Source organism: Malus sylvestris, chromosome 16, assembly GCF_916048215.2.
Source record: "Malus sylvestris chromosome 16, drMalSylv7.2, whole genome shotgun sequence".
NCBI classification, from domain to species: domain Eukaryota; kingdom Viridiplantae; phylum Streptophyta; class Magnoliopsida; order Rosales; family Rosaceae; genus Malus; species Malus sylvestris.
Window position 1 is genome coordinate 19,846,192 of NC_062275.1, and position 72,089 is coordinate 19,918,280.

General features: G+C 38.9%; 3 protein-coding genes and 1 long non-coding RNA gene across 5 annotated transcripts; 3 read left to right on the forward strand and 1 right to left on the reverse strand.

Moving 5' to 3' along the window:
• Positions 1-12,341: 12,341 nt before the first annotated feature.
• On the reverse strand, positions 12,342-13,223 carry LOC126606478 (uncharacterized). Its single transcript, XR_007617217.1, has 2 exons — positions 12,842-13,223; positions 12,342-12,747 (listed from the first exon to the last, which is right to left on the reverse strand). It is a non-coding gene; the product is annotated as an uncharacterized LOC126606478 (long non-coding RNA).
• Positions 13,224-16,010: 2,787 nt separating this feature from the next.
• LOC126606648 (uncharacterized) lies at positions 16,011-19,520 on the forward strand. Of its 2 annotated transcripts, none has more exons than XM_050274029.1 (2): positions 16,011-16,528; positions 17,073-19,520. In XM_050274029.1, exon 2 carries the CDS (start codon positions 17,084-17,086, stop codon positions 19,460-19,462), a length of 2,379 nt encoding a protein of 792 aa, XP_050129986.1. In that variant the 5' UTR covers positions 16,011-16,528; positions 17,073-17,083; the 3' UTR covers positions 19,463-19,520. The 2 variants fall into 2 exon arrangements, with proteins under 2 accessions (XP_050129986.1, XP_050129987.1); XM_050274030.1 differs by having other exon boundaries at positions 16,011-18,973; positions 19,153-19,250.
• Positions 19,521-20,198: 678 nt separating this feature from the next.
• LOC126608508 (uncharacterized) lies at positions 20,199-23,667 on the forward strand. The gene is made up of 4 exons (XM_050276448.1): positions 20,199-20,378; positions 20,466-20,582; positions 21,742-21,773; positions 21,874-23,667. Exons 1-4 carry the CDS (start codon positions 20,227-20,229, stop codon positions 22,002-22,004), a joined length of 432 nt encoding a protein of 143 aa, XP_050132405.1. The 5' UTR covers positions 20,199-20,226; the 3' UTR covers positions 22,005-23,667.
• A 2,994-nt stretch (positions 23,668-26,661) lies between these two features.
• Positions 26,662-33,000, forward strand: LOC126608530 (1-aminocyclopropane-1-carboxylate oxidase homolog 1-like). Its single transcript, XM_050276470.1, has 3 exons — positions 26,662-27,251; positions 31,842-32,163; positions 32,581-33,000. The coding sequence occupies exons 1-3, from the start codon at positions 26,731-26,733 to the stop codon at positions 32,836-32,838; spliced, it is 1,101 nt and encodes a 366-aa protein (XP_050132427.1). The 5' UTR covers positions 26,662-26,730; the 3' UTR covers positions 32,839-33,000.
• Positions 33,001-72,089: the final 39,089 nt, after the last annotated feature.

The following is a 72,089-nucleotide window of genomic DNA, read 5'->3' on the forward strand; positions in this document are numbered from 1 at the left end:
TGGAAAAAAGTTAATGAAGCATCATAATGTGTTTTGGACATCATGTGCAGCACATTGTATTGATCTCATATTCGAGGCAATGGGGAAGAGAGAGAATGTTGCTACTGTCATAAAAAGAGCTAAAACGATCACAATTTATATTTACAATCACGGTAGGTTGTTGGCAAAGATGTGTGAATTTTGCAAAGGAGAAATTATTCGTACAACTACCACTCGATTCACCACCAAGTATATTGCATTAGACAGCCTTGTAGACATCGAAATTTCGGTGAAATAAATGTTGATCAACAATTAAAATTTCAACGTTCACATGTCACATAAATTTTACACATAGCAGGTGACTCAACGAAAAATCGAGAATCATCAGAAAGGTCATCAAACATGACACGTGTCAACACTTGGCATAAATGATTTATTTCATTTGATTATTTAAATCCAAAAATCAAGTTTTGGAATTCTAAATAGGAAGGCAAGGCATTCATTTTAAGGGATCAATTAATAACCAATTCACATTACACCAAAACCCTGAAGCTTTGAAACTCTAAAGCTTTGAAACTCTAAAGCTCCCAAGCAAATCCCGAAGAATCAAGAAAGCTCTCTTCGTTCTTCGTCAAATCCTCCTTCAGGACCAAGCCCCGACAACCCTTGAAGAACTTCCACCAATTCAAGATCAAGCCCCGACGGCCCTTGAAGAAAGTGTTCATCGTTCATCATTCGTACATCCTAAGATCAAGCCCCAACGACCCTTTAGATCAACAACATCAGATCAACAACATCAACAAATCCACACATCAACTGTTCATCAAGATCAAGCCCCAAAGGCCCTTAAAGATCCGTTCATCAACAGCTCTTCAAGATCAAGCCCAAAAGCCTTGAAGATCTGTTCATCCATCAACCTTCAAGATCAAGCCCAAAGACCCTTGAAGAAACTTCCCTCAACCTTTAAGATTAAGCCTCAACGGCCCTTGAAGATTAAGCCTCACATACCTCTTTATTCTACTCAAAGCCCTACTCGAAGAAGATTGATGCCCTGAAGATGCCAAGGGGTTATCAACCACTAAAGTTCATGCAATTTGATAGCAAAGGAAACCCAAAACAACACGTTGCACATTTCATCGAAACTTGTAACAACGCGGGGATGGAAGGAGAATACCTCGCCAAGTAGTTTGTACAGTCACTGAAAGGAAATGCCTTTGAATGGTACACGGACCTAGAGCCTGAGTCCATCAACAGCTGGGAGTAATTGGAAAGGTAATTCCTCAACCGCTTCTATAGCATCCGTCGCACTATGAGCATGCTAGAGCTGACGAGCACGAAGCAATGGAGGGATGAGCCAGTCGTGTACTACATCAACTGATGGTGCAATCTAAGCCTCGACTGCAATGACAGGCTCTCAAAGATCTCTTCAATCGAGATGTGTGTCCAAGGCATTCAATGGGGGTTACACTATATCCTTCAAGGCATCAAACCATGGACCTTTGGAGAGTTAGCCACCCGTGCCCACGACATGGAGCTAAGTATTGCCCATCACGGGAAGAAAGAGCCGATCACCGACTTCAAGAAGGATAAGGTGTTCTCCCCAAATGTAGACAAGATTGGGAATAAACCCCCCAAGAAAGCATTTATCGTCAGCACTGCGCCCGTCAAGACCGCCTCCGCGCCCATCAAAATCTCCTCCAAAGCCAAAGTAAAGGAGCCAAAGAAAGGTCAGCCTCATCGCACCCAAGACAGGTATAAAAGCACCTTGAGGGAATTGGAGCAGAAGGTGTACCTTTTTCCTGACTCAGACGTGGATGCAATGTTAGACGACTTGCTAGAAAAAAAGGTAATTGAGCTACCCGAATGCAAGCGGCCTGAAGAAATGAATCGCATAAACGATCCTAAATACTGCAAGTACCATCGAATCGTGACCCATCCTGTGGGTAAGTGCTTCATCCTCAAAGAGCTCATCATGAAGCTAGCACAACAAGGGTGAATCGAGCTCGACCTCGAAGACACGGCCGCAACACATACTACTACAATTGCATTTGGATTTTTCGATCCCGCGCCTCTCCAAGCAACACCTGACCATTCCTATCAATGCTCAAGTTGTACGATACCTTCTGTGCAACCATCGCCGGGGGCAAACGAACAAGATGCACATGCCGATGATGAAGAATCAACGTTAAAGTTGTCAATCACAGAAACAAGCTTCGACAAATCCTCATTGAGCAACGTAAGGTCCTCCAATGGGCACTTAGAAATCTTCTTCTCTATATGGCTCTTGATATCCATTGCCGCACCAAGACTGATGCGATGGATGACTTGCTCAGTACCGCTAAGTTCGGCCCTCTCAAAGAGATCTCAGAGTTAGCTGGCAAAGGTGTTGGACGCATGATGGGTTCTTGCATACGTTCACCTACACATGGCAAACTCGGGAAGTTCGACGGATTTGGAACAAGCTCTGCACCAGGCGGATCCCTAATCTCCTTGTCTGTAGGTAGGTCGCCTGCAAATAGCATCTCCGTATAGGAATAAACATCTGCAGTTGCCAAATCAGAAGGACAAGAAGGCCCAACCTAAAGAAGACAAAGAAAGATGTTAGAAATAAAAGCCAAAATGATGAAAGCAGAAGAAATCACGAGAGAAAATGAAGTACATACATGTCTCTCAAATGGTGCACGGTCATCGAATTGAAGAGGTCTAAACACTTCTTTCTTCTTATGAAGAAAATTGACATCGATGTCAACCTGAGCATCCTCAAGTGGTTGCTTGTTTGAAACTTGTTGATGCTGCCGCAAAATAAATCCATCTTCGTGCGAGTCAACTTCATCTCCTGCCTCTTCAGAAGCATCCGGATGTCGAGGAGACAAGCATGGGCATTGAGGAGCTAAAGCTACAAGTCTATCTTGTAAGGGAGCCGCACTTGCGCAATCAAGATGCACCAGTCGCATAGGAATCACAAGATAACCCTCTTTCGACATATCATCGCTTGAGTGAGAAGAATTTGTGGTACCACTTGCCAACCCAAGTTCTTGTAATGTGTCTTTGACCACTAACGTGCGTAAACACAGGTCACTAGATTACTCTTGAACTCATCATTGGCTGGCAGCGTGATAACAGCATTTGTGAATGAACGGGTACAAGACTCCCAATGCATGTACACGGCTTACAGGGATGCCGATTGGTTCTTTTCCTTCAGCTTGCTTGGCACATTTTAGACAAAACCGAATTGCCTGCTAAAACGGTGGGGACTATATGGATGAACAATGCATCGGTCTTCTTGCCATAAAAAAGCAAACCCCGAGCGAAGACTTATAAGATAAGACAAGTCTGAGAAGCGGAGATGCGAATTGTCCACGATGCCTCACCACACCGAGCCAACTCTCGCTAAAGGGTCCATCCTTAAATCTTCACAACTTTTAAATAGCGCTCGCGAGTTATCTTTTGCGGGAAGAGCAGGCGCCTTAGGACCAGTCAGTGGCTCGTAAAGCTTTAACGTCGTTCCTCTATCTTGCGAATCACCTGCCTTTGCAAGAATGGTGAGGGTGCTGCTCTTAAAGCACTTAAAAAATACCATGACCTCGAAAAGAAAAATAAATAAATAAATCAGCAGCAGCACGGGCAAAGATGGCAGCCACAAGACAGTCCTTCCAAGCGGTGGCAAGAGGCACATCAACGTCACCACCGAGGAAAGTTATGATCAAAAGGCATTACACAACATAAACTCACTGCAGTCTCTTGCACAGCTCCACACAGCATTGCACCATCGAGGGAAAAAGACTGTGAACAAAAGGCATTACACAACGAAGTCCTTCTACAGTCTCTTGCATAGCACCACGCGGCAGTGCACCACCGAGGGAAAGCTGTGATAAAAAGGCACTACGCAGTGAAACCCCATTGCAATCTTTTACACAACACCATGCGATAAATGACGCACTGCAACAAACCCCAAGCAGCAAGAATGCAACGGCTATGCGATAGTTGTGCAGTGATGGTGCAATCCTCCAGCACTACAAAAAAAAATCAATCAGAAAGGTACGCATATTATATATAAATAGACATTATATATATATATATATATATGAACATGATAATGGTGTCGTGCACCTTTCATATATATTATTTTATATATTTACGAACATGGTGATAGTACCTGCACCTTCCATATATATATTATTTTATATATACAAATATGGTGATAGTGCCGTGCAAATATATATGCGAATAGGCCTCACAGAGTAAAGGCTTCACAAAGGGCAGCAAGGACGTGAGGCAGTGCAGCAACCAGCAAGGATGACAAAGGCAGTGCAGCAAGGACGGTGGTTTTGCAGTGGCGGTAAAAGGCAGCGAGAATGCAGTGGCTGCGCAATTGGCTGTGAAACTGTTGTGCAGTTATGGTGTCCAGAGAAGCAGACGAACCTGCACAAATATGAAGCAGCAAGCTTCGGTGCAAATAGACAGAACTACACTTGATAGGTTAACATTTTCAAGTCAATGGGAATGGAATAAGGATTGAATACCTGTCTAAAAGCCTTACAGGAAGGCTTACTTATACACACCAGAAATTGAAAAGAAAAAAAAAAAAAGGATCAACATTACAGAGCATATGCAGTGAATGATAATGCTCACACAAGTAGCAACCTGCACAGAATTCTTTTGTTAAAGTTGGGAAAAGCTTTAACAACCTGCATAGCCCATATTTGCCCGACACTGCAAGCAGCATATTTGGGGAAAAAACAAGGACATGCGGCTTTAGTTGTGTTTTTGAGATTGAATGATTTCATTGATGAGTTCACTGCCACCCTCCTCCTCTTTGTTCACCAACCCATGAGCAAGATCAGGAAAGCTGCGTCCTCTCTTTCACCGAGCCCCACCGAAAGCCTTTTATGCCCAGAGTTCAAGAGATAAAAAAATGGAGATTGGGAAATCTGCTAAGGAAAGCTATGGTGCTATATATATTAAAAAAAAAAAAAAGAAGGGTGCATGGCACCATGTGACAGAAATATATATAAAAATTGATTTGCATGAATGGTGCATGGCACCATGTGACAGAAAGAAAAATGGTGGTACGGCATCAAAAGGAAAAGAAATAATATATAAAACAATGGTGCTTAAAAAAAATAAATAAAAAATAAAAAAGGTGTTGATGTCCACTCACTCTGACATGATTGTTGTCTCCACTTACTAATATATATATACATATGTTGATAAAGATACCATGAATGGTGCACGGCATCATGTGACAGAAAGAAAAATGGTGGTACAACATCAAAAGGAATAGAAATAATATATAAAACAATGGTGCTTAAAAAAAAAAAAAAAAAAAAAAGGTGTTGATGTCCACTCACTCTGACATGATTGTTGTCTCCACTTACTAATATATATACATATGTTGATAAAAATATCATGAATGGTGCACAGCACCATGTGACAGAAGAAAAAAAAAAAAAAATATATATATATATATATATATATATATATATATATATAACAATGGTGCTAAAAAAAATAAATAAATGGTGCTCAAGCACCAACAAAAAAAAATGTATATATAGACACTAAATGAAATAAAGCTCATTTATTGATATTTCCGATAAGTTACAAATATGTACATATACATGAATCAAAATAAACATACAAGAGGGAGCCTTCACAAAGGCTGTTTAGGAGAAGTCTCAGTAGTCGACGGAGCCTCAGCAATAGAGGAGCCTCAGCAGTCGGCGGAGCCCTAGAAGGAGGAGGCATCGGAGGTTGATCATTTGGAGCTTCATTACGCGGTACAGCCCCAGAAGACGAAGGCAAATGCTGTTGGAACAAACCCACAAACCTCTAATGATCAAGTAAAATCTGACCATCAGATTCCTGCATCTGGTCAATCTTCCTCTTCATGTTTGTAGCATAGTTATGTGCGAGCCTGTGCAACTGTTTATTCTCATGCTTGAGCCCTCTAATCTCCTGTCTGAGACTCATCACTTCAGCCACCAATGATTCAACTTAACGGGTTCGAGCAAATAGGCGTTGGGCCATATTAGACACAGAACCTGCACACTGCACACTGAGAGCCAGAGAATCCTTAATAGCCAACTCATCAGACCGTTTGGAAAGTAGTCTGTTATCTTTGGGAGTGACAAGGTTCCGGGCCACCACCGCAGCGGTCATATCATTCTTCATCACCGAATCCCCAACGGTAAGAGGACCAGTAGGGGATATGAAGAATGGGCGCCATATGTTGTCTGGAGAAGGCATGGCTGCCTCTTCACCAAGGTTCAAGTCAAAACGACGGTCGGAAGGGCCAGACATTTTCAAAGGTGTTGAAGAAAGAAAAGGTCGGACAAGTCAAGATCGTAGAAGTGCAAGAATGGAGTTTCTATAGGTAGGAATTCAAATGTGCTTTGAAACGTACTGCGTGCCTCTATAAAAATCAACACTCGACGGGATTTCAGATATCGAAGAGGCCAATTCAAAAATCAAAGAGGTGCTAGCTTTCTCAGAAGCTGGGCTTGCTCAAAAACCACGGGCTAATCTTCTTTTCCAGATTTTTCCGCACTTGTCACATGCAACCTCTTCACTCGACGGAGCTCAGAACTTGAAGAGGTGAGCTCAGAACTCGAAGAGGCAAGATCAGAAATCGAAGAGGCATCTGCTTTTCCAGACATGTCAACATCTGTCACATGCACACTTAGCTTTGCAGAAATCACGGGCAATTTGTCGAAGTGCTGATTCCAGATATCGAAGAGGCGCTTGCTTTTCTAAAAGTGTCAGCGCCTGTCACATGCACACTCAGCCTTGCGGAAATTACGAGCAATCTATCGAAGATTTCTTGTGAAGTAGAAAGCACGTGAAGTTTACTGTTAAATCATCCAACGGTTGCTGACAAGAGTAAAGGAATAGTGTCGCTACTGGCTGTTGAAAAAAAAAGTCCTATATATGTCGACTTTCATCCTCCATAGCAAGGAAGACCTGCAAAAAATGCCCAACCATTCCTCACCTCTGAGAGTACACTTCCAGCAGAGCTTTTTGAAATACTCAGTTTTCTTCCTCTCCGGGAATACCTCTACAAACAAATGACACCAAAAGCGAAAGTATCTTATATCATCAGGGTAGAAAGCAAGAGTATCTCATATCATGCAATCTCCATGTCCTTATCTTTGTCCTTGTTCTTACCTGCAAAGACAAGGATAAAGAAAGCAATATGTCGGAACCTCCACTCAAACTTCCAGTCAAGAACCGACCCTTCCCTGATTGCTTACCTAGTACTGCTCTCGAAGCATCCATTGTTTCAACATCTTATGCTTCCAGAGAAGATACCACACCTGCTCGAAGAACAGATAAGGCAAGGGAAAATGGTACATTGAAGCATGTGGAGACAAGCACAACAAGTATGTGCCGATTCATCCGCTACTTCTTCAAAATCAAAAGTATCTCATCTCATTAGGGTTGCAATCACTCTGGGTTTGATGGACTTGTTTTGACCCTCAAATTCTTGGGTCGACTCACTAGGCGTTGTGAGCTGCACGTGCCGATTCACCATCCTTGAATCAAATCCTTAAAGATCAAGTCATCAACTGGAAGAAGAGCCCATCACTCTTAAAGATCATACCGTTGATCAAACTGCTCAGATGTGAATTAAAAAGATTGAACAAGGAAAAAGGCCGTCACCTTCACCTCGTGCCTGCTTGCCATGTGTTCGAATCAACCTTCAAGATCAAGCCTCAACGGCCCTTGAGGAAATCACAAGTTCGATTCAAGATCAAGTGTCCACCACCCTTGAATCAAATCCAATTCAAGAATAAGCTGTGGAAAGTAAACAATTGGAGGAATCCAGAAAATCCTCCAACCCAGTTCAAGATCAAAGCTGTGGAAAGTCAACAAGCGCAACAAAATACGCGCTGATTCATCCACTACCAAAGCCAAAGATCATCTACCACATGAAGCTCCTTGTGGCCCAATTTCAACCTTCAAGATCAAGCCTCGACGTCCCTTAAAGAAATTTCAAACAAAGTGCAAGAACAAGCCTCAACGGCCTTTGAAGAAATCTCCAGCCCGATTCAAGATCAAGCTTCAACGGCCCTTGGATCGACATCTACATTAAGGGACTTCAAAAACACGTCTTCTACACGTGACAAGCACATGTATACAACGCGCCTTGAAGTGGGGGCATTTGTAGATATTTAAATTTCGGTGAAATAAATGTTGATCAATAATTAAAATTTCAACATTCACGTGTCACATAAATTTTACACATAGCAGGTGACTCAACGAAAAATCGAGAATCATCAGAAAGGTCGTCAAACATGACACGTGTCAACACTTAGTAGAAATGATTTATTTCATCTAATTATTTAAATCCAAAAATCAAGTTTTAGAATTCTATAAATAGGAAGGCAAGGCATTCATTTAAAGGGACCAATTCATAACCAATTCACATTACACCAAAACCCTGAAGCTTTGAAACTCTAAAACTCCCAAGCAAATCCCGAAGAATCAAGAAAGCTCTCTTCGTTCTTCGTCAAATCCTCCTTCAGGACCAAGCCCCGACAGCCCTTGAAGAACTTCCACCAATTCAAGATCAAGCCCCGACGGCCCTTGAAGAAAGTGTTCATCGTTCATCATTCGTACGTCCTAAGATCAAGCCCCAACGACCCTTTGGATCAACAACATCAACAAATCCACACATCAATTGTTCATCAAGATCAAGCCCCAAAGGCCCTTGAAGATCCGTTCATCAACAGCTTTTCAAGATCAAGCCCAAAAGCCTTAAAGATCCGTTCATCCATCAACCTTCAAGATCAAGCCCAAATACCCTTGAAGAAACTTCCCTCAACCTTCAAGATTAAACATCAACGGCCCTTGAAGAAAACTTCCAACCTTTCATCCAAGATCAACCTCGACGGCCCTTGGATCAATCGCACATCCACATATCAACACCTTACGGAGATCGAATCAGAGGCTAAATTTGTAGAAGAGATTGTAACCCCTAAATCATTAATACAAAATATTATTTTGTACACGTGTTATTATCTCGTTCGTTTCAGGAATATCCGTGTTTACAAGCCTACTTAAGAAGAAAGCAGGGTTGAAGCAACTATTCACTAGTGACGATTGGGCCAACCACAATTTCAGCCGCTCAAATGCAGGTCGTATGGTGGAAAGTATAGTGTTTGATCATGCTTTTTGGACTCAATTAGAACATATGTGCCAAGTGTTTGAACCTCTTTACAAAGTTTTACGGATCGTTGGCACAGAAGTGTATCCTACTAAGGGGGCAATATATAAGTTGATGTGTGTAGTGAATGATGACTTGGAAAGAAAACATGGTGCAAAGTGAGTCATAAAGATAATTGATGACCGATGGTATAAAACATTATACCACGATTTGCATGCAACAGGTATAAATTATGTCATAATTTGCAATTCATTTCTTTAGTTGCATAAATATTATTTCTCTTATTAGAGTATGTGTTTCTTTGAACAGCATATTATTTGAATCCTTGATACCAATACAGACCCGATGTTGGAGATGATGGTACCCTTATACGTATTGTACATAATGTATACTCTAAATTAGACCTTGCATCACCAGCAGTTGGCCAATTTGGAAATGAGGTACACAATTACGTATAATAATTACATTGTTGGATTAAACTAACACGATTTATTGAATTCAGCTAACATGGTTTAAAGATGCTAGAAGAACTTTTGGAAAACCAACATCAGTTGCTACTTAAACAAAAATGTCTCTTAGTGAGTGTAAACATATTTCACTATCAGTTTATAATAGAATTTGTTGGAGTTATTAGGCTTATCAACATTGTTTTTCATTATAGCTGAATGGTAGATCATGTATGGGACTGATGCACCAACTGTGAAAATGTTAGCAATCAAAGTATTATCACAAACAGCTTCCTCATCTGCTTGTGAAAGAAATTGGAGTACATTTGCACTCAAACACACAAAGCAAAGAAATAGGTTGGCTCATAATAGGTTGGAAAAATTAGTTTATTACTGCTACAACATGAAGCTTCAAATTTGAGATAAGGAAACAGAAATAGATCATGTCGACCGTGGTGACCCACTAGATGTGTTTGATATTGTTGCTGAAGATGATGATACAAAGGGTAACCAACTTTATCAATGGATTAGACCTTTTTATTTAGATGATGATGAAGGCAACCCAGCTCTCAGAGTTATTGAAGAAGCACGTAATGAAGGGATAAATGTATAAAGAGTATTAGAGGATGAGGTGGGATTTAGAAGTGCTGACTCTTTGGAAGAACTTTTGCGCCCAAGACCAAGAAACATTGGAATTCCACCTTCTTCCAATCCTACATAACCACAAGATCATGCTGATACTAATGATAGCTCTAGTACAAGATCAGGAGACTCACCTACCACCGGATGTGGGAATGATGAAGGATATAGTGGAGTTGGAGGTAGTGGTGGATATGGAAACTATGTTAAACCACCTCCCGGATTTATAAGCCCTTTTACTGGTGAGGCAAACTTCACGCATGCAACACAGGATGAGGACCATGGCAGTAGGCGGGCAGGACCAGGAATTGGTGCCATAGGGAAGGACTATACTCGTAGAGAATGAGGCAAGGGGATTTTGTCAAGTCAAGAAGATGACTCGTTATCTATAACTTTGGACTCTGTTGGAGTGGGAAGTAGTGACTATGGTTATACTCATAACCAACCATTTCCCTACCCTTCATATCCCATTCTTGTTGGGATGGAATTGAGCGACTCATGGAAAGAATCTGAGACTCAATCTTCAAATGATTTTGTTTATGGACAACGTCAACAAATTTCGGATCCATATGGATAGCATGTTAACAATTACATGCAAAACTATTTTGGGGATTTATCATTTGATGACTACTCTTCACAATACACTTACTCTACACATAGAGATGACGAAGATAGTGAAAAATTTGAATCTCATAGGAACTCTATGTGGTACTAAGTCACTCATATATCTTACCATGCAATGTATAAAGTGTAAAAGATTGTACAAATTCATTATATATAAATGATTATGGTGTTGTTGACCCTAAAAACTACCAAGCCTACGTGGCGCGCAGGCCGAGTAATCTATAAGCTAACTACGTCCTTCGATGAATGCGGGGCGTGTCAACTCGTCGGCAGAGCTCGGCCAAGGAGTAAATTTGTTGATGTTGCGTTGGGTGCGTGGCTGATTTCTGCATCTCGCGATTGCGATCGAGGAAGGAACACGTCTCGGCCTCTTGGGTTTTCGAACCTGAAGACAAGGCTACTATTCTTACGAAATTCACGAATCGTCATCATTGGATTCGATCACAGTGATGGTATTCATCAGAGTAAACTCATGCCGAATCGACACCAAAGTGTAAGGGCACAAATACTCAAAGAAGATATGAGTCTTAATAATGAACGTGGTTCGGCCGTCTGAATACCGAACTCTAAATCCTACTTGAGAGTATCCAATCATAAAATAACTCGGCGTGCAATGCGCCGAGCTCAGTAGGCTGTAACACATCGCCTTGCCGAGAAGGCTAACGAGATGACCTCAATCAATAAGGATTCGAAAATCCTTCTCGACCGAGACTTGGATAGGTAACCAATTGTCCTCACAGCAGTGCTGTTGATGCCAACGGAAGATGCTGCGAGATCGGCTAATTCTACGGCGACAGAGCTATCTATGCCGACTAAAGATATCACCGGTTACTTTCACAGTGCTGTTAATGCCAAAGGAAGATGTGCCAGCGAAAAGAGAAAATAAAAAATCTCAAAATTGTTGAGAGAGTTTGCGCAGGGCAGTTGTATGTTGAATTGGAGAGGGCTTCTCACGCTACACAGCGCCTTGTATTTATAGTAGTAATGTACCTTCTAGGTCGAGTTAACAACCTACTCGGATTATGATTTCTTCTTCTAATCAAACATCCCCTCGAATACTCCTACTCCCATCAGGATCTTGAACCTATCCTTTCATCGAGTCGGATTCACTTCCAGGTTATTAAACTCGCCAAGACTCCTTATTGCGCTTGGAGTCGATTTGTCTTGCAGCATGACTTTACCGACCTAGGTTTGGAAGCCCATGAACCAGACGATCCATGGTAACTTTGTCGTAAGGCCTTCCAGGCCGAGAATAATTCTATACTCGGCCCAAACTGATATTTTGGGCCCAAACAGGTGTGTTTAAACTTCTTTCATTAATTACTACATATTTTCTACATTCACAATATTTGTCAGCTCGCTATATAATAAACTTAAATCGGTTAAATCCATCATGCATTGCATTTCCTTCTAATTTTTTGTGATAAACTAATAGATAATTGACTAAATAAACATCCTGTAAAATTTAAAAAAAAAATTCCAAGTTTTTCTTACAATTTTCGTGATTTTTATTCAATTTTTATTGATATCGATAATATCCCAATATTTCCATCCAAATTTTCATGTTTTTAGACTACCGATATTTCCGATATGAACGATATTTTAAACCTAGTTGTATTTGAGGGGTCTATTACAAAGTCGTCTTCCTCCCATTTCGCTCCTTCTTCGCTCCCCTCTCATCGTCTTCCCTTCTGTACAAATCTGTGGTGAGATCGAAATCTTCTGGGAAAATCTGCGATGAGATCCAAATCAACGGCGCCGATGACGCACTCCCTCTCCCCACTTGCGCTCGTCCTCCGTCTGGTTCTGGAACTGCAATTCGAACGATCGCGAATCCCTAATTACATAAAGATTTTAGAGAGCTTGGAGTGGTCGGGGACAATCTCGCTCCTGAGGTGGTCGAGCATGGAGCAAACCCCAATTCAATCATATACTAAACAAACCCATAATTTAACAACAACAAAAAATTACGAGAAATTAATACCAGAAAATCTTCTGAGCCATACTAAACCGACTCCGACGATGACTCCAGACGCAATCCCCGCCATCTTTCCCTCGCTCATACCTCCCCTTGAGGAGTTCTCAATTCCGTCGCCGTCGACGTTGATGTCATCGTTGTTGATGTCGCTATGATCCGGCGGTGCCGGAGCGGGAACGTAAGGTTCGCTGTCAGGCGACGGCGATGGAGTCGATTGCAGCGGTGCGGGAGGAGAAGAAGGAATTGGTAAATCCACCGGAGCGTTGGACGGAGATGGAGTGGGGAGGTATCGGCGATGGAGACCTCCTGAATTTGAGAGGAGGAGACCTCGAAAAAGGGAAAATGAGACGGCTGAGATTCAAAGGGAAGGGAAGAGGCAGATTCAGATCTGGACATGTAGGGGTTTAGGTTTAGTTATTTAATTTTTTTAATTTTTAGTTTTTAATTTTTTTTAATTTTTTTTAATTTTTATTTTAAGTTTTAATGTTCACATGAGCCAGATTACATAGCATCCAATCATGGTTTACGTGGGCGTCATATCATTAGTTAACTGAGGTTCTAACTAAAAATTTAACGATGTATGAAAAAGTTCTAGAATTGACTTTAAGTACCAAACTGAAAAGAAAAAAAAAAAAAAACTTGATGTATAAAATGTTGAAAACTAAAATACTTCAGGATAGTAAACTAAAATTAACCATATTAACTTAACTTACATAAAAGTACATTATTACATTAATGTGAGAGACTTCGATAAAAAACTGAAACTAACAAGGTTTTAGTAAAAAAAAACATTGATAGTTAGGGACTGCATCTAAATTCTCCTCTCATTTTATATATCTTAACTAAGGAACCGAATCCCCTCCGGATCCAATAAAACTGAGCTTTCTGAGAAGATCCGGACCGTTGAAATTTGATCTAATGGATACAAATAGGGGGCCTCTAAAAGTTATAATAATTGTAGGCGTTGAATCAAATTTCAACGGTTTGGATCGTCTGCTCAGTAGGCTCAATATATATGGATCTGGAGGGGATCCGGTTCCCTTAACTAATCCTATAATGGTCATGTTGCACATATAATATCTGATTATTCGTCATTGTATACAAATATGTCAATGCATAATTAAGTACGTATTATAACACCCAAAATAATTTATACATGTCGTAGCACAAGGGCAAAAGTGACAGTTAATAATTAGAGTGCCAAACCTAAAGCCGACTAGATCAAGAAAGCATGGTAATTACTAGGTTACTTGTTGATATTCAGAATTGGCGCATGTATCGATTAGTGAGTAGTTTGATAACATCCACTTATAATATCATGTGTTTATAGCTTTATACCGTAACAGGACGCCAACTTTTTAAAACCACGGTGTTAAGAGTGATAACAATTTGTTTTGTCCTGAACGTTTATCATATAACGTTGGACAATAAATTTTTATGATAATAATGTAATCTTAGATTTTTTTTGCTTTTTTTTTTCATAAGGGAAGAGGAGAGGATTTGAAACAATTACAATAAATGAAGAAATATGATAGTTTCGAACCCAAGACACATGAGTGGAAACTCAATCATTTTATTATCCTGAACTCTTTTGTAGTAAGAAAAATGCTATTAGATTGACAGCAACTGACGTATTCTTTCTTCCTGCCAAAACCATCCTGTGGGAACACTTCAGTGACTTCCCATTGTGTTTAAGTGATCTACAATTGTCTACTTATATATGCACGAATTTTCTTTTTAATTTGTACACGATTTTGTTTTTGTTTATTTGATTCAAAGATCGTAAATAAACAACGATGTACATTAAAAATAAATCATGTGTGGAAATTATTTTTCCAAAGCTAAATAGATTTTATGATTGATATGTACAAATACAATATTATCGCTATTTTCTTCTTTCTTTTTGAGTGAAAGACGATATTCGATATTTATTTCAAACAACACAGAACAAGTACAATTTGAGAACAAACTGAGGATAGTGTACATAGTGTGCCTCAATAAAACCTTGCCGGAGCTTTCAACTCAATCAGGGAAAAAGAGTGTCCCGCACGACGAAATTACCTATCCTCAAATGTCAATACATAAGCAAATTACAAAATATCCCTAAGCAAATCAGGGGATCTTCCGCTCACAAACTTGTTAGCATTCAACCATTGTTGTGCGGTGAGCGTCAATCGTGTGACAAAGCATCCAAACATAGCTTCCACACGCTGCGAAACTAGCCTGAACCATCAGCTAAAAATGTCTCTCCAACAAAGTGGATTAGTTGGACCAAACAGCCACTTACCTATGCCCATAGAACTACGAACACAAGATCAAGGTAACTCGACGCCAATCGCCGTATACGAACATCGTGCAGACGCTCTCCTAGAGAAATCGAAAAAGACCTAGGAACCCTAGTGAGCAATTTTCCTGGAAGACCAGGACTAAACTAAGAAAACTAAAATAAACTAAATTAAATAAAACTCGCTCAAAGTGAGCAAAAGGAAAGAACCGAGATGGGAACCACAATCCAGCACATCCAGCAGTGCGAATGTCGGTTTCCACACACCAAGGACCACAAGAGCAGCTGCCAGAAGCACAGTCAGTGCATCCACAAAAGCTATCAGGGAAGGTGACACCGCCATGGAATCGAGTTGGTGAACGGGATCCAACCCACCTACAACACAAATCTAAAACCCACACCAAGAATACAAGCGCCAAATCAAAGAACATCTTGAAATGGCATGGCCCGGGTCATGGTATAGGCATAGATCCATGGAGGACTGCACCTAAAATGGTGGGAGAGAAGCAAGGGAGTGGAAGGGAGGTTGGTAGAGGCCGGGAATGAATGATCGGGGGTGGGAAGAAACTGGAGTATGGCGGGGGTGAAGGATGGCTGTTATGGGAAAGAGGTGGGGGATAGAGAGGGAGGAAGAGCTAGGAGAGGAAGGGTAGAGGTTGCCACCGGCCCCCAACCATAGCCAGAGGCCGACGGCTATGGGGTTGACGGCTAAGGTTCTTAGACATAAGATTAGACAATTCAACCTTCATGCGGGATGTGATATTGATCACGAGAATTCAATATAGTGTCTTTTTAAGTTCTTACACGAGTTATCTTCATTTTCCCATACTTCCCATACAAAGGACTCATCAAAAGCACCCAAAAAAAAAAAAAATATATATATATATATATGTGTGTGTGCAGTGGCGGATCCACAGTGGGGTCATTGGGGTCGCGCGACCCCTTGGAAGCCATGGAAGCAACCTTCGAGACCCCTTGGAGATGGTGGGGCGACCCCTGGTGCGACCCCGTTGCCGTTGGAGTCGTCGGTTTTCTGGGCAGGAGGACGAACGAAGAAGACGAAGGCGCTGTGCGCCAGTTTTGATTTTGAAAAAACCTGGGCAAAACGACGTCGTTTTGGCCCAGGAAATTTTTTTAAATGACCTGGCCAAAACGACGTCGTTTTGGGCCAGGCCGAAAAAAAAAAAAAAAAAAAATTCCCACCGTGTCCCTCCCCATCCCAGCCCTTCCTACCCGATCCCTATACAATTAAAAGCCCCAAATTTTCATCCTTCAACCCTAACTCAATCCCCCCAAATCCTCAACTCCTCTCCTCCATAGCTGCTGCCGCCCCTAACGTGAACTCCATCTCCTCCCTCCTCTGCTGGCGGCTCCAACTCCATCTCCTCCCTTGGTTTTTATATTGTGATGTGAGTATTTATTTTGAATATTTTGTATATGTAGAATATATTTAATTAATTGAAATTCAATTCATATTTATCTTGTGAGTTTTTATTGTGAGTTTTTATTGATGGTTTGTTTATATTGATGATTTGTTTATATTGTGAGTTTTTATTGGTTTGTTTTTATTGATGGTTTGTTTATATTGTGATTTTTTATTTTCATTATTTTGTATATGTAGAATGCAAGATGAGATATTTAATTTAATTGAAAATCCAATTCATATTTATTTTGATTATGTTTATGGTTTGTTTATATTGTGAGTATTTATTTTGAATATTTTGTATATGTAGAATATATTTAATTTAATTGAAATTCAATTCATATTTATTTTGATTATATTGATGGTTTGTTTATATTGTGAGTTTTTATTTTCATTATTTTGTATATGTAGAAATTAGAATGCAAGATGAGATATTTAATTTAATTGAAAATCCAATTCATATTTATTTTGATTATGTTTATGGTTTGTTTATATTGTGAGTATTTATTTTGAATATTTTGTATATGTAGCAAGCATTATTATGGAACGGTTTTTTAAGAGAAAGTCATCATCGGGTTCGGGTAGTTCGAATAATGTTGATAGTTCAAATACTGTTGGTAGTTCAAGAACTCCAAGTTCAAGACAAAGTCAGTTAGATGATGTTTTGGGTAATCTTCAAGCGGATCCTGGATTAAGAACTCGAATAATAGATTATGACGCTAATATGAGAGATGAGGTCCGAAGATTATATCTACAAAAAGGACCTTGTCAACCTAGAGGTCATAATTTCCCAATAACTAATATGTCGGGAATTAATCGACGCTTCATTCCCCAATGGTTTGATGAGTTTGATTGGTTGGAGTATAGTGTATCTAAAGATGCGGCATTTTGTCTCTATTGCTATCTCTTTAAAACCAATTTTGAACAAGTGGGTAGTGAAGCTTTCACTGGAGATGGATTTAAGAATTGGAAGAAAGGGAGAGAAAGATTTAAGATGCATGTTGGACCGGTTGGGAGTGTTCATAATAAGGCTAGAGAAGCTGCTACAAATTTGATGAATCAAGCTACACATATTGAAACGGCAGTGAGCAAACACTCTGACCAAACTCGTAAGGCTTATCGCACATGCTTGATTGCTTCAATCAAGTGCACTAAGTTTTTATTGCGACAAGGTCTTCCTTTTCGTGGCCATGATGAAAGTGCCACTTCAAGCAATAGGGGAAATTACTTGGAGTTATTGCAATTCCTTGCAGATAATAATGATAAAGTTAGAGAAGTTGTGATGGAAAATGCTCCGGGGAATCTCAAATTACTAGCTCCTTCCATTCAAAAAGAAATTGTGAATTCATGTGCCCTTGAAACACTTGATGCTATCATGGATGGTCTAAAAGATAAATTCTTTTCAATATTGGTGGATGAAGCACGTGATGTGTCTGTGAAAGAGCAAATGGCTATGGTGTTGCGTTATGTGGATGACAACGGGCATGTAATTGAAAGATTTGTGGGTATCCAACATGTTACCGACACTACTTCAAGTTCACTAAAGGATGCTATTGACACATTGTTTTCTCGCTACGGTTTGAGCATTTCCAAGCTACGAGGACAAGGTTATGATGGTGCTAGCAATATGAGAGGTGAGTTGAATGGCCTTAAAACAAAGATATTGAGAGAACAACCTTGTGCATATTATGTTCATTGCTTTGCTCATCAACTTCAACTAGCTCTTGTTGCCGTAGCAAAGAATAATATAGACATTGCCTCTTTTTTTGCAACGGCTAATAATGTGGTTAATCATGTTGGAGCATCTTGTAAGCGGCGTGATTCACTTAGAGGGCAACTTCAAGAAGAGCTTGTGATAGCTTTTGAAAATGATTGTCTTATAACGGGGCGAGGCTTAAATCAAGAAACAAGTCTCAAACGTGCCGGTGACACACGATGGAACTCACACTATGGTACCTTGATTAGCATCATTTCTATGTTTTCATCCGTGGTTCATGTGCTTCAAATGGTTATTGATGATAATCCCAATGAAAGTGCGGGTGAAGCAAATACGTTAATGAGAGTGATACTTACTTTTGAGTTTGTGTTTCACCTTTTCTTGATGAAAGTCATATTGGGACTCACAAATGATTTGTCACAAGCATTGCAAAGGAAAGATCAAGAAATTGTGAATGCAATGGCTTTAGTGAAATCATGCAAGGAAAAGCTATATTGGATGAGGAATAATGGGTTCGATGCATTGGTTGATGAAGTATCTTCTTTTTGTGAAAAACATCATATTGATGTTCCTAACATGGAAGAGGCATTTATACTTCCAGGGAGGTCAAGGCGTTATGCTCCAATAAAGACAAATCGTCATCATTATCGTGTGGAGCTCTTTATTTATGTCATTGATGAGCAAATTACGGAGTTAGAGGATCGCTTTAATGAGGTAAATACCGAGTTGCTTATTTGTATGGCATGTTTGAGTCCGAAAGATTCATTTGTAGCTTTTGATAAACCAAAGTTACTTCGTCTTGCTCAATTTTATCCTCAAGACTTTTCGGATGAAGATCGTTTGGCACTTGAAGATCAACTTGAGATTTATATTCATTATGTGTGTTCCAGTAGTGATTTCTCTCAATTGGAAGGGATTGGTGATCTTGCAAAAAAAATGGTGGAGACAAGGATGCATCAAGTATTCAATTATGTATATTTGCTCATTACATTGTCTTTAGTTTTACCAGTTGCAACTGCTTCAGTGGAGAGAGCATTTTCTGTCATGAATATTGTTAAGGGTCCACTTAGGAACAAAATGGGAGATCAATGGTTGAGTGATAGCTTGCTTGTTTATATTGAGAGAGATATTTTTGCTTGTATTGAAAATGAAGCTATAATGCTTCGTTTTCAAAATATGAAACCTCGTCGTGGACAATTATAGTTTGTAATATTGTTTCCATTATGAATTATGAATGAAAGTACTATGATTTCATTTTCAATATGTTTTTCCATCCTAAATTTTTATTTGAACTTTTACACTGCGACCCCTTGGGGTAAGATTCCTGGATCCGCCACTGTGTGTGTGTGTGTGTTTTGAGCACATGTCAACTTGTGATTTGTAATTTGTAACTTTTTAGATGTTATAAGAGAATTCGTCTATCTTTTAATTAGATATAGGTACAATTTGTATGGCAAGTAATTCTACGGAGCACATAATTTTGTACCCCACATTGATGTATCATTTGATGTGTTAAAATATGCAAATAATCAACATATAACAAAATAAACTCACTAATTAATATGACATGTACATATCACTTGTCATACCAATACTAGAATTATGCTTATAGGACACCATTTTTTGCACACCATTTGCAAATGGTGGTCATAGATATAAAGCACTCACTCTTACTATTTTTTGGTGTCTTTAGAGTGGGATGCTGCTGATATCGGTGGCCTTGAAAATTGAGACATCAATGATTGGTGTCTGTTAAATAACTTTATTTTTTTAAATTACTTTTCTTCTACATTTTTATTTTATTATTTATTTTGTAGGCACCAAAGTGGTGCTGGTTATTTGTTTTTTTGGATACCCACCGAAATGAGTGAGAAAAGTCATGGAGTGGATTCCATATTATAAGAATTTATTGTGGTTTTAAAGGTGGACAAAACTAAAATGGTTATCCTCTCTTTCCCCTTTCACAAATGTCTCTCCTCTCTCTCCCCTCCACTCTCTCTCCTCCTTCCCCCTTCACTCTCTCTACTTCCCGCATCCTTTCTCTCCCTTTTTCTTACAAGCAACAGACCGTCAAATTATACCTCCATAATCCTCTTCCCATCTTCTTTCCGATCCTTAAGTTAGTTTCTACAAATTCGTAGCCAAATTTCTTCAATTTCAGATATAAGAAACGTATGATTTTGTTCGGGTTTTGTGTGTTTTTTAGGTATGGGAGCAGCGTACTTGATGGCCAAGAGTGGATTAGCAGTGGCATCGATGAGTGTGATGAGGCCGGAGCTGGTGATGAAGTCGATCATGCCGGTGATTATGGAGGGATTGTTGGGTATTTTCGCATTTTCAAACTGAATTTTACAGTGCTTTAATTTTTAGTTTTTAATGTTTGATAGTTTTGGTCCTTGAACATCACTGAAAATATGTTTCGATATCATATCTCTTGGAAAGGATTTGACCTTACTCTTGTATTTATTGGCATCTGCTGAAGCTGATGACATTAAAAGCATAGAGAATAGGTTACCACTAGTTGCTGAAAGCTTAGATTTTAGACGTCTTGATAATTTATTTATTCGATGATAGGTTTCGCCATGTTCTATTGTTTGGTAGAGTTCTTCCATGCTTTATTAGATGCTGCTTCACACTGAGTTGATTAGATTCAAAATGCTTGTGCTCTAAGATTATCCTTGCTGACCTTTCTTTTACAAAACATTTAAGCTGATTAGATGCCTCATCTGTAGAGTGGTTGGGCATTATTTACCTTGAAAAAAAAAAGAGTAACGAAGCATTATTTTGAATTCAGCCATGGGAGCATCCCCTGCTCGAGAATTGAGGATTTTTGGACGATTCAGTACTTCATCATCACAAGAAGGATTAACCAAAGGAGATGTAATGTAGTCATATAATCTCGAGTCGTTGTCATCTTCATGTTAGGAAGAAACATGCGTAAATGTTTTGTATGTGAAATATTTTTTTTCTTTTTAACTAGTTAGCAGTTTCCCTGCTCTCTTGGAAACGATTTGGCCTTATTCTTGCTAAGGGTGTTGATATCATAATCTGTTCAATTGTTTCTTAATTTAAGTTTTTTTTAATGGGTTAAACATCTAACGATGAGAACGATGAGAATTGAATCTTTAAGTAGAGTATATGAAACATGGTCTTAGAGAAAATTGTAGTAAATTCAAATTCATTATTGTTATTTTCCTTTGTTTTCATAGGTTCCCGACCTTATGATTAGTCTCTCTTCTCAGGTATTGATTTATCTTCAATTTAATAAACTGTGATGCTTTAATTAGAGATTATTTTGGCTGAACAATTTTTGTGTGTATGCTATAAAAACTGTATCAATTGGCAGCAGTGGCATTTCAACACATCTAACGATATCTAATGATTGCCCGCCTGAAAAGGATGATTATATGTTGAAATCATTGCATTGTTTTTTTCTTGAATTTATAATGTTGATTATAATAACCCTCATTCTCCTCTACCAGTACCCGCTCATGTCCCCGAGGATATCCAAGAGGTACGTTCTCATAATTCAAGTATTATTGAAAATTCTTATGTCTTACCTTCTAGGCAAAACCATGGTAAACCACCTGACAGATTCTCTCTGGATGGAAAAGTGAGATACGCAATTGCACAGTATGTGTCAACACATCGTTTATCACCTAAGTATCAAGCGTTTGTGAATCAAATGGCTAGAGTCAAGATCCCAACCAAAGTGGAAGAAGCCTGCAAGATTCTCGTTAGATAGAAGCCATGAAGGTTGAGATGGAGGCCTTACAAAGAAATGGAACATAGAACGTGGTACCACTACCACATGGGAAGAGACCGGTGGGATGTAAATGGGTATTCACTATAAAGCACAAAGCACACAGATCCATAGATAGATAGAAGGCAAGAGTGGTTGCTAAAGGGTACACGCAGACATTTGGAGTTAATTATCAAGAAACGTTTGCTCCAGTTGCAAAAAATGAATACTATTTTTGAGTTATTTTGTCCTTAGCTGCTAACTTTGATTGGCCCTTGAAACGGTTTGATGTGAAAAATGCCTTCTTACATGGTGATTTGGAAGAAGAAGCATACATGGTTTTTCCACCTGGATACGAAGTACCAAATGGAGCTGGAAAAGTGTGCAGACTTCGAAAAGCCTCTATGGACTCAAACAATCACCCAGAGCATGGTTTGGGAGGTTCACCCAAGTAATGAAGAGTTATGGCTACAAACAAGGGAATGCAGACCATACACTGTTTATCAAACGCATGAGAGGTAAAGTCACTTTGTTGATAATCTATGTGGATGATATGGTAGTCACTGGCGATGATACAGAAGAGATTAAGAGACTGCAAAGTTATCTTTCCTCGGAGTTTGAGATGAAGGATCTAAGGGGCTTGAAATACTTTCTTGGAATCGAAGTTGCCCATTCTCGTGATGGTATTTACTTGTGTCAATGAAAATATATGCTAGATCTTCTCTCTAAAACTGGGAGGTTGGCATGTAAACCAACAGAAACCCCCATCGTGCAGAATCATCACCTGGTAATATACCTGGATCAAATTCCGACTAACAAAGAGAGGTACTAAAGGTTAGTAGGAACATTGATTTATTTATCACTTACGAGGCCAGATATTGCATATGTCGTTAGCATTGTAAGTCAATTTATGCACTCTCCTAGTAAAGATCATATGGCAGCCATAATGTGTATATTGAGTTATTTGAAAGGTGCACCTGGGAAAGGAGTAGTTTTCAAGAAACATGGACATATGGAGATAAAAAGGTATACTAATGCTGATTGGACTGGAAACATTATCGATCGTCTCTCCACGTCAGGCTAGTTTACATTTGTAGTAGGAAATCTCATAACTTGGAGAAGTAAAAAGCAAACGTGGTGGCCAGATCCACAACCGAGGCAAAATATTGAGGTATGGCACATAGGATTTGTGAATTGTTATGGATCCGGATTCTTATCATTGAAATAGGATTTAAGCCTTGAGAGTCTATGTTGTTATACTGTGATAATCAAGCAGCAAGAGAGATAGCCAATAATCCAGTCCAACATGATTGTACGAAACATGTGGAGGTGGATAAACATTTTATCAAGGAGAAGTTGGAAGTTAAGTTGATTGACATTCCGTATGCGAAGTTTGAAGAACAGTTAGCTGATGTGTTAACTCATGCAGTGTCGGTGAAGGTTTTTCAAGACTCACTCGACAAGTTGGGCTTAGGTGATATCTACGCACCAACTTGAGGAGGAGTGTTGACGTGAGTCAACTTTATGGTTTAGGAATGTAATTAGAATAGGATTACATGATTGATTCATTGTATATTTGGGGTTCTTGTTTCCTAATTTATAGGGCCTCATATATGATTATATATATTTCTCCTAGAGAGAAGAATAATATAACAATTCAACCCTAAAAAATGTACTTTTATCTCCAAGCACATGATTTGGAACTGACGAACCCTAACAACGGAGTCTCTCTGGAGTTACATAGAAGCCAAATATATAGAAGGGATCATAAGGATATGGCACTCAGGAACACTAATGCAACTCTTGCACTCTAGAAGTTGCACGTCGAAATTCAACAATAAAAAAAATACAGTGCAACTATGCAAGGCCTAAGATGAATGCAGTCGAGGTTCTACCAAATACAATATGAGTATAGCCTAATTTTAGATAAACACATGCAAGGTTTGGTAAACTTCTGATGTAGGACATCTCTTTGCATCCTTACAAAAGATATTAAGAACCCTGCAAACATGCACAAAAATCAACCCTACAAACCTTCTAACCTTCTAAGTTAAGGGTCAGTTACAAACTTACAGCAATAAAATCATATCTTGGTAATCTGCTTTAGTTGCTTTTAACTCCAACATTAACTCCAATATTCATCACTATATTAAGAGCAATATTCTCAACACTCCACAAAACCATATACCAATAATCACTAACTTGAAAAATCAGAAAATGTGAGGCATTCATTGTGTACTTGAGAGCTATTATGAGTTTGTGAATTCTTTTGTATTTGTTTGGTAATTAATAAAAGCTTCTGTTGATAGAGAGATGCTCCTATATCAGAGTAACTTTGAAATTGTTTTTGTGGTCTTTGTTATTTCATTTATTGCTTTGTATGGTTCTCAGTTTAAGGCATAACAAACTACACAAAACTACATCACCCTTTAATATCTATTTTTCCTGGGTGAGAGCGTTTCTCTACTTGTGAGAGTTTTCCCACCAGTGTGTGACCGTCCCTCTGCTTCTTCCTTCTCGTAGCCGCTGACCCTAGCTATGGCCAGGGTTGGTGGCAGCCCTCTTCTTCCTCGTTCTCTTTTTTCTTTTCCTTTCCTTCTCCTTCAGCGCCTATTTTCCCTAGTCCAGGGCCAGTCCGCCACTTCCCTCCAACCCCTTATGCCCCCGTTTTCTCCGTCTGTAGCCCCTTGTTTCCATGTTCCTTTCCACCTTCCTTACATCTTTCTTCTACCTTTTTCCACTTTTTCTCTTTTTGCCAATTCTCTTTTTTCCCCTTGCTTCTACCATTTTTCCACCTCTTTTCCCTTTGTCACATTTTTTTTTGTTTCCCTTTTTCTTCCAGCCCTACTTTCCTCAACAATTCACCTTCATCTTCATCCTAATCGGCTCTATCCTAAAGTGCATAGAGCTTTTGCTCAGGTGTTCACACCACCTTTTTCATTCGGTTTTCCCTTGATGACACTATTGCTAGTGGGTTGCTTCTTCCCACTACCTTTTTTCGATTTATGGTTGCTATTGTTGTGGTGTTCGATGGTAGTGTTTGGAGCCCCGTTTTGGGATTCTGTGTTGGGGGCCATGTTTAGCTTGTTCTTAGAGGTGTGTTGCAGACCTTTGTTTCTGTTGGTGGGTAAGAGATTTTTCGACAGCGGCAATGGTTAAATGCTGCTAGTAGTTTGCTTCATTGTTTAAAGTTTGCTTTGTTGTTTTTTATGTTTTGAACTCTTACGGAGGTTAATTTTTGGGTTAATCTCAATTTACTACCCTGAAGTTTCGTGGTTTTCAACAATTGGTACATGAAGGTTTTTTCATCCCAGAGTCATACCTTAAGTCTTAATTTTGGGATAGTTTCATGCATCCGTTAAGTTTTCTGTTAGAACTTCTGTTAACTAATGACATGGTGCCCACGTGGACAATAAGTGAGCGCCACGTGTCAATATGGGCCTACTTCAAAATTAAAAAATTCAAAAAAATTCAAAAACACAAAAATAAAAAGAAAAAAATAAGCCCACCCGTCCCTCACCCTTTCCATCCTTTCTCTCTTCTCTTTTCTCCAATTCCATTCCCTTGTTCTCCTCGCCCACAACACCCTTGCCGTCATCCTCATCACGTTCTTCATCTTCCTCACATGCAACTACGTCGCCTCGCACAGTGTAGCTGCCATTCTCTTCCCTCCTAATCCTCGCCGAGGTCACCAGCCTCTGCCAGTACGTGTGGATGTTGGCCAACGTTGCCGCCTACGAGCCAAAACCTTAAGCCTTCTTCTGTAATGGCTCGATTGTGAATGAATCTGAGTTCTGCACCGTGCAAATACCTAGATCCAATTGTATCTCCAATGGTGAATTAGATTGCCATCTGGGTCTTCTCTATTTCCCTTGAAACCTCTAATTCCAATTCCTAGTCCAATTTGGCTCCCAGTCCTAAATGGGTCAAATTGATGGAAATGAAGATCTTTGTTGCTTTTCCCACCTAGCACATTTCAGTGTTGGGTTTATGCTGGGTTTTGTAGGGTGTGGGTTCAGATAGATTGGCAAATAGACTGGCGGGGTTTGTTGGGTGATTCTCGTCTTCTTCTTTTCATGGTGAATAAGGGGGAGGAAGAGAGTGAGGGTAGTGAGAGTGGGAGAGAGAGAGAGAGAGAGAGAGAGAGAGAGAGAGAGAGGTGCTAGGATTTGCATAAGAGAAAATGAGGTTGTGGGGGTAAGGGATAGGTTTGGCTTTTCCTTTTTTTTGTGGTTTTGTTTTTTTGTGTTTTTTTTTTTTTTTTTTTATTGAAGTGGGTCCATATTGACACATGACGCTCACTTATTGTCCACGTGAGCGCCACGTAATCAGTTAATAGAAGTTTTAAAGAAAAACTTAACAGATGTATGAAACTGACCTAAAATTAAGACTTGAGGTATGACTATGAGATAAAAAAACTTCATTTACCAAATGTTAAAAACCACAAAACTTCAAGGTAATAAACTGAGATTAACCCTTAATTTTTTTTATCTGTATATTAGTATTTGGGCTTTCTCTTATGTAATATATTGTGTTTGATAATAAAATAACGTTTCAAAAAAAAAAATTAAAAAAAAAAAAGCACTACACTCGAACAAGTTAAACATGTGGCAGCAATGAAAACACGTGGAAGTGAATTGTCATCCTGTGAAGCATGTGTAAGCCTTGAAAAAAGCTTCTACATCTTGAAGTCCCAAAAATGTAACCAGATTTTACAAATACATCCAAAATGATCTCCGGGAACTCAATAAACCAAGACCGCCTTCAACAACTAAAGGCCTTTGACCAATCCAAAGCTGGTGTCAAAGGGATCGTTGACAAAGGAATCACCAAAATCCCACCCATTTTCATCCGGCCGCCGGAAGATTCCGCCGGCGACAACCCAAGTTCCCGCCAACCAACCCAAGCCCATTTCAGTATTCCTGTCGTGGACCTTGATGACACTGTCGGCAGGCACGATGACGTTGTTACCAGAGTCCGGCGGGCCGCAGAGACTGTTGGTTTTTTTCAGGTGGTGAACCATGGGATTCCCCAGAGAGTGTTGGACGAGATGTTGGAAGCGGCACGTGGGTTCCACGAGCAGCCAAGGGAGGTGAAGGCCGAGTACTATAGTAGGGAGCTGATGAGGAAAGTCAAGTTTGGGAGTAACTTTGATCTATATCAGTCAAGGTTTGCCAATTGGAGGGACAGTTTGTTTTGTGTGATGGGTCCTGAGCCTCTTGATCCTCAAGAATTGCCGGTGGTTTGCAGGTTAGTCCATAGATTGAATTCTACTCTAATCCTATATTGAAACATTTCATAATCTTATGTGAGATCTCTTATTCAAAATTAGCATTAGTAACTACAATCTTATGTGCTCAACTCTACTCGATCGTGCCTCAGTAGCTCTTTTGTTTGGTTCTCTCTCCCACAATATACAGATCTGGAAAATTTTCCGAAAGTTCCGAATCAGACCTAAAAATTCCAGAAACTGAACCAAAATTGTCCCAAATCGAATATCCCAAACCGTCTGGTACCTGATCCTGAACCGATGGTCCAAAAAGTTTGATACGGGTTCGGGACAGAATCCCATATGCTTTTGTTCAGCAATTCCAAATCGAATCGATAAATATTTTAATATAATTTTTTTTATATAGTTGAATTAGTAATGGTGATTGGATTTGGTCCGACTCTCTCTCGCACCTCACTTCCTCACGGACCTCATGCTCTCGGATCTCTCTCAACCTTCGAAGACAAGTCCTGCTACCTCTCCTCCCGCCCAAACCCCAAACCCCTAAATCCCGAGAGATTGTTCAATGTGACTGGCTATACAAATGGTAGAATATAGCTGAGAGATTTTCCTGGTAGACGGATGGTACATCACATATCACTGTACAAATAATGGAATATGTGTGTTAAAAAGTTAATATCGGACAGCGATTGGGCACTGAAAAGAGACTATAATGTTGGGGATTTAAGAGAAATTTTTCATTGTGATTGAAATACTAGTGGTACATTACGTGTTTTTATTTAAGTAGTGGAAAATTTTATTTTTTAAGTTATTAATTTTTTAACACATATATTTCACCATTTGTATAATAACACGTGATGTACAACTCCTTGTACCTGTCACATTGAAAAATTTCTTTATGGTATGGCCAAGCTGCTTACTTCTAATCAGATCGACCCCCAGAGGGTCTGATTCTCTGTTGGATTTTTTTTTTTAATGTTTTATCAAGATAGAGCATACACAAGATTATACAAGTTAAATGCAAGATGAAAATGGAGAAGAGAGAACAAGTTTTCATTCTTTCTGTAAAAGCCAGTCTCTTTCTTGTTTCCCACACAAAAGAACCGAAAATTGGTTCTGAAAATGTTGATTTCAACCGAGTGATGTTTTCACCCGAGAGAGAGAGGTTTTACACATTGGATAAAGCATAAACCTTTTTACACCTTAACTAGCATCATTATGTCTGGAGCCATAATGCCTCCCACCTCTTTGCTAGCACCTAGATTCTAGGCATATTGACTTCCAAACATAAAGCAAAGACAACTTAGGCCATTAACAATACAAAACCAACGTGGCTTTCACAAAGCCATTGCATACAGACACAAGTAAAACATTACAACTGAACATTAATTTATATTAACATTCTCTTACTCGGTTCGTGCCCTGATTCTCTCTCCCTAAGTTCTCTCTGTTTTCTCCGTCGTCCAACAACCACACACCACCACCAAACGACTTCATCATTGGATATCAGATTCTGTTTCCTGTGTAATCCTAATGTTTCGATACTTTTCTATCAAGTATCGGAAGTGTTGTGATTTACAACTCAAAATTAGGATGATGCAGAAAATAGATTTATGTTACCTATTTCGTTTGGTGTCCTATTTGGGTACTGGATTTGATTGCTTGGTTAGACCTATTTAGTGGAGAGATTTTGTTAATTAGCTATTTGATTAGAATTTAGATTTACTTCCAGGTAGAATTAGGATTGTCATTGTACCTAAGTCCTATGCACTATAAATAGGACGTTAGGGTTGAGTTTATTTTATGTGCTGTCATCATTGGTTTAGAGAGTTTTCTCTCTTTTGGTTTTGGGTGAAGGTAACCGTTTGGAGTCATGAGTTCTCTCTTCTATGTTTCTTCGAGTTTTCTACTTGTTTGGTGTAGGGTTTGTAATTTGTGGGATTTGGGTGTAGATCTGGCAATTTTTGACACGACACGGTGACACGACACGAAAATAACAGGTTTCGGGTCAACATAATAACTTATCGGATCACTGTCGGGTGACCCGTTAAGAACCCGTTAATTAGGGGTATACACGCAAGTAACATGTGGGTAACCCGTTTCGACCCATTAAGAAAAAATTTATTTTGATAATTTTAAAGTTTAATTACTAAAAGATTTATTATAAAATACAATAGCCATATTAATATATACAATATATTCTATATTAAATATATAGTTTTGTATTATTATTCTATATAAGTTTTAAAAGAAAAAGTTTTAGTCATTATTTATTTTTATTATGAGAGTTCCTTATTATCATTACTAGGATAAATTTTACTTAACATGTTGTCCAAAATTAAAATAAACTAATATAGTATTTGTATAGGCAAGAACTAAGAAGATATACATACAAGTATGAAAAATGTGAAAGAATATGTAAACACTCGTAATTCATCATTATTCCTCAACGAGTAGATAATTGTTATACTTACATTATCGTTTAGATTTTTAAAATCCTCCAAACCTTCATGAATAATGTTTTTTTATTTGAGGGAAAAATTAATAAAATTAATAATAATTATTGTAGAAGTGTAAAAAATGTAAAAAAAAAAATATACAATCACTCATAGTGATAAACTTTACAACTTTAATGAAGGGATCAGTTTCGAAATCCAACACTATAGTTCATAAACCTTAAATTTATATTTAACCGTCGATTGCCATTTACGCTTTATTCTTCTTACTGAATTTCATTTTTAAAATTTTCTTTTTTGAAAACATGATCATCTTGCGGATGTAAGAAGATGAACTGTTCATATTTTTGATATCACGTTTTGATATTTTCGGTTAATTGAAATATGAGTCTATGTCATATAGTTTGTAGAAACTTTATAAACATCAAGCAATATTTTCACTAACCATAAAACTCTGAATATAATATCAACGATCCAAACCGTTCATCTTCCTGCATCCTCTAACAGATCAAGTTTTCAAAAAACAAAATCTGAAAAAAAAAAATTTGATGAGAACAATGAAGTGTAAATGTAAACAACAATCAACGGTTAAATTTTGATCTATGATTTACATGATTATAGTGGCGAATTTCGAAGTTAAGTTCTTCATGAAAGTTGTAAAGCTTGTCATTATGAGCGTTTATATATTTTTTCTATATTTTTTACACTTCTACATTAATTAAAAAACTATTAAAGACTTTAGGTAAGTGAAAATATACTTAAAAGAAAAATGCGTTTTTATGTTTTGGATATGACAATATGATATGTATATACTTATTTAGTATTATGTTTTTCATTTGATTATTTATTGGTTTAAAATATATTTTCCTTAACGTGTAACGGGTCGGGTCATATTACCTGTTAATATTATCGGGTCGATTTTGGGTCTGGTCATTTTACCTGTTTATTTTAACGGGTATTACACGACACGAGCCATTAAGATATCGTGTATGACACGAAAACGACACAAACACGGAAAACACGACACGAATGCCAGGTCTATTTGAGTGGTGTTGAGAGTAAAAACACTTTTTTGTAATCTTCATTTGTTTAGTGAATTTTTTCGTTGTGCTTCACTTGTGGATGTAGGTGTTCATGCCGAACCACGTAATCTCATGTTCTTTTGATATTGTTTGTTTTTAGCTTTCGTCTACAATGTGGATATTTGATACTTTGGTTAGAATTCACTTTCCATTACGCATAAAAGTACATCATGAAGATGCTAATATTCTAGTTGTGGAGCAAAAAATAACCAAGAAAATTATAGAGGTGACACGTAGACTTTTGGGGTTAAAAATACAAAATTACTCCTGAGGCACATCAGGACTCTCACGCGCATGCAACGGACAATGACTGCTCAATCGAGGTCAAAAGTGATCAAAATGATATTCTTTTAAAACCCTGTCATCACTCCTCATCAAATCTTCACCCATAAGGTAACTCCTAATTATTCTTTTCAAATTGAGAATAATTGCCAAATTAATTGATTAATTACCTAATTGATTGCAAGATATTATTTTGGCATAATATCTTGCAATTAGAGCCAATTTCCACCATAAGTGGCTGGTCCCTATTTCTCCAAATAGGGCCGGCCACACCCCTATATATAGCTTCTAATTTTTCCAAAAACCTAAGTTCATTATTCTCTTAAAATTCTCTTTAACACTTTCTCTCTCAAATTCTAACTTTGATATCAGAGATTCTTCGGCCAAAGTCCCCCCATTCATCGTGAGCGTATGAGGCTCTTAGCCTTGATCTTAGGTGTTAATTGTTTTGTAGGTGTATTTTCGTCTAAGAAAAAGAAGGCGGAAATTTGCATCCACACTAGTCCCCTCGAAAAACAAAGTTTGATATTTATAATCTAATGACCAAATGCATCCCCAGTCTTCTCTAAGCCAAATATGCATGACAAATCAAAAACATCAAATGGACATGGGTCGTTTTTTCTTTGTATAGATTGCTTGGGGGTCAAGACTAAAGTTTAGTTGAACAATAGCATCTGCCTTCTGTTGTTGTAAGAGTTATGAGTACTTAAAATTTTGGTCTAGCGAAATGGATATGACAAATGATTCTCATCCCAATTGTTGCATTTTGTTTTCTGTGTCTAATTTGCAGAGACATTAGCATGGAGTACTCAAACCACGTTCACAAATTAGGTGTTACTTTATTTGAATTGTTATCAGAGGCACTTGGGCTTAAATCTGATCACCTTCTAAGCTTGGATTGTGCAAACGGACATCTTATTCTCACTCACTACTATCCGCCATGCCCTGAGCCTGAACTAACTATGGGCACTACCAAACACTCAGATCCAGATTTCCTTACCATCCTACTTCAGGATCATATTGGTGGCCTCCAGGTTCTGTGTCAAAACCAGTGGATTGATGTTCCTCATGTGCCGGGAGCTCTAATAGTCAACATCGGAGATATCTTGCAGGCAAGCCTTTCTAGTTCTTACATATCTTCTTAACAACTCTAACATGCATATTAGTAGCATTGCATTAGATGTAATACTTGTTGGCTGCAAATTTGCTACTAAGCACTTCATTAAGTACATTTTTATTTTGGAGTCGAACATAAGGTTCATTGAAATAAACATAAAATTTAGTTGGAAGTAGGCCAAGCTTAGAAGGTAATCAGATTTAAGTCAAGTGCCTCTAATAGTAATTACTCTTGGTTTATTCTATCTAGGCCACAAACATTTTAATTGGGTTCTTCATTGTAGGCTGGGCTTATATGAGCACTTCAAAATAGTCACCATGTACTTTTCGACATGTGCAACATGTTGTACAACTATATATGTCAAACCATTTGTTGTTGGATTCTTGTAAATTGTTTTATTGTGTTCTTGCAGCTTATATCCAATGACAGATTTAAGAGCGTAGAACATCAAGTGCTTGCCAACTATGGAGGACCTAGAGTATCCATTGCGTGCTTTTTCACCCTTCATCTTTACCCATCCACAAGGTTGTACGGCCCCATTAAGAATTTGTTATCAGAAGATCATCCACCTGTGTACAGGGAAACCTCACTGCAAGACTTCATTTCGTACTACGAAGGAAAGGGGCTTGACGGGAACTTTGCACTAACACATTTCAAATGTCGAAGGTAAAAACAAGGGATTTGGAAGATGTACGAATTTATATTCAATGTGAATTTTTATAGGATTGTATTTACTTTGAGGACAAGTTGATCATCTACTCATTATCTACTATAAATAAAGGCATTGTGCGGAGGAATCAGAACACACACAAGGATCCCTACAATTTCTCCATTGTGTGTCTTGCTGCCACACCCCTCTTCTCCTTTAGTTAAATATAGGTCACAACACGTCATCAGTACGTTCCTATGCTGTGCTACGGTATTTGAAGGAGAATTTCTACTACAAACTAGTTCATCAAGATCATCATGCAATCTAGGTTCTTCCAAAAAAAAAAAAAAAGGTTTTAATGTCAAGATTTTTTTAGCCTTGATTGCATGAACCCTCACTATACTGCATGAGCCATCTTTACGTTTTACAAATTTTAGATTCTGCATAATTGTTTATGCATTATATCCATAATACTGCAATTATAGGAATGAGTAAATTGTAGCTATGGTCCCTTAACTTTAACTCAATTGGAGCAATGGTCCCTCAACTAAAAATCCATTACCTTTGGTCCCTCAACTTATCAAAATGTGCAGCTATAGTCCCTCAACTAAAAATCCATTACCATTGGTCCTTGAACTTTAATTCAAGTGGAGAAATGTTCATTTAACTTTAATCCAATTGTAGCAATGGTCCTTACAATATAACTCGTTTTGACAAATATTTTGACATAGTTGACGAAAAGAACCATACTTATACACTTTGATGAGTTGAGGGACCCTAATTATATAAATGGTCATTCCAATATAGCTTATTTTGACAAAATTTTGACAAAATTGATGAAAAGGACTATAGCTATACATTTTGATAAGTTGAGGGACCAATGGTAATGAATTTTTAGTTGAGGGACCATTGCTCCAATTTGATTAAAGTTGAGGGACCATTTGTACAATTTACTCTATAGGAATTGGTATTGTGTTTAATTGAATATCTGTTTTCAAAAATCCGATGAGCAGCGACTCGAAGTCGCGTCGTTGAGCCACCAACACTCATGGCTAGCAACCTAAGTTGCTGAAGTTGAGTCGTGAGTCAAGTTGGGGCTCCGTTGCTCCAAGCTTGAACCCTTCTCAATCACAAATGCAAGGTTCTTTATTGAACCCCGAACTCGCATCAAGGTCCCCATCCTAAAACTCAACTTCCCAAAGCAGCGATGCTAGCCTTCTTCTCCAATGACCACACCCAAAAAATGCTAGGATGTTTTGGACCTCTCGAGCCCAATTGGGCTTGATGCACCCTCAACCCGAAGTGAAGAAGAAGAAGAAAAAAAATAAAATAAAAATTCTTTTGGGTTTTGCCCACTGGTCTGCCTGCAGTGGCCCACTCCTGTTGCTACCCCATTTGCCTCTTTGCCTATGACGCCACAGAGCCCAAACATGTCCCTCTCTTGCATGGGCCTTCATCTTGTTGACATTGGTGGGACGACTTCTAGTCGCGCCTACCACGCCTAGAACGGTTGTTCGGGCGTCGTTTCTCACTAATGTATGCTTCAAGCATAACGGTCAAGCCTGTAGGTCAAGCTTGATGATTCTTCATCAACACCTAATTCTGATTTTCAGTAAGAAGTAAAACAGAGATCAATTCTGAAAACTTAGTAAATTTATGTGCCCGAAGCGTGTAAACCTCGTTCCCAAGACCTCAAACATCAAGAATAAGGGCAAAGCACCCGATACCATGGATGCGATATGTGCTACCACTATGGTGTGAAGGACCATTGATCCAGTATTTGCCAAGCTCCTCCTAAGGTCGTAGCTGACTATCATTCTCGTCGTAAGAAGTTTGAATGAAGCTTTACTCGAGTGGTGGAACTGGAGGTACGAAGATGGAGGTTTTTGACACAAGAAGCATCTACTCCAATGGAAGAATAGATTCTTAGGTATGGGCCCACATATTGGCCAAAATTTACCCATGGGGACCAAATTCCCTATGTGGCCGAACCCTCTAGTTTTGAACAATTTCCTTTATGTTTGAAGAATTTGTTGGTGGTTGTTTTAATTTTTGGATATTAAGTTTTATGGATTATTTTCTCGAATGATTAATTGAATGGAATTTATGTTTCGGATATTTATACTTGTGACCAATTTAATTTATTTATTCCTAGGTATGATTAGTGAGGAAGCTAATTGTTTGGCTAATAGTGCAACCACACACAGTATTTTACTTGAATGCACCTATTTACTAACTTCGTACCTAAGAAGACACTTTTGATAACCCGCTCAGACTCATCCAGCCTAATCGAAGGATACAGGCCGTACAATGTTATCCAATGGTACTGAATTGACCATGGTTGTTTTATTTTGTTACTTTTATTATTTTACTAATTTGTCATTAGGTAATTAAATTGTTTCGTTAAAAGTTGTAAAATGAGAGGGGTATGTTTCACATATAAATGTTTCACCAAATTTACCTTATTATTAATATACAGATCATCGAGAAAAATAAATGACAACATAAAAATAAAGTTTACAGAAAATAGGATATGCCTCATTATTAAAAGAGTGAGCAGAAAGGTCGTTCGTTGACTTGTCTGGCCGGATGAAAACCACATAACAAAGAATGTTACTCATCCACCCAGTAGTTGAAGCTTGAAGCAAGCCAGAGGCCTTGAAAATCACACTATCAAGCTTTCCAGTATTCAAAAGTTCATGGATATCAAACTTGTAGGGCGTGGAGAATACGACCGAGCCACTGAGATAAAAGCTTTCGATGATACAAAAGCTGGTGTGAAGGGCCTCGTTGATGCTGTCACAGTAAATGTACCCAAGATATTCATCCGTCCACCCAATGAGCAAACCCAGTTTGCCACGTGTCACCCACCCAACATGCAAATTCCTGTCATCGATCTCTGATAGGGATTTTAACACACACCCAAAAGGGCTAAAACACCTATAATACTTGCAAGAATGGCAAGGATATTGTAATAGTTCCTGCAAAGTCGTTTTCCACAGGGATTATTAAATAAATTGAAGCAAACCAAATTCCAATTAACTATTGTAAAACAAAAATTTGAGATGATTGATTTTTATGACCTACTTAAATTAAAACGAAATTGATTAATAAAATTAAACGAATCTGCAATATTAAAGGTGAAGAAAAAGGAAATAGTTTTGGAGAAATCAATTTAAGAAAACACTAGGGATCCGCCGTCACCTTAACAATCCTATATAGTTATCTCAATTACTTATGACTTACACATACATATTTCGAAGGTTAGGTTTTCCTAATATATGCCTACTTTAATCCCCAACATAGATTGTATATCAAATGTGCAATCTGTCTGTGGTATTCATATCAAATCTAAACATGCATGACTCATTAAGTTTTGTGAAACCTATTGAAAAACCATGCAACCCTCAAGATGTGGTATTCATCTTAAGTGAACTTGCACATATTAATCACAAGAAGCTTTCGTCAATTTCAGGGACCAACCTCCAATCAAAATTGCATCAAATTATTTTTTTAAACATCTTAATGGTGATCAAGCATCAAGAAAATTAGATAGTTTAAACCAATGATCAATAATTCGAAAACCTGCATGCATATAATCAAAACACCTAGAATGGAAAAAGTCTAAAAATCTCTATGCTTGGCCAATTCCCTCTCTTCAAGAACGAATAGAGAAGAAGTTAACCCTAGGAATAGGGCGGCCAAACTTATTTAACCTAGTAGAAATTAAATCCTCCTAATAAAAGGTCTTCCAATCAAACTAGGAAACTAAATAACTAAAATAAAATAGGAAACATAACCCTAAATTAAATGATAAAATTCGACTAAAATCTGAACAGCCACGTTTTGGACCTTTAAAACTGCTCCAAAACTGGTCCAATATTGCTGGATTTAAGGTTTGGAATATTCTAAACACTTCTCTAGAAGGTCACAAACCCATCAGAGGTCATCTTGGGCTCCAAAAACGCAATTTAAATCCAAAAACGTCATTTTCCAATACTGCGCACTGCTACTTTATTGTATCACCAGAAAATAACTGCTTGGTAGAAAAATCCTAAATTTTGACACAAATATGCCAAGAGACACACAAACGTTCTCCAATTTGAATCACTCCAAAGTTCGTCTGTTTGATTATGTTTTGGTCCAGAGGAATTCAGATGTCCTATATTGAAAATATAAATCAAAGTATCAAAATTCTACCAAAATGATTACCAAAACATACCAAGAATAAGGTAAAATATACATGGACAGAGCCAATGAAGGCTCACTGGGGGTAGATTCCCCCACTCCAGTAATTTGTTTGTTTAGTTGCAGACTACAATTATATAATATATACAGGTTATATTTGAAGAAAATATATATATCTAATATTCAACATACATTCATTCTACTTATACTTCATATCAAATATTATATCAGCAATAGTGCTCTTACTCTGTCATATATTCAAACCGAAAAAACCCTCTCCCGCCTATCATGTACTTATATTTTTCTTATCAATTTGCCACTTTCCACTACTATATTGAAATTTTTGTAAAATTGGAATTGTGATACATCATCATTTGAAACCATCCTTAATACCATGACAAGTTTGTTTCTCAAGGGCTTGATGAGAAGCCTGCTTTTCACCATTTCAAGCTTTGAAGATAACAACTTCCACACGGTGAAACTTTGAAAATTTACATAAGAGCGTGGGCAAATAAAGTTGTTTAATTACACATCGTGGAGTTGCATGGACGCTCATTGGTTTCCTTGTTAAGTAATAGCTGATGAAATTGAGGTTCCCCCGTAAAATCAATTGGCAATATGGAGAGTAGTCCAAGACCATATAAGCACATAGCAAACCTTGTCCCCCTCACTTTAAAGCCTACATGTGGACAACAACTAGGTGACGTGGAACGCGTGTGGCCATTTGGCTTCACACGAGGACATCCCGCTCTGATACCATGATGAAATTGAGGTTCCACCATAAAACCAATTGACAATATGGAGAGTAGCCCAAGACCATACAAGCCCATAGCAAACCCTGTCCCTCTCACCGATGTGGGATAACTCTCAACAATAACAAGATTTATAAGGGTCATAAAATTCATATAACATCTATTTGATAATCATTTCATTTTTTGTTTGTATTTTCTTTTTCTTGTGATGTCGGGAAATTATATGGGAGAAATAATAGATAAAAGAAGGGGGGTTAGAGAGGGAGGTGAAGAAAAAATAAAAGATAAAAAAAAATTCTTGAAAATGAAAGCTTAAAATTGGTTTATGTTCTCATCATCCATTATCCTCTCTAGGGCCTAATCCTCTCTTATATTTTCCTCATTTCTCCCATATTTATATCCTCTATCTTAACACCAAAATAAAAACTAAAAGTAAAATTGAAATTGTTTAGGAGGAAATGAAAACCATTTGGTTTTTATTTTATGTGCTTGAGATATGAAGGAAATTAAAACTAACTTTTGGTGAAAGAGATGTAGAACGAAGCTTGATACAACTTTACAGTTAGAGTTGGGAATCATACCTACAATTGAACAATGAGGCAGTTAGATTCATGGCACCGTGGGTGTCCTCCAAGGCCAAGGCGTACCCGTGGCTCGAGAAGCTCTACCAACTAACGTTTCAGATAATTTTTCATCATATGTTTGTGTGTATGTGGGATTGATTTTTGGTTCTCCTGTCTTATTACTTGCTCTGTTTTTTTTGCTCAACAAGTTTTGGCTCGTTTGTATTTATCCTTTTATTTTAATAAAATTAAAGGATGAATGTGAGCACTATCACCCCATTATTTTTAATTAAAAAAACGTAAGTGTACAGTGGCTGAGCCAGAAATTTATTACAAGAGAAACGTTATAAAGAAGCTCTAAATATTAGTTACAATACCATGTCTCATATTTTATAGGTCATATGCATGCCCAACAAGGATATTGTTTGTACCATACTTGACCAATCTCGAAACTACTGAGCACCGATCAACGTTATACCGTCAAGGACCTAGAAGAGTTTCCCTCCAACCAAGAGGCCAATCACAGCGTGACATGTGTCGACATTAGAAGCCAATCATAGCACGACACGTGTCAACATCAGAAGCCAATCACAACACGACACGTGTCAATGTCAGAATGAAACTAGAAACTCTCTTCTATAAATAGAGATCATTCTCTCACAATATTTCCAAATGTCATTTGTACTAAATCATTCACTAGTACTCACTAAAGGAGAGCTTGAACCTATGTACTTGTGTAAACCCTTCACAATTAATGAGAACTCCTCTACTCTATGGACGTAGCCAATCTAGGTGAACCACGTACATCTTGTGTTTGCTTCCCTGTCCCTATCCATTTACATACTTATCCACACTAGTGACAGGAGCAATCTAGCGAAGGTCACAAACTTAACACTTTTTGTTGTACCAAAGTCCTCACTGATTTTGTGCATCAACATTTGGCGCCGTCTGTGGGAACAACACTTATTCTCACTATCTTCAGTTTTGCCAAGCTGGTTTCCACCATTCCTACACTCTCTTTTGACTAGGCATCTCTCTCCAACATAGGGATCGAAGGAAGCCACAACACACAGAATGACACCCTTCTTGCACCTAGTGCGAAACAACGAAAGAAGGAAGGAAAGAGGGTTGTTCTTCAAGCTAAAGTTGATGAGCTAGAAGCTCAGAACAACAAGATAGCAATGAATAATGAGGTCCTCCAAAAGCAATATGAGAAGCTCTTTGAGACGATCCACGAAACTAGGCGTACTCAAACACACGAGCTCGTTGCCCTTGTGGACATCAACCATTATCTGGGTGCCCCTCAACACGGAGGGTCACCTCTTTCGACATGGGTATCCCTTATGAGGAGCGAGCTAATCATCAAAATATTGATCAACATGAGACTTCTCTTAACCCAGATGCTTCGACCCGAAGTAGAAGAAGTGGAGGAAGACACCTTCTTGCAGAAAGGTTGGAAGGATCGAAAGCCATTTATTGTGAGTGCCGAGACTTCCTAAAGCAACGTTGAGAGAATCCCCTACACATATGCTCGAAGATCAATGACCCAAGGGTTTTTGAAAGACTCGGTCCCCTCCCACGACCTAGGCCAATTGCCAATCTAGGGAAGGAACGACAGGTCCCAGAGGAACATGAAGATACATGGGGCTTTGAGGTATTTTGACAGACTCGCCTTAGAAATCAGTACGGCGAGTCCAAGAAAAAACCACATGCCCTTGTTTAAACTTTCCTACATCCAAGAGGCGATGGAGACTTACGAAAGAAAATTCCAATGGTACATGACTCCACTTAGGACCCCCTTGTCCTACAGTTCCTTGAGGAAGTAAACAAGTTGAAGGCCGAACGTCATGCCGAGATACCTGACTGAACCAACCCAGGACTGACCCTCTCACAAGAAGGATCCTCGACACCCCCTTCAAGCAAAGACAAAACAAAAGCTTGGTTTACAACTCTATACTGGAAGGGAGGACCCAATTGAACACCTTAGCCTCTTTGAGTCCACCATGGCATATCGGATGCACACCGACGAAGAGCGATGTCTTCTCTTCCCATTCACCCTCTCTGGCGGAGCTCTAGACTGGTATTGCCGTCTTCCACCTGAGACAGTATACTCATTTGAGAAACTGAGGAAACTGTTTGTCTCTCAACACATCTTCCAGACCGATCGCTTGCATTCTGCAGATGACTTGTACACTATTCGCCAGAAGCCGGATGAGTCACTACAAGAGTATGCCGGTCACTTTAGCCATGAGTATTCTCGCTGCGTTGAGGCAGATGACAAGACCGCCCTCAAGGCCTTCAAGGCAGGCCTACGTGATTGTTTCTTCAAGTACATGATCAATGCCAACACTTGGAAGACTTACTCTGAGGTGATGGCACAAGGTTACAACCACGCATCCGCTGAAGTAAAGACATACCAAGGAACCCCCATATGGTTAACCCTTATCAACAAGTGGGAAGTAGAAGTGAAGTTCTACCAAGTGAAGAGATATTGGCCATTCAGACACCCATTGCATCATCTCCTGCCTCATTTAGCTACTCGCTAAGTCACCAAACGTATCTGTCTCTTGGTATGAGGAATGATTTTTACTCTCAACAAGCCTATTACAACAAGAGGGATAAAAGTTCGTATTAAGACATCCAGGGGTGACCGTACCGTCGACTATTATAACTATAGGGCCAAGCTTCACTCTTTCAAAGTGGAGGACTAGGTACTGAAGGAAATGCTATTATGAGAAGGCATACACATTACAAATGTTTTGACTCTCAACCGCTTAAGGTCTTTTGTCACACAAGTCATTCGGCAAATATTTAAAGAAGAGGGAATTCATACAACTTCTTCTGAGTCTTTTGCGTTCCTATCACTGGAACACTTGGTATACGCTGACCTACCCTTATACTCCAACTCAGAGCTTCAACATGCGTACTTTGACACAAAGTATGTGATACTAAGTGTTACAACCAACATGGTTCACATATCAAAAGCATGGATCCCTTCATGCATAGCAAAACATTCATAAGCATCACTCATATCAATCAACATAAACATCATACATTCCAACACATTCATACATAAACATCATACATTCTAACACATTCATACATAAACATCATACATTCCAACACATCCATACATAAGCCAACTGTGCTTTGAAAGGGTTCAACATACTTTGTGACTTCGACACTTGCTACAATATGCCTCGACACCTTGCCCTTATTCTCACCAACCAGGTGATGAAATGTGAAGAAGAAACTCATCTTCATGCACCAACCAGGTGATGAAATGTACAACCCGTACTCTCCTTCATGCCACCAACCAGGTGATGAAATGTACAACCTGTACTCTAATATCATTTGGCAACTTGCCACTCATGCCACCAACTAGGTGAAGAAAGAACTCATCTTCATGCCACCAACCAAGTGATGAAATGTACAACCCCTACTCTCCTTCATGCCACCAACTAGGTGATGAAATGTACAACCCGTACTTTAATATCATTTGGCAACTTACCACTCATGCCACCAACCAGGTGATGAAAGGTACAACCCGTACTCTCCTTCATGCCACCAACCAGGTGATGAAATATACAACCCGTACTCTAATATCATTTGGCAACTTGCCACTTATGCCACCAGCCAGGTGAAGAAGGAACTCATCTTCGTGCCACCAACTAGGTGATTAATTGTACAACCCGTATACAACCCGTACTCTAATATCATTTGGTAACTTGCCACTCATGCCACCAAGCAGGTGAAGAAGGAACTCATCTTCGTGCCACCAACCAGGTGATGAAATGTATAACCCATACTCTCATTCATGCCACTAACCAAGTGATGAAATATACAACCCGTACTCTAATATCATCTGGCAACTTGCCACTTATGCCACTAACCAGGTGAAGAAGTAACTCATCTTCATGCCACCAACCAGGTGATCAAAGGTGATGAAGGAACTCACCTTCGTACCACCAACCAAGTAATGAAAGCAACTCACCATTCATTCCACCAACCAAAAAACGAGTGGTACAACTTGTACATGTGAACTCCTAGCATTCACAAATAATAAAAAACCCTCAAGTTTTACAACTCAACTAGGGAAGCACTTATGCCCAACAAGAGTTATAGTCACCAACAAAGTCTTATTACAAGCCAACAGCAACTTTAGTGCATGGCATACGAAGATCAAGCTATTCAGCTTTCTTGCATCTACTTCAAACATTTCCCCTCTGTAACAATGCAAACACTACAACTCGTAGAAAGCTTCACACACTCTTGATCAAGACAGTGTGAAGCAAAACCAATTTATGGTGCCAACAAGAGCTTCATCAATGGAAGGCAACCACAATTCTCAAAGGCTTCACACACTTTTGATTAAGACAGTGTAAAGCAAAACCAATTTATGGTGCCAACAAGAGCTTTATCAAAAGAGTTCAACCACAATTCTTAAAAGCTTCACACACTCTTGATCAAGACAGTGTGAAGCAAAACCAATTTATGATGCCAACAAGAGCTTCATCAATGAAGGGCAACCATAATTCTCAAAAACTTCACACACTCTTAATCAAGACAATGTGAAGCAGAACCAATTTATGGTGCCAATAAAAACTTCATCAAAGGAGTTCAACCACAATTCTCAAAAGCTTCACACACTCTTGATTAAGACAGTGTGAAGTAAAACCAATTTATGGTGCCAATAAGAGTTTCATCAATGGAGAGCAATCACAATTCTCAAAAGCTTCACACATTCTTGATTAAGACAGTGTGAAGCAAAACCAATTTATGGTGCCAACAAAAGCTTCATCAATGGATGGCAACTACAATTCTCAAACCTTCGAAACAAATTCAAGACTGATCAAAGCAAATTATGGTTCATCCAAACCTTTGACTACTACAAGGTGTGGCTTGCATCACAATCTCTTGCTCAACAGTGTCGAAGCAAAATTTGTATATGTTGTCTCTCCCACATTTTCAAATTTCTAGTTTCCCAAAAAAAAAAAAAAGGGAAATTCAACAAAGCTTCATCAATAGAGGACAACTACAAATTCTCAAAAGCTTCACACTATCTTGATCAAGATAGTGTGAAGCAAAATCAATTCATGGTACCCAACAAAAGCTTCAACTCCAAAGCTTCATCAGTGGAGGACAACAACAAATTCTCAAAAGCTTCACACTATCTTGATCAAGATAGTGTGAAGCAAAATCAATTCATGGTACCTAACAAAAGCTTCACCAACAAAAGCTTCAACTCCAAAGCTTCACCTACAAAGCTTCAACTCCAAAGCTTCACCAACAAAAGCTTCATCAATGGAGGACAACAACAAATTCTTAAAAGCTTCACACTATCTTGATCAAGATAGTGTGAAGCAAAATCAATTCATGGTACCCAACAAAAGCTTCAACTCCAAAGCTTCACCTACAAAGCTTCACCAACAAAAGCTTCATCAAAGGAGGACAACTACAAATTCTCAAAAGCTTCACACTATCTTGATGAAGATAGTGTGAAGCAAAATCAATTCATGGTACCCAAACAAAGCTTTAACTCCAAAGCTTCACCTACAAAAGCTTCAACATAAAAGCTTCACCCCCTAAAACTTCAACACAAAAGCTTCACCTACAAAAGCTTGACCAACAAAAGCTTGACCCACAAAAGCTTGACCCACAAAAGCTTGACCTACAAAAGCTTCACCCACAAAAGCTTCACCCACAAAAGCTTCACCTACAAAAACTTGACCCACAAAAGCTTGACCCACAAAAGCTTGACCTACAAAAGCTTCACCTACAAAAGCTTCACCCACAAAAGCTTCACCCACAAAAGTTTCACCTATAAAAGCTTGACCCACAAAAGCTTGACCCACTAAAGCTTCACCTACAAAGCTTCAACACAAAAGCTTCACCTACAAAAGCTTCACCTACAAAAGCTTCACCTACAAAAGCTTCACACTATCTTGATCAAGATAGTGTGAAGCAAAATCAATTCATGGTGCCCAACAAAGCTTCAACCTCAAAGCTTCACCTATAAAGGTTCAACACCAAAGCTTAATCTACAAAGCTTTAATATATATATATATATTTTTTTTTTTTGGAATTTCAAAAATTAAAAAATTCGATAATTCGAAAATTCGAAAATTAGAAAAAAAAAATTTCGAAAAAAAAAAAATTGCCTAGGCCTCCTTTTCTTTGGGCCTAACAACTTTCATAACAAATATATATGAAGATGGGGTTTTGGGCTACCACATAGAAAGGAAAAGCCTCATTCGTCAACTCCCTCGACCGGAGACTTGGGGGACTCCTACCATATGCTACTGCACCTTGATACTCGGAAGTCTCACGACCACTCAGTGACTTGGATTTTTCAAGTCTCCAAACGAGAAGTTTTCCTCACTCGGGAAATTAAGGGAGCACTACCTCAACCTACATGCTTCACTCACAAAGCTTCGACATACAAGCTTCAACAAAAGGAAAAATTCAAAGAACTTTGTGAAGAAGGCCTTGGTGTATTTAACACAATATGTTGAAATGAAGCAAAGCTTGTTTATTGTTATCTCCGATAAGTTACAAATATGTACATATACATGAATCAAAATAAACAAACAAGAGGGAGCCTTCACAAAGGTTGCTCAGGAGAAGTCTTAGCAGTCGGCAGAAGACGAAGGCAATAAATGCCTTTGGAACAAACCCACAAACCTCTGATGATCAAGTAAAATCTGACCATCAGATTCTTGCAGCTGGTCAAGCTTCCTCTTCATGTTTGTAGCATAGTCATGTGCGAGCCTGTGCAACTGTTTATTCTCATGCTTGAGCCCTCTGATCTCCTGTTTGAGACTTATCACTTCAGCCGCCAATGATTCAACTTGGCGGGTTCGAGCAAATAGGCGTTGGGCCATATTAGACACAGAACCTGCACACTGAACATTGAGAGCCAGAGAATCCTTAACAGCCAACTCATCAGACTGTTTGGAAAGTAGTCTGTTATCTTTGGGAGTGAGAAGGTTCCTGGCCACCACTGCAGCGGTCATATCATTCTTCATCACAGTATCCCCAACGGTAAGAGGACCAGTAGGGGATAAGAAGGATGGGTGCCATATGTTGTCTTGAGAAGGCATGGCTGCCTCTTTATCAAAGTTCAAGTTAAAACGACGGTCGGATGGGCCAAACATTCTCAGAAATGATGAAGGAGAAATGAGGTGCAATAAATCTTTGAAGTAAGGGGAAATTCCTACAAGCAATAACTCTCTGAATGTACTCCTTGCATACAATTGGTACCCTTATAAAAGAAAGGGCAATAAGGCCGTTGATTCAAAAATCGAAGAAGCACCACTCTCCGGATTTCGAAGAGGCACCACTTTCCACACGCAACATCAACTCCTCAAGTACCACAGATAACTTTGCCAAAGATTTCTGACAAAGTTTAGACACATAAAATTTTGAAGGTCCAACTACCCTACTATTACCCACAAGGGTAAAGGAACAGCACCACTGGTTGATAACTAGAAAGTCCCAATATGTGTCAACCTTCATGCTCTGTGGTAAAGCAGACTGGCAAAAATGCCCAACCTTTACTCACATACGAGAAAACACTCTCAACAAGATTGCTTGCTTAAAAATTGAAGAGGAACCACTCTCTAAATCTCAAGAGCCAGACTCCCAACAGGATTACTTTCTGAAAAATCGAAGAGACACCGATCTCCGAATCTCGAGAGTCAGACTCCCAACAGGATTACTTTCTCAAAAATCGAAGAAGCACCATTCTTTGAATCTCAAGAGCCAGATCCCCGACAGGATTGCTTGTTCGAAAATCGAAGAGGCACCGTTCTCCGAACTTCGAGAGTCAGATTTCCTTGGATAAAGCTTGTCTACAATCTTCACACGCAACATCAGCTTTCCAGATACCATAAACCACATTTTCAAAGCGCTCTGACAAAGTTAAAACATGTGAAACTTGCAACTCCCACTACATTGCTATGACCAAGAAGGGTAAAGGAATAGCATTATTACTTGCTCAAAAATCAAAGAGGCACCGCTATCTGAATCTCAAGAGCTAGACTCCTAACATGATTACTTTCTCAAAAATCGAAGAGGCACTGCTATCCGAATCTCAAGAGCCAGACTCCTAACAAGATTGCTTTCTCAAAAATGGAAGAGGCACCGTTCTCCGAATCTCGAGAGCCAGATCCCTGACAGGATTGCTTGTTTGAAAACCAAAGAGGCATTGCTCTCCGAACTTTGAGAGCCAGATTTCCTTGGATAAAGCTTGTTTGCAATCTTCACATGCAACATCAGCTTTCCAGATACCACATACCACTTTTTCAAAGTGCTCTGACAAAGTTAAAACATGTGAAGCTTGCAGCTCCCACTACATTGCTACAACCAAGAAGGGTAAAGGAATAACATTACTACTTGTTGTTAGGGAGACTCCTATATATGTCGACCTCTATCCTTCACAGACAGGCAGACCTGCAAAAATGCTCAACCCTTCCTCATATCTGAGAGGGAACTCCCAACGAAGCCTCTCGAAATACTCAGCTTTCTTCCCCCCCAATAATACCTATGCAAACCAGCCACACCAGAGCCAGAGTATCTCATATCATAAGGGTCAAAAGCAAGAGTATCCCATATCATGCTTTTTCCCTGTCTTTTCCTTTGCCTTTGTTCTTACCTGCAAGACAAGGAAAAAGAGAGCAATCAGTCAGCACTTGGAATCAAGCTTCCAGTCAGGAACTGACTGCCTGGAACCCCTTGCCTAATTACTTACCTGGCATTGTTGTCGAGTACTCATCTTTAACATCTTATGCTTTTAGAAAAGATACCACATCTACCTGAGGAACAGATAGGGCAAGCGAGAAGGATACAAGGAAGCATATGGAGACAAGCACAACAGAACAGGGGTCGATTCATCTATTACTTCGTCAACAGCAAAAGTATCCCATATCATCAAGATTGAACGCACTCTTGATTTGATGGACTCGTTTTGACCCTCAAATTCTTGAGTCGGCCTTATACTCTGAAGGAAACCAGAAAACCCTCTAGCCCAGTTCAAGAATAAGCCTGTGGAAAGTTACTTCTTCAAAAGCAAAAGTATCTCATATAATCTATTCTCCATTTGCTTCTCCTTATCCTTGTTGCTATTTACGACACAAGGAGAAGGAGAACAATAAACCGGAAGCCGAAGTCGAACCTCCGATCCAGGTGGCTTGCTTGGAAGTTTGATTGCTTACCTTGTCTGTTGCCTCTTTTGGCAAATCTCCTAGCTCGACGACTTGGGGGATTCCTACTATAAGGTTTTGTATCGCACTTGACCAAGCCTGAAACTACAAGTAAGCTTCAAGTGAAATTGATACATTACCTTGTGCATCTTCATCGGTTAATGATACCACCCTTGGATAGAGGAAAACTACTTCCAGAGAAGATGCCACATCTACGTATGAGACAGATAAGGCAAGTGAAAATGATACCACACTTCGGTACTTAAAAGTTTTGTGATTACTCAATGGCTTGGATCTTGCAAGTCCCCAACCAAGAAGCTTCCCTCACTCGGGAACTTAGGGGAGCACTGTTTATACCAGACTTGACCAATCCCGAAACTACTGAGCACCGGTCAACGTTATACCGTCAAGGACCCAGAAGAGTTTCCCTCAAACCAAGAGGCCAATCACATCGCGACATGTGTCGACATCAGAAGCCAATCATAGCGCGACTTGTGTAAACCCTTCACAATTAATGAGAACTCCTCTACTCCTTGGACGTAGCCAATCTGGGTGAACCACGTACATCTTGTGTTTGCTTCCCTGTTCCTATCCATTTACATATCCACACTATTGACCGGAGCAATCTAGCGAAGGTCACAAACTTAACACTTTCTGTTGTACCAAAGTCCTCATTGATTTTGTGCATCAATAGATATAGTATATCAGATTTTGTGTCCTATGTAATCCTAATGTTTAGATACTTTTCTATCCAGTATCGGAAGTGTTGTAATTTACGGCTCAAAATTAGGATCATGCAGAAATTAGGTTTGTGTAACTTATTTCGTTTGGTGTACTATTTGGGCACTGTGTTTGATTTTTTGGTTAGACCTATTTGGTGGAGAGATTTTGTTAATTACCAATTTGATTAGGATTTAGATTTACTTCCAGGTAGAATTAGGATTGTCATTGTACCTAAGTCCCATGCACTATAAATATGACCTTAGGGTTAGATTATTTTATGGACCATCATCATTGGTTTAGAGAGTTTTCTCTCTCTGGGCTTTGGGTGAAGGTAACTGTTTGGAGTCATAAGTGTATGGGAAATTCATTGCTCATTCATTTGGCAATTTGGTGAGATTCAATTTGTGAGTGATAGAACAATTTGGGAAAATCTTCAATGTTTGTTCTTGTTCTCTACTCGTTTGGTTTAAGGTTTGTAATTTGTAGGATTTGGGTAGTGATAAGAGTTAAACACTCTTTTGTAATCTTCGTTTGTTTAGTAAAATTTCTCGTTGTGCTTCGCCTTTGGTCGTAGCCTTTTACGCCGAACCACGTTAATCTCGTATTCTTTTCAGATTGTTTGTTTTTAGGTTTCACCTACAACGTTGATATTTGAAACGTTAGTTAGAATTCGCTTTCAATTACACATAAAAGTACAACAAACGCTAATATTCTAGTCCCCTTAAAAAACAAAGTTTGATATTTATACTCTAAAGACCAAATGCATCCCAAGTCTTCTCTAAGCCAAATATGCATGACATATCAAAAGCGTCATATGGACATGAGTCTTTTTTTCTTTGTATAGATTTCTTGGGGCTCAAGACTAAAGTTTAGTTGAACAATAGCACATGCCTTCCCTTGCAGTAAAAGAGAGACATTGATTTATGAAAGTTGAAATTTTGGTCTAGCGAAATGGATGACAAATGATTCTCATCCCAGTTGTTGCATTTTGTGTTTGAAGAAAGTTGAGGTTCCATCATAAAACCAATTCGCAATATAAGGAGTAGCTCAACTTCTTATAAGCCCATCCAAGGTCCCTTTTCCCATCAATGTGGGACTCATTCTCAATACTGGATCTCCACGTGTGACCCATAAAAATGGGGTTTCACGTGCGGGGGAGTGTTGAGACACAGTTTGTCCCACATCGGACAGAGGGCCAATGAGGAAGCAGTTTAAATAGAAATACCTTTCCCTAATTAACATCGAGGCTTTTTGTGATAAAACCTCACACCTGATGGATATGACAAGTGGTAAAGTGGGGACAATATCAGTGTTGTTGGAGTGGGACTTGGGCCCATCGACCTGAAAAATTCTACATGGTATCAGAGCCAGAAGACGGGCTTGTACTACCACATGATTGGGTGGGTCCCCGTTTGGCCCCGTGCTATTGGTGAATCCCGACATGGCTCCATGTAGGCCAAAGATGCCACGTGATTGGGTGGGTCCCCATTGGCCCTGCTTGATGGGTGAGTCTCAACATGGCTCCACGTGGTTGCCGATGTGTGGATCTCCACGTGCAACCCATAAAAATGGGTTCTCATGTGCAGAGGAGTGTTGAAACACAGTTTGTCCCGCATCGGACAGAGGGCCAGAGAGAAAGCAGTTTAAACAGTAACACCCCTCTCTTATTAACATCGAGGCCATTTGTGATAAAACCCCACACCTGACGAATTGGGCATGCGGTAAAGTAGGGATAATATCGGTGTTGTTGGAATAAGCCCTAAGCCTATCAACTTGAAAATTCTACATGCTATCAGAGCCAAAGAACGAGCCCATACTGGCATGTGATTGGGTGGGTCCCTGTTTGGCCCTGCACGATGGGTGAGTCCCGACATGGTTCCACGTAGGCTAAGGATGCCACGTGATTGGGTGAATCCCCATTGGCCCCGCGTGATGGGTGAGTCTCTACATGGATCCACGTGGTTGCCGATGTGTGAATCTCCACGTGTGACCTATAAAAATGAGGTCTCACGTACGGGAGAGTGTTGAAACACAGTTTGTCCCACATTGGACAGAAGGCCAAAGAGAAAACAGTTTAAATAGAAATACCCTTCTCTAATTAACACCGAGGCCTTTTGTGATAAAACCCCATACTTGACGGATTGGGTAGGTGGTAAAGTGGGGACAATATCGGTGTTGTTGGAGTGGGTCTTGGGCTTGTTAACCTGAAAAATTCTACAGTTTTCTGTGTCTAATTTGCAGAGACATTACTATGGAGTACTCAGACCACGTCACAAATTAGGTGTTACTTTATTTGAATTGCTATCAAAGGCAATTGGGCTAAAATCTGATCACCTTGTAAGCTTGAATTGTGCAAAAGGACATCTTCTTCTCACTCATTACAATCCGCGATGCCCTGAGTCTGACTAACTATGGTTACTACCAAACACTTAAATTCAGATTTTTTCACCATCCTACTTCATGACCATATTGGTGGCCTCCAGGCTCTATGTCAAAACCAGTGGATTGATGTTCCTCTTATGCTGGGAGCTCTAGTAGTCAACATTGGAGATCTCTTGTAGGCAAGCCCTTCTAGTTCCTACTTATCTTCTGTAACAACTCTGATATGCATATCAGCAGCATTGCATTAGATGCGGTACTTGTTGGATGCAAATTTGCTAATAAGCATTTCATTAAGTGCATTTTTATTTTCGGGTCAAACATAATCTTCATTGATAGAAGAAAATGTTACAAGAGATAAACATAAAACCAAGCTGTAGGTAGGCCAAGCTTAGAAGGTAATCAGATTTAAGCACAAGTGCCTTTAATAGCAATTACTCTTCCTTTATTATATCTAGGCCACATGCATTTTAATTGGGTTCTTCATTGTAGGTTGGGCTTATATGAGCACTTCAAAATATTCAGCATGCACTTTTTGACATGTGCAACATGCTGTACAACTATATATGTCAAAAGCATTTATTGTTTGATTCATTTAAACTATTTTATTGTGTTCTTGCAGCTTATTTCCATTGAAAGATTTAAGAGCATAGAACATCAAGTGTTTGCCAACTATGGAGGACCAAGAGTATCCATCGTGTGCTTTTTCACCTTTCATCTTTACCCATCCACAAGGCTGTACGACCTCATTAAGAATTTTTTATTAGAAGATCATCCACCTGTGTACAGGGAAACCTCATTGCAAGACTTTATTTCATACTATGATGGGAAGAGGCCATGTTAAGTCCGATTCCAAATTCAGGAATCTCAATGCCTGGTGTGGCCCACCTATTATATTTTAAAATGGGTCTGATCCGGTCTTTCCAAATTTGGGCCTTGCCCGACTTATGCTTACCGCAAGTTGCACTGGCTTATATTATCTATGGTTTAATGCTTACTTTCCATAGGTGCATTTGTCTGCGGAATTACCAAAGTGTCTAACTATGGTTAGTGGGTCATTCACTACTGAGGATTGTTTTTGACGAGGCATGTCGCCACCTCATCTTGGTTCTCTAATCAATATTTTCAAAAAGGATAAGCTTTCCCTAGACTCTGTCCTTCATATCGCTCCAGGCGCATTTCCGGGTACTACATTGCGAGTGGGCTGTCTCCCTTCATGACGATCCATTTTGAGTTCTCCTGCGATGAGGCCACTGGTTGAGCAAATTAAGTGGATACTGAGCTTGGCTTTGTGAACCAGTACGCAACCTTGACAAGGGCTAAGGTTTTGGATGTTGTCTTCATAACCAAGAACCAGATTGTCGATTTTGAGCTCAAACTTCTTCACCACGTGGTTAGGAGGTAGAGCTCGAAGACCCATACTTTCGCTTGTACCTGGGGAGAGTTTACCCCCACTTTGGAGAATGTTGCCAATATCATGCATCTCCCGATTGCAGGTAATATGAATCCCTTCCGTTATGTTATTTCTCCTACAGACACTGATACTTTTGATATTTTGAAGAAGGGTGCCCCTACTTTTGTAAGCAAGGCTCTCTGCTTTAACGAATGGATCAAGCATTTTTCGCAGAAGAAACAAGAATCAAACGGTCGGTTTGAGGCTATGTTGTGTTTATGGTTAAGCCGCTTCATCTTATGGGATAACAACGACACCTTTAGCCGCCAAGTGATTCCCTAGGCCATGGTAATTGTGCGTGGCCATGTGGTCATGTTGGGCTAATTAGTCGTTGGGCTTCTTTACCATGAATTGGATCAGCTCTATTCTCTTGAGGAGCAGGTTGCGGGTAGTGCCCCATTGAAAAGTTTCCTCTTTGCCAGCTTTCTGCAAAGCTTCATATAGAAGCGTATCAAGAGTCTGAAGATAACCCATTACATTTCCAGTGCAGCGAAAAGTTGCTATGTTATTGATTCTTCCTCTTACTTACCCGAAAAGCTCTCGCTAGCTAGCCGTTGGTTCAGGAAAATTCTAGCAAAAAACCAGGACTTCTTGGAGCTTTTAGATGATCTGAACATATTTGTTTTCTGTCCGTACGTGTCAGTCCCCAAAGGTTTTGCTTCCATGATGTTTTTTACCGATGTTGCCTGTGATGATGATCCAAATGTGACGTCAATTCCTCTATCTGAGAATTTGGATTTTTCTTCGCTTCTTGAAAAGTCATTGGCTTTACAGGCTCTATCGGTCCTTTTTCTAAGAGAGGATAGCGAGGAAATGAGTGTTGTTTACTCTTCCTTATGAGTGCGACATCAGTTAGGCTTTGACCAAGGGGTGCCGCGATCTTCCTCGGTTGAAGCCGATGCTTCTTTCAATAATTTGTTTTGGAGTTTTATGTATGCGCCTCTGAAATGTCTCCATCATTTCCATTATGTCACGAATCAGACCTGGGTAGGCGGTATCTCCAAAGGCTATGTTGCTTATTAGTTGAAGTGTTTCACTGCCATCTCCAAATTCCATGGTGATAAGTAGCCGCAGTTGTCTCCCAACATTGTTAGCCATCTAGACTGGTGTTAAAGCATACAGTTGCCGCTTCCGATTTGAAACGTCGATGCCCTACTATAGCAGAGGAAAGCAATGCTTAGGGTGATTCTTCCCAGAGCACCAAGAAGAGTAGGGCATTAGGTGTTGGCAAAGGAAAGCCTGCAAGTCAAGGCAAGAAAATGGTTTCGGGTATATTTCTTGACTTGACTTATCTCGCTAATATTCTCTTTGCATGCTCTTCCTTAGTGTTTTATATGTTATGCCTTAGATGATGCAGTGAGGCACTTCAGGCCTTGAGTGGAGAACGAAGGTTCTCCTAGGTATAAGCTTGAAGCTTCTGCCACTCTGAAGAAATCAAAGAGTGCTCGAGCATTAGCTTCTTTCAGCACTCCTAAGCCTCCTGAGTTCCTTGACATTATCGCCGAGAGTGAGGAAAAACACAGTGCTAGTGAAGCCAATTACGATGAAGTAGTTGATGGAGGTTTGGCAATTAAGGAGAGTAACAATACAAGTGCTGAATTTGACCTTGGAACTAAAGGACGTCCTTAGGCTTCCTTAGGGAAGGACACATAAGGTGAAGACAGTGGCAAAGAATTAAGCAGCAATGATGACGTAAAGCTGTAGAAGATGTTGATCTTAATGAAGTTGACAGATTCTTGAATGATGACATTTAAGTGGAAGCGGAAGATACAAAGGTGTGCTTCCCTGTTCTTCGTTGATGCTTGCCCTTGCATGAATTTGCGATTGCCATCTTTCTTTTTAAGTCTTTGAATTTTGCTTAAGCTTGCATATGCATGTAGAAAGTAGCTAAAAACTTTGCCTAGCATGTTTTCTTCGTGTTTTTGCATGTGCATGCATAAGCATGTTGGTTTGTTGGAATTTCGTATTGGATAGCTTCTGTAGGCTGTGTTGCATTGTGTCTTTGCTTGTCAATTTTTCCTCACTTACACATACTTCTGTGCTGCGTTAGCTTCTGTGCGCTATGTAAGCTAATCATTTTTTTTAACAATGGCCATATGGCTACCTTACTTTGTGTTTTGCTTATTTTCCTTTGGCTTTGGCTGCTAACATTGAATTTAGCATGATGTTTGTGATGTATTTAATCTTGCAATGACATTGGCTTTCTCTTACTTTGAGTGCATGAGAATTTGTTGGATGAAATCCTGTTTAGGCTTTGAGACACAGGCTTGAGCTTTTGCTTGCTTTCCTGGGGGAAATAGATGATCCTATTGCTTGGCACTTTGTCAGTGGGTTTCTATGAGGAAAGATGGAAAAAATATTGTAGCTTCCGTAGGGAAGCAGAGCATGTCAGGAAAGCTTTACTTGCTTAGCGTTGGGTTTTGCAATGTTAAGCTTGGCATTGATTTTGCATAATTGCTTTGAGAAAAGCTTTATTTCCTTGACTCAATGGTTTTGCAGTGTTGGCTTGGCATGTTGCATGAGCATTGCATTGAACCATTGAGTAGCTTGCATGACATTGATAAGCTTGGCATGTTGTATAAGTACAACTTTGAAAAAGTTTATATGCTTGACTTAATGGTTTTGCATGGCGTGTTGGCTTGACATGTTGCATGAGCATTGCATTGAACCATTGAGCAGCTTGCATGGCATTGATAAGCTTGGCATGTTGCATGAGTATAGCTTTGAAAAGGCTTTATTTGCTTGACTTAATGGTTTTGCATGGCGTGCTAGCTTGACATGTTGCATGAGCATTGCAGTGAACCATTAAGTAGCTTGCATAACATTGATAGGTTGGCATGTTGCATGATTATAGCTTTGAAAAAGCTTTATTTACTTGACTCAATGGTTTTGCATGGCGTGTTAGCTTGGCATGTTGCATCAGCATTGCATTGAACCATTAAGCGGCTTACATGGCATTGATTTTGCATTGATTTTGCATTGATAGGCTTGGCGTGGGCTTTTAGTATAGCCTTGGCATGATTACTGCTATAGCTAAATCTTTCTAGTTACTCTTGCTAATGTAAAGAAACGAATGTATAAAAGATTTTGACAAAATGCTCATTCATTTCATTAAAATTTAGGGTACATCAATCGTTGCATGGCTTTACAAAGCCTCATAAAGTAAGCAAAATGATCATTGCATAGAAGGAGCTTGTTCTTCTAAGATAAGCATGAGCGTTTTAGCAGTAATAAGGCTTTAGCCACTTTGCATTGATAGGTTCCATTAGCATACCTTCCTTGATGGATGTCAAGTAGTAGTAACCGGTTTGATAGGCATCCTTGACCACAAAAGGTTCTTCCTAGTGTGGGGTGAACTTCGAAGGTTCGGAGATCTGCCTCCTTATATGATCAACTGTCTTGAAGATGAGATCTCCTTCCTTGAAGTTGCGTGGGTTGATTGTGCAATTGTAGGCTCTGGTAATCTGTTGGTGGTATAGGGCTGCTCTCCTAGCTATTTCTGCCTTTTTTTCCTCGAGTAACTCAAGGTCATTCCACCTCCAGCTTGTACATGCTGCAGTACCCCATTCCATACCGTTGAATGTTGAAACTCTTGTCATGGGCTTCATCATTTCCACTTGGGAAATAACTTTGGACCCATGCACCAAGGAGTAAGGGGAAAAACCCATAATTTTCCTTGGAGATGTACAATAAGCCAATAAGACGTCTGGGAGATATGTGCTCTAACCCCAAGGGTAATTGTGTACCATCTTGCTTAGGATTCTTAATAGTGTCTTATTTGTGGCTTCATCTTGATCATTTCCCTTGGGATAGTTGATAGGAGCATATTTATGCGCCTTAGTTAGCTAGTTCTTATGCATTTTCGTTATGTTTTCTTAGTTTAAGTAGTCTTTTAAGCTAGTTTCATGTGTTTTCAGGTTTTAAGGGCATATTACATAAAAAGATGCAATTTGGAGCTTTTTGGAGCAAAAGTGAGCTTAGAGTGAATAGCACATGCTTGGAACAAAAGGTTTGGACGAAATTGAAGATTTGAAGATTTGAGGATTCCTAGTCCAAGAAGGAATCCTAGTCCACGAAGGAGTCCTAATTGAAGAAGGATTCCTAATCAACGAAGGAGTCCTAATTGAAGAAGGATTCCTAATCAACAAGGGATTCCTAGTTGAAGATGCATTCCTAGAAGAATGAAGATTCCTACTTAAACAAGGTTTCTTACTTGAAGTAGGAAAGTTAAGCCTAGAAGTTGCTATTTTGGGTTGATCTTTCCTAAACCTAAATGGCCTTAAGTTTCAGCAAAATTAGAAGGTTCCTAAGCATTGGAAGACACAAAGAAAGGTTGGAGAGCATTTCCTTATCCTTGCCGTGGGTTAGGGCCTATTTCCTCTTGGTTTTGGGTTTCTAGAAGCCCTATCCTCTTCCCCTAAATCCATGCCGCACCTAGCCTTCTAGAAACCCCTTGTTCCTTGCCTTGCAAGGCATTCTAGAAGCCTTATCCTCCTTATCCCTTATTTGCCGCACCCTTTAGCTTATTTCCTGGTGGATTTTGATTTCCTAAGCCTTTTTCCTTGTGGATTTGGGTTATCCAAGTCCATATCTGATTACCCTAGGGTTTTAGGTGCCTATATATACTCATATCTCAGCCCTATCCGAATTACCACCTCTCATACACAACAATTCACGCCAGAAATTCATCCCCTACCTTTGCCGTAGCCTTCCACCACCATTCTCCCAAATTTCTGCCAAAAATCACCCGTTGCCGTACCACCCATCCATCCTAAACACCACCATACATCCCCCATCCATTCTATACCATTTAATAACCCAAAAACCTGTCCAAAGTCTCTGTGCCGCAGCAAAGAGGAAGGAGGAATCGTGGATGCACCTGCTGTGAAGTTGGAGCGTTTTAGGTGTTCTTTTTCTTTGGATTTCAGTGTTTAAACTTATTTATCTTTGCTTTGTGCGTATAAGGAACTAAACCCCCCTTGGCTAGGGGGGGATTCGAAATCATGTTTATGCTTGCTATATGATTTGATTACTTCTAATTGCGTTTCATAAGTTGTGAATTCAATTTACTTATCTACAAGAATTAAAACTGATTTGTGTATGTTGGTTGAGAGTGCACGCTTGATTTTCATGCATAAGTTTGATGCTAGGATATAAGGGAGTTTCACCTAATCGTTATGAACTTAAATTCACAAGTAGTAAAGGTTGTTGATCACAATCGTGTTAAGTAAATTCTTGGCATAAGTTTCATGCGCTTTCATAGTAACAAGTGCCTCGCCAATGCTTATGATTTCCATAGAACTTAATGATCTTTGATTGTTTATCTATTATGGGCTTTCATGTAGGTAACTTTTAAGGAATAATTTGATTGTGATGCGCTATTTCCATTCAATTCAATGATTAAAGGGAAATCTGAAAGTTAATTTAAGCGTACCTAATTAACTTGGGGTGTTGGGAATTCATGGTTTATTGAGAAGTAATTGGAAATCGTTTTGTATGCAAGTATGACATGTGTGGAGAAGAACCCCTTAGCTAGCCTTTTATCCATCCACTTTAATCAAATTCGTCCAGATTTCATTGAGTCTTTATTTTGTTTGTTTTGTTTTCAAACTTGTCAAAAACCAAACTCCCTTTACTTTGTTGAGTTAGATCAGTTAGAAATCAATTTAGTTCGTGTTTTTAAGTGTCTTAAGTCAAGTTATAACCTATTTTCGTCCAAGTTTGTGTTTAGTGTTCAAAATTGCCCATATTGTGTTTTTAAGGCAATTTTGAGTGTTTCTGGGCTGTTTTGAGTCTTTTGGTTTGTTTTAGTGTTTTAGAGTTTAGTTTTGCATTCTTTGAGTCTAGTTTAGTGTTTTAAACTTTGTTTTTACGTTTTTGAGTCAGTTTTCAAGTGATTTAGCAATCCCTCCTAATCCCCGGCCTAGAACGATCCCTACTTACATACTTCGCTACAATTGATAAAAAGAGGGTTTAATTTGTGTGCTTATATATTTTGCATCAATAGTATGGTATGGAGCGACGATGCTTGATCCCGTAAGCATCAAGTGTGGCACTTGTTTGTTCACAAAAGGTGTTCCGTTGTTGCTCACTATCTTGTAAGGTATCCCAAATCGGCAAGTGATGCATTCCTAGGTGAAATTGGATACTGCTGCTCCTTTTGCTTTCCAGAGAGAGATTGCTTCCACCCACTTTATGGAGTACTCAGTGGCCACTATGATCCATATGTGACCTTTGAAAGCTGGGTTGATGGTTTCTATCAAATCGAGCCCCCAAGTATAGAATAGTCATAGGGTATGCATGTCTTACAGTAGCGTTAAAAGCTTGTGGATTAAGTTTCCATGAACTTGTTATGCACGACATTGCTTGACCATGTTGTGCATGTTTTCCCTCATGGTTGGCCAATAATATCTTAAGCTCAGCAGCTGCTTATGTAGCTTCTTCCTTCCTTGGTGCTCATCGTATTCTCATGCATGTACTTCTTGCATGACTTGTGATGACTTAGATGGCCTAAGGCATCTCAATAGTTCCCTATTGAATCCTTTTCGGTATGAAGATACCTCATCCACGAAGTACCTTTTGGCTGTCCTTTTTAATTTGCATGCATCCCTGACATTGCTTGGCAGTGTCCCATCAATGAAGAATGTCAGGTATAGGGACCTCAAATTATCAGTGATGGAAACTGCAAATACCTCTAATGTGGAAAGTGTTCCGGCACACTTTTGACATTCAGCTTGGATGCATGTGGCTTGTTACTTTATCTCTAACCAATAATACCCTTTTCTTTAGAGTCGGCGATAGAGACTTACTACTTGGTTGTCTCTGCATGTGGTTTCATGGATTTCATGCAACCGCCTTTGTGCTTCTTTTGGTCAAAGGCATCAGGTTAGCACTCCTCTGGGTAGGCGCTTGTAGAGTGTCCCAGCAACATTGATGCGTTCCTTAAGGTATTTAATGATGAGCTCTCCACTTGGCTTGGAAAGTTCATCTTTAACAGTTTCCGTCCAGTCGTAATCCTCTGATGTTTCCTCCGGGAAGGTTGAATGAACGGCTGGGCCTCTATTCTGATCATAACAATGTTGGGTTGTTCTTCAACGAAGGTAAGCTTGGAGCCAAGTGTGGCTAGGGCATTTGCGTATCAGTTGGTTGTGCCAGGAATATGTTCCAACACCACTTACTTAAAGCTTGCCATGAGTTTCTCGGCCATAGTGCGGTTGGTGCCAAAGTTATTTCCTTCACTATGAAGCTTCCTTGGTCCTAACTCAAGACCAAATTTGAGTCTCCTACAACTCGTATCTTTCTTGCGCTCATTTCCCAGCCTATAGAAAGGCCCATGGTGAAAACCTCATACTCAACTACATTGTTTATGCATGGAAAGCTTAGCTTGAAGGATAGGGCAGTAAGTTGGCCCTCTAGATTGACAAGTACAATGCTAGCTCCTCCTCTTATGGTTGTGGAAGAACCATCGAAATGCATGACTCATAGCTCATCTTCCACAGTAGTGGCAGCTATCTTTGGTAGCACACCAAAGACTTCATTGGAAATAGTGGCCTCTTTCTTTTAGGGAAACAATGCTAGCATTCTATCACAACTTGGCCTTTAATAGCCTTAGGTGTCACACATATAATATCAACATAAAAAATTTGGAACAACCAACGATACAAACAGCCGGATAGTATAGGTATAGTGAACAAGTACCTTACTGGGTCAAACTTTACAATAAGGTGTAGCTTGTGGGCTAAGAAATAATGGCGCAACTACTGTGGTGCATAGACAAGTGCTAGGCAAAGACGTTTCGTCTTCTCATAACGGGTTTTGGTACCCATCAGCTGTTTGCTGACAAAGTAAATTGGTACTTTTTCCCTGGCAGGACTGTCTTGAGTAAATAGGGCTTCTACAGCAGTGCTTGTTGCGGCTAGGTAGAGCTGGAGCGAAATGCCCGAGACTAGTGCCTTCATGGTAGAAAGGTTGGTGACTAGTTGCTGGACTCATTGATACGCTTCACTACATTCCTTGGTCCACACAAGTTCCTTCCCTTTCCTAAGCAGTCGGGTGAAAGCTCATGTTGCCGCTACTAATCTTGGGATGAAATGCCTAATGTAGGACAACTTCCCCATTAAGCTTTTCAGTTTCTTTATGTTTGTTGGTGGCATGCGAGTTTCGATGGCTCGTACTTTGTCTGGATCTACATCGATGCCACACTAATGCACCAGGAAGCCCAGGAACTTGCCTGAGGAAACACCGAATGCACATTTCTTGGGGTTCATCTTCAACCTCTATGTTTGGCATCTGCTCAGCATTTTCTTTAACACCTCTCAGTGCCTTTCCCTAGTCTTGGATTTCACGACGAGGTTTGGATCGTTAATTCATAGATGATAGGCATCGCCTTCTTCGGAGCATGTAATAACTATTGCTACCTTCTTCCCTCAGCGTTTTGGCAGAAGGTCAGTGTCTATGGCTTACGTTTTGCATGGCAACTCTAGCTTCATTTTGCAGAGTTTTGCATGGAGAAATTTTAAACAAAAAAATTAGCATACAATAGAGGGATGTCCCACATACTAATGGTAGTCACAGTACCTGGGATCCTTTCTATCTTTCTTGGAAGAGGCTTTGTACGGTCGGGGCAGCTTGATAGCCCCCTTTGTGAGCATGGTATCGATGATAGCTTGGAATTCCTTGTCACTACATGCTAGTGGAGGATAGGTTTCCCTATCACTCTCCCCTTCTTTTTTTTTTTTCGTGGGTTGTAGTCAGATTTGTCATCCATGACTAGGGCATGATGAACTTTCTTCTTGTCAGTTTTCTAGGATATCGCCGTGGAAGGCTTGATTGAGAAGTTGGTCTTCCTCATCGCATCCAAGAGGCTCAAGAACTGGTTGATACTGATGTTCTCCAAGTACACCTTGTAGTCAATGATAATGTTGCTTATACAAATTTCCACAAGAGCTTCCTCATCCTTTTTGTCATAGTAGTCAAGGGCAAGGTCTCGAAAATGTTTGACAAAAGTCACCAGATCGTCCTCGTGCTTTTGCTGTGTGTTGTTGAGTTGAGTCATTGTGACTCTTTTCTCATGTTGGAAGTACTTTTTACAAAACTTACTTGCCAGCTTTTCCTAGGTCCAAATGGAACCTGGTGCAAGGGTGGTGTACCAAGTAAAGGCACGATCAGTTAGGCTTTTTGAGAACTCCTTAAGATGATGGTGACAATCACTAGCATGAGGACCCAAAGTGTCAATAAAATGGCTTATATGTTCCTTAGGTCTATCCTTCCTCACTCCAAAAAGAACAAGGTTAGAGTCTCGTATCCATTAGGATATGGCATGTGGAGAACACTGGTTAGATATGGTGTCTCGTAAACATATTTCCAATCCTCCGAACTCTTGTGCAACTCCTTTTCAAGCATGGTTATGAAGTCTCCCTGAGTGACAAATGATGGTGCCTTTTCAGGCCCTTTGCTAGTAGTGGCAGCTGACTCATCATGCGAAGCCTTTTCCCTGGATGTGCAGTCCTTGTCACTAGCTTTCTGACTTGGCTTTGGGATTGAATTTTTCAACTCTTTCACAGATGCAGCAATTTCTTATTGCGCTTCACCCAAGGCATGAATGGCTGTGATGATGTCTGGCATGTCATATTTGTCCAGATTTCATGGCTTTTTTAGTGCTGGCCTTCGCATTGAGACTCATCCAGTCGGAAAATAACCTTACCTACATTTGAGGCGTTGACACTTCTGGTAGTGTTTCTTCTGGATCTTGGAGTATTTTTTTAGGTCGAGGTGGACTTGGGCTTTGAGAACGTCCTCTTGTCTCCCTTGGTGATGATTTGTACCAAGTCTAGGAGTATCTCGAAATAGTTAGCTTGTATTAGGAAATACCTCGGTAACATCAACAGCTTGAAGATAGCATGATTGATTAAGGTAATGACTTGATCAAGTGAAGTGTGGTGTGGAAGCTAGAAGATTATTAGTTTAACATGAGAGAGAAAGAGTTTGCATGGTTGCATGGCATTCTTAGCTGCATGATTTGGGTTTTCCTAGGGTGATAGCAAGGCTTTTAATGGCTGAGATGTTTAATGGAAGGCTATGGGAATTACTAACGTGACATGAATGATGGTTCCTGAGGCTTGAATTATGCTTCTGGACTAAATGGAACTCTTTGGGCTTATTTCCTAGGTGGTTCTCTCTTCTTACGTTTCTTCTATCTCTTTGTGTTACCTTCTATTTTATGTGTTTTGTTACCTCTCTCTCTAATGGTTTTTCCCTCCTTATGTAAGTGAATAGTTCTTCTCCAGGTTTCAATGGAATCTCCCTTTGTGGCTTGGTTTTCCCTTCCTTTCTCCCTAACTTTCTTATTATTCCCCTTTTGGTGTAAGATAGCCGCACTGTTGAGACATACAGTTTGCTTCTTCCCAAGGCGCGGCTTTCTTAGGGCGGCCTTCCACAGGCGCTACTTCTGGTACCGTGCCTCATGGCTTTCGCACGTTGATTGTCTGTGTAGGCTGAGAAGGGAAAGTTAACATTAAATGCCTGACTTGCTGAGCTTAACATGCATTTAATGCAAGAATCTAGTTTAATCCTAACTAAGGGAGTTGGCTTGCTAGGGAAAAGAGTAAACTAGGCTAATTCTCTCTTAAAGATACTTGCGTGAAATACAAAAGGGTATGGGCTTGGATCTTTGGACCCTAAGCAACCCAAAGTCTTCCATGACCTCGATTCCATGTAGGCCCAATAACCTTCCGTAACTATCCACACCACAATCCACTCAACAAGCCCCAAATATGTGACTTGGGCTTAGCATGAATAGTGACTAAGGAAGCATGGCTTGAATATCTTACTTATTCACCGTGGCATAGCATGTTTGTAAATATATTCCTTGTCGATCTCATGCCTTGGCATGTATTTGGGCTTGAATGTACGCTTTGCATGACAATTGGGCCTTAAGACTTGGTTAGATTGGTGTGTGACATTTTTGGGCCTAACAATTACAAGAAAAAAAATATCTATAATATAGTTGTATTAAATAAGTAAAAATATTGAACGCATCATGGTTGAAAATTTTAATTTTTATAATATATTACTGTTCTTTCAAATTTTCAGTTTTATGACAAACTTAATAAAAAAAAAATAATCGTCCATTATACCTAATTTTAAAAGGAAAACTAATGAAAAAGGCTTGAAAATTGAGTTTTAACCAAAAACCATGTAATAACTTTATTTAATGGTTAGGACAAAGGCCAATACTAAATCAGTCTAATTAAAATGGCCCAAATATTGAGTTTACGAATTTATCCCTAACGGCAAGCTTTTGCTGGAAATATGCCCTGAAAGTCAATCTTTGGAAGAAACCTTTCAGGACAATGAATGTGTGTATAGATGACTCTTATACATCAAAAGGCAAAGATACTAATTAGGACTATCTCAATAAACAATATATGTCCTAAATAATGAATCCATGGACAGTGGATCGATGGAAGAAGTAATCTAATGATGTTAGACTACAGAGACCTTCTTCACATAACCATTATGTCCAAAAAGGTTCTTGGTCATATGATTGTCAGAGGGACACTGACAATACAAAGACCAGTACATACTATGTCCCCTTTAATTGGAAGGATGGAAAGTCTCATCCCATTCGTGTAGTGACACTAAGACAGGTATGTAGGTGCTCATTAAGGGAATGAGTTCACTGAACACAATCGAACGAGAGTACTTGCATGGAGGTCTACTCACATGTCAAGCAAGTAACTCTAATGGTTGGAATAATGTAAGTAATCCTTCGACCTGAGGCATCTTAGTTGTCTTGTGGTTAGGTCCTTGATCTTTGATTATGTCAAAGTCACTCCATTCGCGGGTGTCCACGGCATAGTTGGGGTTAAGCCACTTAGCCATGGAGGCAAGTAAATGCGCAACAAGGGATCTCTAATCCTCGTTATGAGAGGAAGAATACTCTAAGATATGATTCGGGAATCTTCGGTCGAAGTATCGAGCGTAATAAAGGAAAGCGTTCCTATACGACTCAATTGAATCATATAACATGGAATAATCACATTAGGGGTTTGACATAATATATCCATACCCTAATGATGTGATTGAGAGTATTGTATTAGAGAATGATCGAATTACATTGTAATTCCAACTGAATAGGTTCTCCGAACAAATTCTACATTAGCTTGGGTAGCCATGATATATGGTTAGATGTCACTCATGGCTTGTGAGTTCTTCTAGATGATTAAATGTAGTCGTGAAAGAAGAAGGTGAATTAAAAGTAAGTTTTAATTCACTAAGTGATTGGATTAAATATAATCAATTGGATTGGTGCCAATCACCTCACTGCCTTGCTAATTAGAACCTAAAATGATTGTACACCGATACACTCTTGTAGTGAGTAACTAATGGATGATAGAAATAATTAATTGGATTAATTAAGTGTTGTGATTAATTAGAAAGTCTAAAGAAATCATAAAAGCGATAAAAGATTGTTTTGGGCTTAAAGAAAAGTTCGGGGTAATATGGGCCCATTAAGCCCAAACCCATTGGGCTTTTATTTAAGCATAGGATGACTTGAAATAATAAAAGCCCAAAGCCCAAACAACACTAAAGGGGGCCGGCCAAATAAAGGGAAAGGGAGAGAGAGAGGAAGTCAAGTTGTTGACTTGTTTCTTTGTATTATAAAAGGAACTTTATAGTGAAAAATTCATTAGGGTTTTGTGTGTTGTTTTTCACAAAAGGAAGAAAACATCTCTCTCTCTAAAACCACAAAAGGCCGGCCACCATAAGGGAGATTTAGCTAATCATCTTCTCTCCCTTTTGGTTATTCCTCCATCCATCTCACTACACTAGTGGGTGTGGATCTTTAGAGGTCTTCTATTTTGGAGACTAAAGGAGAACCAAGGAGCACTCATTCTAACAAAGTGGAGGAGGCAAGGAGGGAGGCTAGGCTCAAGGTGTTCAAGGAACAAAGGGCTTGGAGGTGGTCCATCCTTGGTCTAAAGTCTAGATCAAGAGGTATAAAACTAAACCTACACTTTGTTCTTCACTAAAATGTTTTGATGCATCTTATATAAACCTATGCATCTTGAAGGGGATTTGCATGGCTATAGCTTTGATATTATGTGATAACATGCTTTCGTTGCTTTCGTATATAAATCTTGAATTGTATATGCATGCTAGTCACTAGAAATCCCACATAAATCTCATATTTTCCCTTCAGCTTTTGTCCGTTAATCTCTCTTCATTATGGACCTCTCTCATATTCTCTCCCCCATTTTTTCCTGACATTCAAAACCTTCCATTTTTCTTTCTAATCTCGCATAGCAACTCCATTTCTATCACTATGTAAAAACCGCAGCTTCGACCCAAAACCTAATTTTGAGCCGTCTCCATCTCTGTGAAAATCAGAAACAATCTCTTACAAGCAAAACAATATGATTTTGTCACTCTCTCTCTCCCTCCCTCCCAAAATTTCTCATACACACTCTCTCTCTTCTCTGTAAAGATGAGCAAGGGATTTGCACTTTCATCGACATCGGCAAAAACACAAAAGGTGAATATCTGCCTTCCCTCCTCATTCATCTGATTATTAACCTTTCAATTTGATGTAGAAGAAAAGAAGAATTCATGGTACTGTTTTTCAATTTTTCATAATTTATTCGAGGTACTGTTTTTCAATTTTTCTTCTTCAGTGGAGTCCATCGTTTGTTTCTCTAGAAAATAAATTTGAGATTTGTAAGTTTTTTGTTCAGTTGTTTTTTAGATACAATGTATTTTTTTTTCCCAGGTAAATTTTTGCCAATATTTTTTTTCTAGAAACATTGTTATTTTTTTGTTTTCCAGAAACAGTGTTATATTTTGGTTTCTTTTTCAGATATAGTGTTTGTTGTACACAAACAAAACAAACACTACTAGATTATTTTTCCTGAAACAGTGTTATGTTTTGGTTTCTTTTTCAGATATAGTGTTTGTTGTACACAAACAAAACAAACACTATTAGATTATTTTTCCTAAAACAGTGTTATGTTTTGGTTTTTCCAAAAACAGTTTTATGTTTTGGTTCTTTTTTTTTTCCAGAGACAGTGTTAGTTTTTTTTAAAAAAAGTGTTAGTTAAAAAAAAAAAACAGTGTTATTTTTTTATTTTTCCATAAACAGTTTTATGTTTTGGTTCTTTTTTTCAGAGACAGTGTTAGTTTTTTCTAGAAAGAGTGTTATTTTTTTTGTTTGTTTTGAAACATTTTTATATTTTTATTTTTTTTTTCCATTCCAGAAACAATGTTAGTTTTTCGCCGATTTGTTCGGACGATGGTTTTGATTTTTTTTCCATAAACAGTGTCAGTTTTTACACATTGTATCTGATTTTTTTTTCCAACAATAGTGTTATTTTTTGTTGTTTCGAAAAACAATGTTATGTTTTGATTTTTCCAGAAACAATGTTATGTTTTTTCCAAAAACAGTTTTATGTTTTGGTTTTTTTTTTTCCAGAGACTGTAAGTTTTCTTCCATAAATAGTGTTAGTTTTTCTTTGATTTGTTTCAACGATTGTTCTGGTGCGTTTTGCACTTCTTTTTCTCTAGTTGTTCACATGAAGGTTCTAGTACGTTTTCCACATCTTATTCACCGGTTTGTTCCGACGGAGGTTCTGGTACATTTTGCACCGTTTTTTCGCCGGTTTGTTTCAACTTAGTTTCTGCCATTGAACTTGTTTTGGCGGCTTTGTTCCGATGAATGCTTCATTTTTCAACTTTGATTTGAACTTTGATTTGGTGGTTTTTGAAATGGGGGAATTCAATTTGATAGGAAGACAGGGAGTTATTATGGCAGTTTCATGCTAGTTTGAGGTTAGTGAAGAGTCAGGACAATATCGAATCATTTAGGGGTATTTAGTAGTGGGTTGGGCTTGTAAGTTTGGACTGTGAACAATAGTTGTGGATGGTTTTTTTTATTAAACTTTGAGCCATTTTGGTTAAATAACATTTTGGGATGGTGTTTGGTTAAATATTTGTTGGTCCAAGCCCTTTTCATTAAAGCTTCCGATTTTAAAAGGTAGACTCCTAATAATAGCTCGCTATAGCCCATTTCTTTCATTTGTGCTTTTCGAACATTTTTGTCGATTATACATTAAGGGACGAAATATCTTCTAGCGTTAAAGTTCAATAACTAATTTAGTTACTACAAATTAGAGCATCTTCAAAGAAGATGTCAAAATCATAAGTGGATTGTCACTGTACATATTTGACATCAAGAGTATTTCCAACCGAAACATTATATGCTGGCTGGATTCGAAAGCTTTGTGATTTGGAGTCAAATTTGATATCAATGTCAAATTTATTTTTAATTCATTTTAATGGTGGGTCCATTATTCAACCAAAATTTCAACCAATAAAAATTTTGTTTCAACATTTTTTTAATAACTACAACCATTTAAAGCTCTATTGAAACAATAAAATAACATTTGACAATTCGGTTGGAGAAGTACAAAATTTGACATACAACTTCAAATTGCCACATCAACAATCAATTGTAATTTGAATCTTATAATTTGACATTTCTTTTGAAGATGGTCTTAAAGCTCTGATGCGATGAAAGTTAAGCACTCAAATTAAACCCTCTTGTTGTCAAATTGTAGTATAAATGCAAGTAGGGATCGTTCTAAACCGGGGATTAGGAGGGCTTGCTAAAACCTCTAAACTTACTCAAAAACATAAAAACAAAGTTAAAAACGTTTGAATAGACTCAAGGGACTCAAAACAGATTCTAAAGACTCGAAACTGCCTAAAAACACAAACTGGGCAGATTTGACTCTAACACAATTTTGGACGAATTTAGTGTTTTGGTTTGAATCAAAACACTCAAATTACACAAACAAAACCGAAATGTAATACTTTGAAACAAGAAAGTAAAATGGGGATTTTGGTTTTGATGAATTTGAAACAAACAAACAAGTTATAAAACTAGGCAGATTGTAAGACAAATTTGAGGAATACGATGATGGATGGATTAGTTAGAGGTCCGTTCATCACACATGACACACTTGTACATGAATCGATTTCCAATTGCTTTTCAATAAACTATGATGCTCAACACCCCAGATTAACCGTGATGCACAAATTAATCCTCAGATTTTCCTTTACTCATTGAATTGGATGAATGCATGCGACAACCCAAATTATTCTCTAAAAGTCCCCTATATGAATGCATAATAGAGATACAATCAGAGATCATTACGTTCAATGAAAATCATAAGTGTTGACGAGGCAATTATAACTATGAATGCATGATACAATTGCCAAGAATTCAATTAACGCGATTGTGATAAACAACCTTCACTACTCATGAATATAAACTTGTAATGATTAGGTGAAACTCATTTATATTCTAGCATTTAATTCATGCATGAAAACTAAGTATGCATCCTTAATAAACATACAAGAATCAGTTATGAATAAAATAGATAATTGAATTGCAATCACAACTTATCAAATCACAATTGGAAGAAATCAATTCAAATCTCAAGCATGTTCATGGCTTCAAACTTCCACCTAACTAAATAGGGGTTTAGCCACTCATAATTGCAACAAAATTAGAAAATAACAAAGTAGACATTGAAAGCAAGAACGGAGTACACCTAAAACGCTCCAAAGTTCCAAGCTTAAAACGCCAAGGACCTCTGTTTTCACCACCTTGTTGTAGCACAAGTGTCTAGGATGTGTATGGATATATGGATGGAATGGATTTGCACGGCTAAGAGATGAAATTGTATGGATTGGTGAGATGTGAAAATGTAGTGTCTTTGGATGGAGATGGAATCCAAATTATGGTGAAGGGTGGATGTATTTATAGGCTAGGGAGAGGAGTGTATGGAGTTGTAATGAGTGGATGTAATGGGTGTAGTGGGTAGATGTTTGGTAATGAGTGGATGTAATGGGTGTAGTGGATGAGTGTTTGGTAATGAGTGGATGTAATGGGTGTAGTGGGTGGATGTTTGGTAATGAGTGGATGTAATGGGTGTAGTGGATGAATGTTTGGTAATGAGTAGTGTTTGGTAATAAGTGGATGTAATGGGTGTAGTGGGTGGATGTTTGGTAATGAGTGGATGTAATGGGTATAGTGGATGGATGTTTGGAGTTGTAGGTCAACACACTTGCACACACACATGTTGATTTCTAGCCTTCAAATCTTCAAAAACGTCCATCCTCATGTCTCCATGCTTGCACTATCCAATATTGGCTCAAAAATGCTCAAAAATGCTCCAAAATGCACTTTCTTGCCAACTTTGTTAGTATGACCTACAAACACACGAAAATAGCTTAAAATACATAATTAACTAAGAAATAACAACACAAATGCACAAGAACAAGCTAACTAAGTCGCATAAATATGTTCCTATCAAGCTCCATAATACTTCAAGTTCAACATCCTTACCTAAAACCTTTTATATAAAAATAAAAGTCACTTACTATTACGGTCCGGTGATATTCTTCTTTACATATAAGTTAGAAGTCTTAGGTTGATTCTCACTAAAGTCAAATTTGAACCACATTATTGCTAGTCTATTGTGAGGCTAAGCCCACTTCCTCCCCTTTAGTGTAGATAATGTCATTTATTCAAAAAAACTAAAAAAATAAAAACAATCCTATTTTGTTATTAGAGACCAAATAATTACGATTCAGTTCGATTTTGTGCCTTTTGACTTTTTCTTTTTTGTTGTCAACACCAAGCCTATGACTACAATTTGGATTGACTGTTTGGTTTGGTTGCATACAAAACGATTTCCAGTTGCTTTTCGATAAGCTATGAATACTCAACGCCCCAAATTAACCGTGAATTGCACTAATTAACCCTCAGTTTTTCCACAAGTTATTGGGTTGGATGATTGCATACGACAACCCAAAACATTCCCTACAAGTTCCCTACATGAATTGCATAATAGAGATACAAGCAAGAATCATTAAGTTCTATGAAAAACATAAGCATTGACGAGGCACTCGTTACTATGATTTGCATGAAACTTATGCCAAGAATTTACTTAACGTGATTGTGACTAGCAACCTTCACTACTTGTGAATATAAGTTCATAACGATTAGGTGAAACTCCCTTATATTCTAGCGTTAAATTCATGCATGAAAATTAAGCGTGCACTCTCAACCAACATACACAAATCATTTTTTATACGATCGGATAAGTAAATTGAATTCACAACTTATGAATCACAACTGGATGTAATCAAATCATATTGCAAGTATGAACATGGTTTCGAATCACCCCCTAACTAAGAGGGATTTAGTTCCTCATACTCACAAAGCAAAGATACATAAAATTAGACAATAAAATCAAAGGAAAGAAAACACCTAAAATGCTCCAACTTGGGTAGCAAGTGCATCCAAGAATTCTCCTTTGCTTGCTTGCGGCAGATTGCTTTGTGGACGGATTTTTGGGTAGTTTTATGATGTAGAATGGATGGGGAATGGTATGGAAAGGTTTAGGGTAAGTGTGGAGGAGTGTCTGAAGGTTGGAGGGTGGTGGAGAACTAGGCAAAGAGGGTGGAAGAATGTGGAGTGGCTGTTATGTTTTCTAGGCACTAGAATGGTGTTTTTGGGGTGTTTTGCTACCTAGAGGTTGTATGGACGAATTTTCTGTGATGAATGATGAATATGAGAGTGTGAACCCTTTGCCAAGGGGTGTAAACATGTATATATAGGCCCCAAAAACCTTAGAGAATCAGGTTAGGCTAGGGAGAATGCACGGCAAAGAGTGTATGTGGTGTGCAATGGTCCAAGGGTGAAAATGAAGTGATGATGCAAAGTGTGAAGGGTAAAATGGAGTGGTCTTGTAGCTAGGGGGCATGAATGATTGTGTACATTGCATAGAGATGGAAAGGGAGGTGAAAATGTGTCAATAAATGGGTCAAAGGTGCAGCAACATGTGGTACACAAGGCATGGGATTCCAAATGTGAATGATGGAGCATCAATTGGTGCATGTTATGGTTGTGAAGTTGTATAAAATTTTGTGGGTGAAGGGAACAAGAGGTATCAAGCAATTAAGTGTAATAATTAAATGAATTGAAGCATGAAATCAGAAATTATGTAGGGGACAAGAGTGATCAAGCATGGCATGGGAATTCAAAGGGAATTCTATGTTGTTTTGCATGGCAATGAAGGCAAGTTGGGGTGACAAATTTTTGGGCTGAGTTCTTCATCTTTTGGACCATAATTCTTCACATTCTTGGCCTCTTTAGTTCTCAAATTCGTCCATCCACTTTGGCCAAAATATGTGACATGCATTCCAAGCTCCATTTTGCTCCAAAATGCTCCAAAATGCATCTTCTTGCCTACTTTGTCCATAAAATCTGAAAACACACGAAAATGACTTTAAACATTAAAATAACTAAGGAAACACGACATAAATGCACAAGAACAAGCCAACTAAGTCGCATAAATATGCTCCTATCAAGCAAGATTGTGAGCACATACTAATTAAATATTCAAGTGATACATGTAGCATGTAGTTAAGTGAGATATGTTGGCACACTATAAATAACTTTGAACACAAGATGTTTTAGGCTGGAAAAACCCACCTCTGGGTTATAAAAAACCAAGGACTCTTCACTTAGTCCAATCCACTAGTATAATCAAGGTTCTTACAAAGTTCCATGCAAAGCTCAATTCCTAGATCTATCTATGGACCATTTTTACCTTTGTGCAACCTTTCCTCACACAAGATGGATTTCTTCGGTCTTTATGAAGTGGCAACTCCTCCTAAGCTCTTCACCTTGTGGCACTGAGACCAGCATATGAACTATACATATGATGATATGGCAATGATATGCAGATCTGGATTCAAATGTTTAGTCAGTTTCTCCAGTTAAACAATTGAAGGAAGAAACTGACAAGAATCCTAAAATGGGTCAGTTTTAAAATTTTGAAACTAGAAACACTTGACCACAAATTTGAAGCAAAACCAAAGACAATGCAACCCTATCCCTCAATGATTGGGTGTTTAATGCATAAAGGAAGGTTTTGCA

Bases quoted from the DNA above. Each gene is read 5' to 3' on its own strand.
- LOC126608530 (XM_050276470.1), top strand. From the start codon at position 26,731: ATGATCTCCGGGAACTCAATAAACCAAGACCGCCTTCAACAACTAAAG. The intron at 27,252-31,841 runs GTTAGTCCATAG...TCTAATTTGCAG, and splicing joins GAATTGCCGGTGGTTTGCAG to AGACATTAGCATGGAGTACT. The intron at 32,164-32,580 runs GCAAGCCTTTCT...GTGTTCTTGCAG, and splicing joins ACATCGGAGATATCTTGCAG to CTTATATCCAATGACAGATT.
- LOC126606648 (XM_050274029.1), top strand. From the start codon at position 17,084: ATGGAACGGTTTTTTAAGAGAAAGTCATCATCGGGTTCGGGTAGTTCG.
- LOC126608508 (XM_050276448.1), top strand. From the start codon at position 20,227: ATGTCTCTCCTCTCTCTCCCCTCCACTCTCTCTCCTCCTTCCCCCTTC. The intron at 20,379-20,465 runs GTTAGTTTCTAC...TGTGTTTTTTAG, and splicing joins ATCTTCTTTCCGATCCTTAA to GTATGGGAGCAGCGTACTTG. The intron at 20,583-21,741 runs GTATTTTCGCAT...CTCCTCTACCAG, and splicing joins GATTATGGAGGGATTGTTGG to TACCCGCTCATGTCCCCGAG.